General features: G+C 32.7%; 5 protein-coding genes across 6 annotated transcripts in view; 3 read left to right on the top strand and 2 right to left on the bottom strand.

The window, feature by feature from the left end:
- Positions 1 to 1,701: 1,701 nt before the first annotated feature.
- On the top strand, positions 1,702 to 12,544 carry LOC139487831 (protein Wnt-8a-like). The gene is made up of 6 exons (XM_071272988.1): positions 1,702 to 1,988; positions 6,349 to 6,439; positions 7,378 to 7,504; positions 10,409 to 10,534; positions 11,255 to 11,397; positions 11,798 to 12,544. Exons 1-6 carry the CDS (start codon positions 1,912 to 1,914, stop codon positions 12,293 to 12,295), a joined length of 1,062 nt encoding a protein of 353 aa, XP_071129089.1. The 5' UTR covers positions 1,702 to 1,911; the 3' UTR covers positions 12,296 to 12,544.
- On the bottom strand, positions 6,912 to 10,087 carry LOC139487833 (uncharacterized). Of its 2 annotated transcripts, XM_071272990.1 has the most exons (4): positions 9,861 to 10,087; positions 9,344 to 9,742; positions 8,632 to 8,837; positions 6,912 to 7,318 (listed from the first exon to the last, which is right to left on the bottom strand). In XM_071272990.1, the coding sequence occupies exons 1-3, from the start codon at positions 10,012 to 10,014 to the stop codon at positions 8,647 to 8,649; spliced, it is 744 nt and encodes a 247-aa protein (XP_071129091.1). In that variant the 5' UTR covers positions 10,015 to 10,087; the 3' UTR covers positions 6,912 to 7,318; positions 8,632 to 8,646. The 2 variants fall into 2 exon arrangements, with proteins under 2 accessions (XP_071129091.1, XP_071129090.1); XM_071272989.1 differs by lacking the exon at positions 6,912 to 7,318 and having other exon boundaries at positions 8,415 to 8,837.
- A 19,896-nt stretch (positions 12,545 to 32,440) lies between the features above and the next one.
- On the top strand, positions 32,441 to 51,482 carry LOC139489873 (protein Wnt-8b-like). The gene is made up of 8 exons (XM_071276719.1): positions 32,441 to 32,610; positions 32,948 to 33,224; positions 35,091 to 35,157; positions 37,299 to 37,378; positions 45,941 to 46,087; positions 48,005 to 48,127; positions 48,459 to 48,613; positions 48,854 to 51,482. Exons 1-8 carry the CDS (start codon positions 32,443 to 32,445, stop codon positions 49,256 to 49,258), a joined length of 1,422 nt encoding a protein of 473 aa, XP_071132820.1. The 5' UTR covers positions 32,441 to 32,442; the 3' UTR covers positions 49,259 to 51,482.
- Positions 51,483 to 51,534: 52 nt separating this feature from the next.
- On the bottom strand, positions 51,535 to 59,756 carry LOC139489872 (substance-K receptor-like). Its single transcript, XM_071276718.1, has 4 exons — positions 59,417 to 59,756; positions 58,065 to 58,504; positions 52,674 to 52,778; positions 51,535 to 52,128 (listed from the first exon to the last, which is right to left on the bottom strand). Exons 1-4 carry the CDS (start codon positions 59,754 to 59,756, stop codon positions 51,805 to 51,807), a joined length of 1,209 nt encoding a protein of 402 aa, XP_071132819.1. The 3' UTR covers positions 51,535 to 51,804.
- A 12,232-nt stretch (positions 59,757 to 71,988) lies between these two features.
- The window catches only part of LOC139487830 (ras-GEF domain-containing family member 1B-like), a 52,094-nt gene continuing 51,993 nt past the window's right edge, over positions 71,989 to 72,089 (top strand). Inside the window, exon 1 of the mRNA XM_071272985.1 lies at positions 71,989 to 72,089. This exon is cut by the window's right edge and continues 202 nt beyond it. The gene's annotated coding sequence lies outside the window, so the exon portion shown is untranslated.

Raw genomic sequence — 72,089 nt, 5'->3', positions numbered from 1 at the left:
ATATAAGAATACTGTGGTATGAGCGCCAATGAGACAACTTTCCATCCAAGTCACAATTTCTAAAAGTAAACCAGTATAGGTCAAAGTACGATCTTCACAACACGGAGCATTAGCTCACACCGGACAGCAAGCTTTAAAGGGCCCCAAAAATGACAAGTGTAAAATATTATAGTCTAAATATTTCATTTGAATGATTCATAATTCTTCAGAAAAAAGTTTTAGAGATGGCCAGTGAGAAAAGGATGCCGATGACGGTGCAATACCTGTGTGACAACCCTACATATATGACCGCAAATAATAAACTCAAAACGTTAAAAAAAACAGGTTTGTCTCTTTGATGTGTTTTTGTACAAAATATGCTCATGTGATATTACCTCATACTTAGTTATGAAAAATTAATAATACATGGGATAACTAATTAATTTTTATGTTTATTGGACATTTTGCCCTTTTCATGTCATTCATATCTATAATCACAATTTCGGTTTAAATTCACACTTTTGGTGATAGACCGATACGTAACTTCAAAAGAATTATTGTAAATATTTGTAAATTTTTTTGTTATCTAATATAATATAGATTTTTATCATTACCTGAAGGAGTTATAAATTTTAAACCTCCCCCAGGTAAGTGACGTTCTTATCTCATCAAAACTATCTGTTGACTATTCTTCTGCTAAATTGGACCAATATAAAAAATAATTAGTCAATTACTATTTTTAAAAGTGCATATTATTTTAAAATACCGTTTTCATTCATATATTCTCAATAGAATTGACTTAATACCCTTTTTTTCACTGACACGTTGATATCATAATTGTTGATATATTTATTACTTAAAGTATTAAATTATTGTAAGATTCACATTAAAAAAAATATTTTGGAAATATTAAAATAGCACCTGCATTGACAATTATTGCATTACATGTCAGTCAGTGCTTCGGTATAAACGTTTTATGAAATGTTTACGTCATAACATCGGAAATTACCACTGTGTTCTAAAGTTACTATAGTTGGTATTCAAGAAAGATCAGTGAAAGTTGAGTTTACTTGTGTGTATGCAAGACAATGCTGTAATCGATGACTAAAACTCTTCTTTTTTATTTAAGTACGAAAAGCAAACAAAATTAAACAAAACAAAACAAACAACATGCGTATAATAATAATACATAGTAAATAAGAAAACAAAAATGCTATAAAACAAACAATTACATCACAAACAATTGCTACAATATCGACAACCTGATAATTTTTAAAACATTAAAGCTAACACAAACTCAAAATTATTGTAAGAGGGAAATAGATAACTTTTTTTTCGATTTCATATAACAGGCCATATAATTTTGTATTGCTGACGAAAGTCGTACTTATGATCAATGCATAAGTATATTGTATTATGAAATTCAAATAATGAACCCTGAACTAATTTACACAGTATTAACGGATTGTGTTAACTTTTCTTCTCCGGTCCACTTGTATTGTTTTCTGTACAGAAACCGACACCATTACACCTGCCTTGGGTCAATTATAAGGTATTGTTTTATATGCATATAATTGACATTGAAATTAAAATAAAACTGCCAGTGTTAAATTTGTACATCATTATCAATTAAAGTGACATCAATCTTTACAAGTTCTATACCCCATCGGACAGGATAAATTTCATAGACATTTTAACTGCTCGTTCAAACGACACATTTTATGAATGAGTCGTTATACGATCTGATTTGAATAAAGCAAGGATTTTAAACTGCATTAAATCTTTAGCTTCTTCGATTGTCATAATTTAACCCTTGTGTTTCCGGAGGGCAAATCTTCATTTGTCCAAATAAAGCGCGATACGAAACTACAACTAATTATTACGGAATTATTTCGCTCAAGATAAAACATCAAATCTGAACTGCTAGTAAAGATGATTCGTTCATATTCATATTCGTGGATATGTTTATTTATTGTGTGCTCTTTTAATATTTATACATCCAAATCATGGTAAGTCAATTTGTTCGATTTTTCATTTTATTAAATTAAATATTTATCACTTATTATAACCATCCGTGTGATTATATATTTTAAATTTTTTCTTTATTATACTATTATTATTGATATATCATTATATTTGATCTTTTATTCTTTATATTTCTTCATTTGAAATAAATCAATGTTATGAAATTTTACTGATATAGATTTGTTCCTGCCTTTAAACTTTCGTGTTTGCTTTTTAATATTTTATTTAAGTTTCGTCCTCTTTTTAATATTTCATTTAAGATTCATCTTTATCTGGAGATATATCGAGCCTTGTGTTTATATTACAGAGAATTCAATATCTGTAACAGACAAGAGTAGTCGGTCTCCGTTATGGCTCCCCCAAACTAGTCGGGTTTTTTTTCTTTTCTTAAACTAGTCTGTCTCTGATGCTACTAATTTTTATTTGGCTCTCTTCTTTCCGACATTCATAGTTTTATATCATAAACATTGTGCGCAATTGCAATTATCAGTAGCATTAGGAATCTGTTTTTTAATGTTTAGTTGGCTTTGTGTTAAATCGAGAGCATTTGTTGTATTGAGGATTTAACTTTGTTTAATACTGAGACTGGTTGTTACCTTCTAGAAATGCAGAGGCATGATAGATTCATATTTGATTTTTGTCATGCCAAATAATACACTCTAAGATAAAGTCGATAGTATACGCAATACTTTTAAGGTGTTGCTGACGATACCAATAATATACTTTAAATTAACATATATATGACAGTTCTTCATGTAAATATTGGATTATAGCTTTTTACATTTTAACAATAATTTCAGTTTTCGTTGTGCCATCAATGCAGATTTATTGTACGAAACCCGATTTCTAAAAGAATATTCTAGAATAACCATCTGTAATGCCTGTTATTAAATAAGAATATTCTAGAATAACCATCTGTAATGCCTGTTATTAAATAAGAATATTCTAGAATAACCATCTGTCATGCCTGTTATTAAATAAGAATATTCTAGAATAACCATCTGTAATGCCTGTTATTAAATAAGAATATTCTAGAATAACCATCTGTCATGCCTGTTATTGAATAAGAATATTCTAGAATAACCATCTGTAATGCCTGTTATTAAATAAGAATATTCTAGAATAACCATCTGTAATGCCTGTTATTGAATAAGAATATTCTAGAATAACCATCTGTAATGCCCGTTATTAAATAAGAATATTCTAGAATAACCATCTGTAATGCCTGTTATTGAATAAGAATATTCTAGAATAACCATCTGTAATGCCTGTTATTGAATAAGAATATTCTAGAATAACCATCTGTAATGCCTGTTATTAAACAAGAATATTCTAGAATAACCATCTGTAATGCCTGTTATTGAATAAGAACATTCTAGAATAACCATCTGTAATGCCTGTTATTAAATGATTTTGGTATATTCCTTTTATTTTAGATTAAAAAAATCTAAAATATTCTGTTTTACTTTGATCATAGAAATGAAAAGCTGTGGTGAGTGCCAATGAGACAATTCTCCATCTAAGTCACTATTTGTAAAAAAAAAAACCATTATAGGTCAAAGAATGGTCTTCAACATGGAGCTTTGGCTAACACCAAACAGCAAGCAATAAGGGACGACATCAAAAGTTCAATGAAGGATAAAAAACTTAATTCACATAGTTTTTTCACTGACACCCCCACCCCCCTCTTAACTTAATTTGGGAAAAATTGATTGACCCATATAGATGTATGTAAAAATCAATGTCAGATAACCACATCTTGCAGCAGTTCAACCCCCCCCCCCCCCCCCCCACCCCCAAACTATTTGAATTAAGTTTTTTTATCTTACATTGATCTTTTGATGTCGTCCCTAAAGAGCCATAAAAATGACAAGTGTAAAACCATTCCAACGGGAAAATGTGAACTCTTTAAAAAAAAATAACTTTATAATTTCTTACAACTTGTTAAAAACATATAATTTTGCTGTTATGTTCAATATAAATATATTAAGACATGTTCATTCATTAAACGAAATGCCTTAAAATATTTATGTACAGTTCAATTAGAGCGGATTTTTTATTCAACCTTAAATTTTTTATAAACGTGAGCTAAAATGTATTTTAACAATAATCAGATAAATCATGGTAAGATAAAAATTTATAGGAAAAAAATGTGGCTAAAATGAAATTTAAAACGGCACACTATTAAACATAATTTAATTCGATGATGGAAAAGGGGGTAACAGGCCACGATATGTATATCAGCTGTTGTGAAGAGATGTTCATTTTACGATATTGTCGGACGGATAGCGCATTATATATATAATATTTTAAGGGCCAGGATATTTGTTTTGAACCAATTCAGGTTATTGCTTTAACCAATTCAGGTAATTGATGTTTTTTTCAGAATTCCTTTCTTCTTCACCAAGCTGAGCTCTGCTTAACCAGATTGCAAAAGGGCCCTCATCAGTATTTATTTTTTCCCGAACAAATTGTTTTTAAGTCGGATTTAATTTATTTAATTTTGATATTATTATTACTTACTTGCCATATCCAATAATATGTAATTGTCATCGCTTATGGTTTTCCATTTTGAGAGGAAATTGCAGGGCAAAACTTGTAACAAACAAAGCATGTACATTTTTAAGGTTGCACCTTATTTTGGCCTATACGTGTTAACTTGTGACTTGGAAGGAGAGTTGTCTCATTAGCACTAATTCACCATCTTTTCATTTATGTTTATCGTTCATAAGCTCAGTTCACGATTGCTCATATCTTTTGAGTTTAAAATAATTTTTATTTTATGTCACATTGTATTATTTTGTCATTGTTCATAGAAAGGCAATTCAATTTTTTTTATTGTTTATTAATGTTGATGTCAAAAATAAATGTTGTTGTGTTAAGTATGTCTTCATGGCTGATATCCAGACCGTTTTCATTGTCTGCACTTGTTTTGTCATAAAGCCAAATAACAGGTTGTCAGTATATAAAACTAATGTCGGCTGAATAGAGATACACGATAACAAAGAGTAACAAAATCCATAGGTCGAAGAAAAGCAGACAACAACGTGACAAATTTTCACAAAAGCTCGACACATGCATTTAATTTTGGACAAAACGAACCTCACGAAAACCTGAGGTACACTCATGTGCTCTTGAAGGGAAAATAGTTCCTGCTTCCCTTGTTGTATTTATAATTTTCAATTGTTTGCAATGTTCATGACTTTGTCATTAACAATAATAGCTTTTGGTTTGGATATCTTGGTTTTTTTTCCTATGTATTTTTTTTGTTGTCGTTGTCCGATACATTTTTGAGTTGGTAATTCATTGGCCTATTTTTTTCGTTGCATAATTAACCATGTATTGTTCTATGCATTTTTTAATTGCCTAAGTCATGGTTGTTCTATGCATTTTGAGTTGGCTTTGTCGTGTATTGTCTTATAAATTTTTGAGTTGCCATGCTCTTGTATTGTTCTATGGATTTTTAAGTTGCATTAGTCTTGTGATGTACTGTTCACTGTCTGATGAATTATCTTATTCTTATCCATTGTACGTCTTATGAAATTTTACTGAATTACAATGGATAAGAACAAGATAAAAACAAGTTCAGCATTACATTTATTTCATATGAGAACTATTCTGCTGTAGTTTATTGATGTTCTGTCTGGTATGAATTACAACATAAGCAATCTATTATGTAAAGTTGATACGAACATAGTAACATAATGAAAAACTTTAAATAATAGGAAGCTTCGCGTGCCTAAAACATTTTAATTATTTAGAGAATTTGTTAGTAACACCAATCTTAGATTTTATCGCGACAAACTTGCAACATTTTTTTTTCTAGCTTTATTTGTTACAACTGCTGCATTTTTGTGGATTGTAAATCATTAATAGTAATATTCACGCAAATGGGTCTATGGAATGAGAGAATGACATGACTTTACAAGCAAGGGCCATCTATCTGATCTAAACACAGTTACATGACACGTTTGTTAAATAACTTTTATGTTAAACGAAGACAATAACAAACAGATAACATCACATACATGCGTGCCAACAAATCTACATATTGAATAAAATATAATAACCTATTTCAAATGTGCACGATATTACATCGTCCATTTTGTCACATAGTTGCCCTTGAATAAGATAACATTTCATCCCTGATCAAATATTTTGGTTTGTGAACAATCGGACTTGTCTTGATAACAATATGCATATAACATCGTATAACGTACCAGGTTGAACTAAAATTTATCAACAATGGTGACAATAGAATTAAAACGTCTTTATTTAATCCTGAAGTTAAGAGATATATACTTCCTATATCCCATTGATCTTTGTCATGTTATTTCGCTGCAGGTCATTAAATGAGATTCTAATAGCAGGTCCAAAGGTCGGACTAACATCAACCAACTATACCAGGAATCCTGACTTGTTCACCCGTCACCCGGTAAGAATTGTTCTCCGTAAACTCTTAATCTGCCTTTTCTTTATAAATCTCGTAAAATCCATTGTGAATATTTATATTAGGACAAATAGAATTATTAGGGATTGGGACTGTTCTGTTTAAGAAAATGGACATTGGGAAAACACACAATTGTATTCTTTAAACTGTTTTCTATCGTATTTAATACTTAATAATATATATAAAAAAAAAAAAGAAGATGTGGTATGATTGCCAATTAGACAACTCCCCACAAATGAGATCAAATGATACAAACATTAACAACTGTAGGTCATCGTATGACCTTCAACAATGAGCAAAACTCATATCGCATAGTCTAACAGGATACTGATACTACTTTTGCCAGATTCCGATTGTGTGGGTATACATAGTGTCAAGAAGCCACTGTTTTGGTACAGACTTGTTTTGAAAACATACATTTTTTTCTGTTAATTTATTTTAAAAAAAGTGTCGCCAATTTTTCAAAATTATGAAAATATCTTGATTTGAAAAATATTTACTCCATTGAAAGTTTAAACTCGCTGATAATAATAATACAATATAATCATGCACATTGACCGAGAAAAGAATGACAGCAATAGTTTTTGTTAACCTTTCCCCTAGTTATTTTTTTATCTCTCATATGTTTGTAAAATATTACCAACTTAATATGTTTTACAATTTCTGTACTCTGAATGACCTAGCTGCAAGTCAAATAGGAAAAAGTGTGTATGATATATAAGACCAGAGTCCAAATGGAAACTTAAAGGAGGTTAATTAAAAACACTAATATACCAAATTTGTTTATCAATTTTTATTCAAATTTTTCACCTTTTTAAGTAAATCCGTCTTGTGCTGTGAAATATATCTGTTTTCTTTTCTTATCTGAATGAAGAAATTGAACCAGACATGTGTCAATATAGTAAGACTTTGTAACTTTGTAGGTTGAGGCTAAAATTTTGGACAGTGTCAGAAAGGGAACATTAAAAGCACAAGAAGAATGTCAACATCAGTTTAAATGGGAAAGATGGAATTGCCCTTCAGATACAGCACCCTTTGATCAGGATTTTGGTGAGTTTTGTAATTACACTGTAGATTAGCGTATGAGTAAACGAGGTAACAACAGTATTATATACTAGAAAATGATATACATATTTGTCCAAACAATGAGTATATGTAGCTAAGGCTCCGTGTTGAAGGCCGTACTTTAACCTATAATGGTTTACTTTTTAAATTGTTATTTGTATGGAGAGTTGTCTCATTGGCACTCACACCACATCTTCCTATATCTAGAGAAAGGTAATACCAACAGTATTTTATGCTAGACTGAAATGAAACACATGCTTGCTTGTTTTCTATTTTGAATTCACTTGTATGTCTTCAACAATAATCTTCGTTATTTGCACCTACCAACAAATTTAAGGTTCTTATCGTCAACTTAAACATAGATATATGCCGATAACTGCTATAATCTTTTTTATGAAGACTCAACTTAAGCGAAATGTTATAATGATTTATACATGGAATCATATTCAAAACAGTGTAGCTGTGGCCATTGATTGACAACCTTAAATGATCCCATTGACTGGGGCAGATTAGGTGAACGTGTGTCTGTAACGACAACTGCTCACTACTTACTTATTATAGAATTTAAACTGTGGGGTCACCAAAGGTTCTTAACGCCTTTAATATTAAAATAATTCGAAAAATTAATCAAGAATAACTTTATGTTTTGATTTATATTATTGATATAAATCAAAACATCGTGTTATTCCTGATTAGTATTTCCAATTTCTTTATTTAGGTGTTGAGAACCTTTTGTGACACCACAGTTTCAGTGTCTTTAACAAGTACATAGTGAGCAGCAGTCGTTACAGACAAACGTTCACATAATCTGCCCCAGTCAATGGGATAATTTAGGTCGTCAATCAATTGCCACAGCCACACTGTTTTGAATATGATTCTAATGCCAAAACGAAAATAAGCAGAATGTAATAATTATAATTTACAAACAATATTGATGAAATAGTCCTACAAATACCAATATTCATTCTTGTTCATAAACTTGTGAAAATTAGTTGAATAGCTGAGTAAATATTCACATGTAAAAGAGAAGTGGTACTTCCATTTGAATCACAGGTTATCCAGAGATATCGATAGTAATGGACTCCTGATAGTGCATATTTCAAAACATGTACCTTTCACTATCGTATTTATCCTTTGTTGTCACTAACTTTTATCTTGTATACCCCATCAGGATGTGAACAAAACTGCCAAATACATCGCAAATTTTTGATATGTTGACAGAACGCGCATAACACATCTGCCATGCCGGAAGTTGTTGTTAATCCAAACTCGGCTTGTTTGTTGCTCTTAGCTTGGCCCGTACATGGGTCTCTTGTTTCTGTAATGAATTGAAAAAAAATAGGTTAATAAACTTAAAACAGTTGTATTGTGAAATAAAGGTTTCACTAAATATTATTTCATGCTGACAACATTCTATTTTTGTTAAATAATATAAACAACTGGAAGAATATTTTTCAAAGATTAAGAATGCGCTAGAATGAAATATTAAAACGACTACATCGACTTGTGAAATGAAATTATACCGGTATCCTGAATGAGATATTTTCAATTTCTTTAAACTATAGAGAGTAAACATTTCGCAAATAGTATATTGAAAAATATCCTGGACATTTTCTGTATTAGCATAATTTGCAAACAGTTTAAACAGAACGCCTTTAAATCCTAAAAGAAGCACTGAAAAAAATGACTGATTCAAGCAATCACATTTGGTAGTGGATTCTAATGAGTAATTAACGAAGAGGCTCTGTAACTATGGTTAAAATGGTCAACAATGATATAACATTAAAAAAAAACATAATTAGAACACGCTTGCAATATATTTACCTCCTCCGTCATCAAAGGACAACATAGGGTGAACAGTAGGGTCACATTCCACATTCTGGTGACGATTTCGCCGTAATAGATATCCTTCTTTGGGTACCAGAAATTGTAGTTTTGAGCGAGATTGGCGGCCTGTCAGATATCCAGTAACTCTGTCGTAATACATAATAGGTATAGCTTGTACGTCATGCTTAACATGATTGTTCTGGAAGACTGGTATGGCTCCAGATATAGGATCCCATAAAAACTGGCGTCCATACTGGTCTCTAAATAGGCGTTTTTTGTTTTGTATTTGTTCTCTGCTATCCTCTATACCCTGAATGATTGCTTCCGGATTCTGTTCAAAGGCTTTTGCTAATCCATTCCAATACACATCGTTACTCTTGCTGTTCGTGCTGGCTCCTGTTAAAAAGATACAAAGTTCGATGGTTTATTCAAATTAGAGAGAGAATATACGACACTAAAAATCATTTCCCTGACATCATTGTGACAAAAAGTTAGAAGAAAAATCCGGACTCACCGCTCGGTACATTTCTGTTATAAATTCCATAAACAGGTAGATCAAAGGTTGGTGCTGTCCATTGTTGTGCGAAAGAAATGGCAACAATATGAGAAAATAATAAGATATAACATAAACATCCAATTTTCAGTCCAAAACACATTTTAAAATCCATTTAATATAAATGTGGTAAATATTGAGGGGATTACCGGGTAGAACATGTCTTCAAAAATGTGTCACACATCGTGTTTACAAGACATAGAATATGACAAATTACTAATTCCTTAGGGGTATTTCAGTCCAATAGTTTATAGTTAGGATGTTACTTGTAATGAAATAATATTAACCCATTTCAATATTCGTACATTGATCTTAAAGTTTGAAACTTACTTTAGTAGTGTACTATTCAGCAAGAAAAAAACTGCGATGTTTTAAACATACATCTGCTAAGTTTTCAATGAAATCAGTCGGACATTTAAAGACATAAATTATATCACAAAATTATATGAGAATATTATGCTATTTACATACATCAGTGTTGTTGTAATAAAAAATCTTTTCTGTTTCAGCTACCAGAGAAGCTGCTTTTGTCCAATCTATCAACGCAGCTGGAATAATGCACGTGGTTACACAACAGTGTAGCTCTGGACAGGAAACATTTTGCACGTGTGATAATTCCAGAAATGGACAACCTGGTAAGTTCCAGTTACAGTAAAATGTGTGAAATATATTTGTTCATCAGATGATCTGTCCTCTCTGAAAGTTGAAAGAAGTGTACTTCAACCGATGCTATTAGTGTTATGAATAAGGGCCAAGGCAAATTAAATAAGATTGGGTTTACACCATTATGTTGAAGAAAATCAGAAGATGTGGTATGGTTGCTACTGATACAAAACTCTACAAGAGACCAAACGACATACATCTCACCGTACGACCTTCAGAAATGAGCAAAACATATACCACATAGCTATGAAAGGCCCAAAATTATATGTAACAAAAATCTAACGAGAAAATTGAAAGCATGTTTTATATTGATATGTGTTGTTTGCCATGTTTATAGCTCGTATATTTTCTAAAATAAGCCATGATTTATATAAATTAATTTTTGCGTACAACAATAGTCTCGTTTGTTCTTGCGATTTATACATTGTCAACCACCTATTTGCAGAATTAAAAAAATGAACCAAAGTTTTCCATTTGTATTTCACATATTCAACATCTCAAAAAACAATTGAGTGAAACTTTTTAAATTTCATCATTTAGTCTCTCTTAATATTTCAGAATTCAACAGCAAAACTATTATATTAGTATTCAGACGAAGGTTTGTATTGCATTCTCCGTCTTAAACTAGTAGGACTTATAAATACCCAATGTGTCTTCAAGAAAATAAACGTAACCATGTTTTTTTTTGACAGGCGGCTATAATTGGAAGTGGGGAGGATGTAGTGATAACATCAAGTTTGGAGACGAATTAACATACAAGTTTCTCAAAGGGTTGACCTCTGGAAAGAATGAAAATGCTGCAATGCAGCTACAAAACTATGGTGCAGGACGCCAGGTATGGGTTAATAGATACGTTATGAAATCCTCGTCATGTATTGTTTTTTTAGTTGTATTCATCAAATTGTTTGTCAAACCATTGGTTTGAACCCTTTATGCAGTCTTACTTCAAAAATGTATATTTTAACATCGTTTTCTTTTTCATGTTTTTTATAAGGTCTTGATATACTTTTTGTTTGTAGATGCTATGAACTAAGCTCTTGTTTGACTATGCATTTTTTTTTACTACCGCGGAGGTTCATAAAATGTCTTTGGATATACATATCTTTCTTTCTAATATTTATAGTAAAGCATATGCATCGTTGCTGCACACGACAGAGTGTCGGAGTTATTCAGTACATATTATTTAGTTTTGCGCGCTTCTAGTTTTTTCATAACATTCATTTTATTGTTTGCAGGCTGTTGGAAGGAATACTAAAATGGTGTGTAAATGTCATGGGTTATCTGGAGATTGTTCTATCAGAACATGCTGGCAACAAGTCGCAACCTTCCGTGAAATTGGACAGTTTTTAAAACAACGTTACAAGAAGGCTAAATTTGTCAATTATTATGACGGCCAACTCCGTCAGGGGAATGATGCAAGAACTCGCGAATTGGCAGTATTTTCAAAAAAACAATTAGCATTTTTACAGAAATCTCCAAACTACTGTAAAGAAGACAATGTTATGAACATAAAAGGAACAAAAGGTCGACAGTGTATCCGAAGTAAAAATAAAAATGCGATGACAACTTCAGAACGAAAGAGTTGTCGAACTTTATGTAAATCTTGTGGATATAAAGTGAAGAAAGTGACAGTGGACGTTAGCAACACATGCAACTGTAAATTTCGATGGTGTTGTAAGGTGAAATGTGACAAATGTGTGACAAGGGAAAATAATTATTATTGTGTAAGATAGATCTAATTCTTGACGATTTATCATCTGATCTCAAATTCGTTAACTGAGAAATGCTACTCCAGCCAAAACGATAAAATTGTCCGTAGTTTATTGTTCTATGACTAATGCCACCTCAAACAGTGAGGTATGATGTATAATTTAAATATTAGGCAAACATGACAATGCCATTTTGTTGTTTATTATATTTGTTGTTGTTGTTTTATATTTATATATTTTATTATTTCTATAAATAGACATAAATCATTCTTAGTTTTTATTTTCAATAATGCCACAGCAACTTTTTGGTCCGAAACTAATTCATACTATGAATATGTCTTGCGGACGAAGAAAATGTGAAATCGACTCCTACCACAGTTATTATTCTATATCCATGTAACCTCAAAGAACGATTGCACAAGTAATGGATTTGTATTCCTGCTATTGTATAGATATAGGAAGATGTAGTATGAGTACCAATGATAACTTTCCATCCAAAAAAACGATTTAAAAAAGTTAACCATTATAGGTCAAGGTACGACCTTCAACACGGAGCCTTGGCTCACACCGAACAGCAAGCTATAAAGTTTTACGAAAGATAGTACCAGTTTTGAGTAAAATACTTCTCTGTCAGTTTTTAAGGCACGTCCGTGAAACATCATTGAAAGTTAACACACATGTTGAAGTTGTAAACCTGCTATTATGGAATTGTTTGAGGTTTTTTTCATTATTTTTCTTTACTTGGAAACTTAGTCATTTTTTAATCTCAATTTATTAAAGACGTATATTTTTTTGTTATCAGCTCCTCCAAAAGTTTGATTAATGTAGATTAAAATTTATGTAAGGGATATAAGCCGATAACAGTCCATTCTGTTCAAATATTTTACAGAATGGACTGTTATCGGCTTATGTCTTACTTTAAACATTGTTTAACACGTCGAAAAAGGTAAACCAAAAGAAAAAGCAAGCAAAGAATTATTTTCATTAAGGATTATGTACCCTTGTGTTGATTCAATGCTAAACATAGGGAAATTTTATAGAAAATTCACAGCCTTTATCCTTGTACCCTCATATTTGGAAATTTGATGACTGATATGTATAGGATTACTGCATACAGTGCTAGCATTGATTTCCTTAAAACAGTTTATTAATGTAGTTATTGGTTAAAACATATAAAAATATGGACAAAATCAAGTACACCTTTTAGGGTGCACTTGACTTTAGTGACTCAGCAAGAGGTATTTTGGAATTTACAGGTTGATTAGAACTTTTTGTAAAAAATAAAGACTAGCACATCATAGAAAAGCAAGTGAGTAATCTATGTTTCAAATTTTATAACAAAAATCTCTCTTTTAAAGGCTGTGGTTTTTTTTTGTAAAAGTCTTGGTTTATTTGCCGCAAAGTACTCTTTTTCTATTAAACGCAATGAAACAGTAAATATTAATGCTTTGCATCAAGTTTCCCCTTGGTATATGTACAAAATGGCATATCTCCATTGTTCGTTATATCTGTAGTTTTTATACAATTGAAGTTTGAAAAGTTCGTACAAAAATGGCTACAGAAGGGGTCATAAACCTTAAGTATTAAAATTGTTTTGTGAATAAACTTCTTTACATTAAAATGTATCATACATGTTGGCCCCTTTAAACAGTAGCCCAACATAAATATATATATATAGACAAAAAGAAAGTACAGCTAAAGGTAAACAACATGTATTGCGACATGAATACCTTTACATGCGTTTTGTGTTTCAAAAAGGATAAAGTGATGAAAGTATATTCTTTATGCAAAAAACGAAGAAAGAGATGTCGTTATTATGGTGATTGTGTTGTTTCAAACATTAATTTGGATTTAAATCAAATGTAGTGTGGATTACAATGAGGATTTGGCAAGTTTTATAAATATTATATTTCAAAATGTAATCCTCTCCTATTAGTTTCTTGTTTCTTCTCGGGTTTTATTTTTACAGGGTTAATGAGGGGGGGGGGGGGGGAGAATAGCACATGAAGACAGGTTCTTGTTGAACCATATTGAGTGCACATCAGTCGATTTTATTTCAAAATATAAAATTGTTATGAACAAATGAAGAGATAACAACATGCAATCAGTTATATTCTTTTGTTGGAATTTTCAAGAGACTGATATTGTTTACCCAAATGGTACCATCTGAATACATCCACCGCCCCGTCCTCTTTTCTGTTTTTTTTTTCTTTCTGCAAGGTCGTATCGCTCTTTTTTTTCGTTTATTTGTGTATTGAGTCCCTTGTGTTTTTTAAATGTTACCGAAACGTAATGTTGTCTCGATTTTCTTTTGATTTTCTTTTATAAATCGATCACTGCGAACAAAGTGCGAATCGGTCACATGATTGGTTTGTTTAACAGATAAAATGCGCTAATGTCTTCCTTTATTCTGCTTCCCATATTCATCGTCGTTCATCGAAGTGTTGTATTATATTCATATTTAAGCAATAAATTAAAAAAAACTTGTAAATCAACGCCGAAATCTGAAAATTCTAAAAAGAAATATAGTCCCTTAGTTCAAGAAGGAAGTTCTGGATTCGCACTTTGTACACAGGATAAGGTTTAGGTTGTTCGTGGTCGTTGTATTGCGGCATGATCTAGCAAATTTTAGAAGCATTACTTTATTGCTTTTTTCATTTTAATTGAAGTTGGCAATTATGTTAGGAAGAATAAGACCAACACCAGAGGTCAATTTGGATTTCCTAAAGACAGACGAGGATAAATCTTTTGAAAAAAAGAAATTCATAAAGGTATTGAATTAGTGCGAAAAAATGAGAAAAAAAGCCGTGATATAAGTATTGGTAGTGTTAAAAATCAATTTGAAAGTGATATTTTCCCCTGAAGAAACCGTTTTGATGAGTGAAAAATTATTGTATTGGAAGATGACTTTAACAAAAAGGTTTTTTTATTGTCATTTGTTTTTTGGTTGTATTTTTCTTTCCATGATGAAAACAATCAGGGTATTTAATAGTTGGTTTTTTTTTTATTTCAGTGATTGAACTATCATTTATTTGTAAGAATCAGTTATGTTACCTTTAGCTGTCCAATATTTTTTTTTTAAAGAAGAGGGCTATTCTTAAAAAATATTGGACAGCTAAAGGTAACATAATGGTTTCTTACGGGTAAATGATAGTCCAATCACTGAAATAAAGAACAGGTAAAACAATAGAATGACGTCACACCAATGTTTTAACGTAAGTTATTCAGAAAGATGTAGTGTAACTCTTATACGTTTGTGTTGAATAAAGGCAAGAGTAGTACACTGGTGTTTAAAAGTCATACATCGATTGAGAGAAAATAAATTCGAGTTACAAACTAAAAGAGCCGGTGATCTCTAAAATGTCACCGAATGAATAACATATAGTGAAGTGTGGCATTATTTGAATTTTTTTCAGATATTTTCAGTCACAATTTTCAAAAGATGGTAACAGTTTCGTTTAAACCCTGATATTTGGAACTTGCAGAGATTGACATTTAGGTTGTGCTCTTTCCATTTTAGAATTAATTAAAGAATTTAACATTTAAATTTTTGCATATATTTTAATATTCAATATAGATAATTTTCCATTGTTTAACTCTGCGATTGAGTCATGGATCTAATTTTGTATTAGGGGTTAAGTTTTGAAATTTAAGAGAGGGAGAACTAAAATTTTTTAAAGATGTGATAGCTTATTATTGTGGCTCTAGTATTTGCACAATGAAAATCATTTTAAATTCAAGAAAGCAAAACATAATTTAAAAAAGAGGCGAAAGATAACAAAAAAGGAATTCTAACTCAGAGCCGAAATAAACCGACAGCGTCATGGCCAAAGAAGAAAAAACCTTCAGACACACAACATTACACATAACACAGCATAGAAAACTGCACGTGATTTCAAGTGCTCCGGAATACATTAATTCTCAGTTCCTGTGTGTAACTCGTGTACGTACAACCGGGTGATAAGTCAAATTCGGTGAGTCAAATCCGTGGAAAAGGGAACGAGAGTAACGTGGTCAGTCACTCATTAGTATTCATCGTAACAATATTTGTTTTAAAAGGTTATTTATTATATTTGCCTCATTTTGAAATGTGTTATTTTCTGTTTAAAGGTTGTATTCGATAATATTTCCATATAATTACATTAGATGTATGTTTCATTATGATACTTTATTCTGATTTGCCAGTAATTGCACATCACGTGTTATTCCGTAAGGCAATTGCATTGCTCAATAAAACTTTTCATTCCTGATAACACGTGGTCCCACAATAAAGTGCACAGGTGAATTAAATAAAACAATAATAAAATTCGTGTTTTCATGATCATTACTAAAAAAATGTAATTATAAGTATTGAATGCTTCTTTTTGTAACTTCATAGGGTTGTAAAAGCGTTGACCGTGCGCACATTTTTAGTATGAAGCGCTTTCGCGTTAAAATAATGTCCGCTTATTATCGTTCATTACTCATAATAATCATATTCATATCATCTTATGGCATCTTTGACCTTTATTTGCACCAACCTCCGTATCTTCTGTGTTTTGATTGTTTTTTTATGATTGTATAACTGCTTAGATCCGGTATGTTTTACGCACTCACTCCTGGTGAGTTTATTCTTGTCATGTCATTCAAACTAGGAAACCTGTCAAATAAAAATATTTACCTTTCTGATGAAAAAAAAAACCCATAAGATTGACTGGTTTAAAACGATACGGCTAAGTAAAATATCCCCGTTATGTAGTAAGACATATGCCATGAAGTGTTCCTTTTTTGTTTTGCAGTTAGTATATATATGAAACCACTTACGACAGGAATGGGGACATTGAGTCTGATACCGCACTCTAACCTTCGCAATAACGCATTTGAGAGTCCGTAGGTGACCTGCTAGTATTACATGGAAAAAACTATGAATTCCCAGTGGAATGAGATACAGTAATCTTATCTTTTCTTCTTTTCCATATATTTTTTCTAGATAATAACGTTTACACTTTTAGGAAAATTCAGTTGATTGACTATTAATACATTGGTTACAAGGAACCGATATTTTACATGTGTTTACACACATTTACAAACGTGACTATCCCAACTACTCTTAGTCAGTTTGCCATTTTTCAGTAGTAACATTTTTTGACTATCGGTTTGTATTTCCATTTTTCCATAAGCGCATTACGTACATGTATGGTAAAATTATTAAATTCTACTAACGGGGGGAAAAGGGGGGCATCTTACATCAAAGCTGTTGTAGCAGGGCTATGAGAAAGAACAACTGAAATCTTCATTTAAAAAATAGTACGGTAACCATCCCGAATTAATTGATTGATACGACCTGTCTCGACTCACAACAGACATGTTTTTGCGGTATCTAGAGCTTAAGGTGGTATGGATGTCTTTCGCCATCTTTGATTGTAAATAACAGAGAACTTAAGGTTCAGATTTTCAATCAAGTCATCTAAATTTTATGAGGAATGCAGATAACTAATGTGAAATTTCATTCAAAAGAACAAATTTATAAAATTTTAACTTGTAAATATTTATATTTTTACAAGCTTAGATTATTTTTGCTTAATTTATAATGTTTTTAAATTGGCTTTTAAGGGGAGGTAACTCTGAAATAGTGCATTTTCTGAAAGAATCTACAAGAAATTTATTTTAGCCGGGAAAAACGTACGGTGACTCTATATTTTCTTTTGATATTCTCAAAGAATTATCTAAAAGCTATCTTCTCGTATTTTATTTAACAATTTTATAATTGAGTTAAGCTTCAACCACATAATGAAGTTTTTTCCTGTATAATCCATACAAAATATGTCATTTTGTCACGACCTGTAGTTTGAAAAAATGCTCGGTGACCTATCTTTTTTTTTTTTTGAACAATTTACAATATATACTACGTTTTGGCAAAGTATGAACAAATTCTATCGTTTCTAATTTATACTCTTATACCACCTTAAGAATAGTCGTCTGCATTGTAAATGAGTAGGTATAAGCGAGCCACCTTTTAAGTCCTTGAATTCGAAAATCAAAATGTATTATAAATGTACCAGAACTATTTTCCAGGTGTACAAGACATTAGTCTGTCAGACATCAGTATTTATACCTTTGAATTTCGTCTTAGTTTTTTTATAATGGTCTCAAACTAGTTGCAATCAGTGAAAATTGAACAAAAACGCCAAACTAGCCTCATTTCAGACCTTATCATTATCATTAGCATTATCAAATTAGCAAAGATTTATCTAAAAAGATATTTTTTACAAAAAAAAAATACAAAGATATTTTAAATGTGTGAAGAAAGAAGCGAAAGATACCAAAGGGACATTCAAATCTTTAGTCGAAAATAAACTGACAACGCCATGGCAAGCAAAGAAAGATGATACGATAAACAACAGTTTAATACAACACACAACATAGAAAACCTTAAGACTGAGAAACTCGAACCTCACTCAGGTGCTCCGGAAGGGTAAGCAGATCCTGCTCTTCATGAGGCACCCGCCATATTGCTCATGTAAATACATACCCGGTGATAAGTCTAATTTGGTAGGTCACATTTGAGGAAAATAAGGACGGGATTGTGGTTACGACGATTGAAACATATCTATCGTCATCAGTGAAACAGATACTTCGTAACGGTCAATCAACTCGTGATGGCGTCCGTAAAATATTTGTTCGGGAAAGGTCTTTGCTCATGTCTGTTTTGTCAAAAAAACTACACATGTGTTAAATAGCCATTTTTGGTGAAAGATGTTAATTTCGATATGTTTATGACATCATAGTGACATCACAAGTGACAATATAAGGCTCTTAAGTGTCCAGATTATATCAACCTGTTCATTTATCAATCTGGAAAGACATATGATTTTGATCTATTATTTTTAACCATACGGACCAAATAATGGCTCAGCTTATACCTCTGCCTTTAACGATTTTAATCAAATCTTTATGATTGAAATGGAACGAGTTTTTAAGTTATAATATTTCCCTGTCTATGTTTTGTATGTCCCCTCGGCATCTTCCGTTTTTGGGGGCATCAAAACGAACTGCGAATGCACAGAAAGCGATACATTTCTTGCATTTTATGTTTCATTTTCCATTGAATGTGACATAACAATAACTACGAGCGTCCGCGAATTAACAATTTGTTCGATACATTTTTGAATATATTCGATATTCGTTTATTTAAGCTTTTAAGTTTATCGGATAACATCTAGTTGAATGCAATGTTACAATCAATTATACACGAGAGAACAAATGATATAGTGTAGATGGTCCGAGTACACAGTTATTTCGTAGTGCATTTCTTTTAGACAATAAATGAAAATTAAAAAAATCCCACCTGCGCTTTCTCAATAATATTTTTACAGTGTGTTGTACTACTTTTGGGACAAATTATATCAAAATCATATAAAACTTCATCAGCTCTAACTCAAAATATGGACAATTTTCTGTTAAGGGGGTCTTGAAATCTTTTCACAGCTTCCGAAGTGCTAATTTTTGACCTTTTTCAGCTGGACCTAATCACTACTTTACATTAATATTTATGACCCAAATTTTTGTACACCAGTGAGTGTCATTTCACCCCCAACTTGCTATATGAGGCATAAAACATGGAGAAATGGACAACGAAAATCAAAGGACGATAACTGTGTACTCGGACCAGGTGACTTATTAATAAATTTGGAAAAGCGATGAGCCAATACATTAAATACATTGCTGTTATTTTCACTGTCCATTGGCAACCTTGGTGAACTATTGAAAATGTAAATATAGACTTTTGTAGCATTTGTTTTTATACAGATTAATTCAGAAGCTATAAGAGAAAAGAAAGGTATACATTAAAGTAGAAGTTCGAATTGTAATCAATTGCTCAACACACTGACATTTCAACAGATGTTATCATCATGATCATTTCGCAATTCAAGTTATATTATGGAAAACCAGAAACGAATGCTTATATAATTAAGATAAATAAAAAACAAACTATGAGTTAAAGTAAAGATTGTTACAGTTGCAATTACCAGGATTGGTTGATTCACAACGTGTTGTGATAATGAATGGAATAAATAGTACCTGGCTTATTTTATGTATTTTCTTATTAGCAAAAAGGTAGGGAAAATTTCACTTTCTTTTAACGTGTTACCTTTAATATACTGTTCACATAAACCTTAAGATTGAAACTGATATACAATACACAATATTCTTTCAAATAATATCATCATCTGACCTTTTTGTTATACTTACATGAGTAACAGGACGAGTGCCACACGGGGAGCAGGATTTGCTTACCATCCGTGGACCTGAGATCACCCCAGTTTTTGGTGGGTTTCTTGTTGCTAATTATTTTGGCCATTTAAATTGTCAGTTTATGTTTTACCATAAACGCGTTTGAATGTTTCTTTTGGTTTCCTTTGCCTCTTAGTTAAAATTAGCATATATCCATGCACATTATATGATTTAAGTATAGTTTGAAAGTAAAGTAAAGTCTTTCAACGTTTCAAATTTGAAGAAAAAAAAACCAGTAACAGCAAGAGGTTAATCAAATACAAACGTCAAACCATTGAGAACAGGCAACACCATATACAAACTATCATATTGTCCTTAATTAAATAATTTCAATTATATCCAACTTGCTGAATGTCAATATTTATGCCGTTGACCGTTGATTTTTTTTTCTTTTCTTCTTCTTTATCTATTGTATTGTGTGTAGTTTGAAAATATTCTGCACTGTTCTTGTTTGAAGAAATAAAAATTGCACACAAGAAATATACAAAAATTGCACTTTTAGTTTCAAATAAAAAATACCCCATTACCCTTAAGCTCATACTCTATGTATCTGCAAAACTAATTATTTTCATTTCTATGAATATCATAACCTTTTATAGACGTATACCAAGTGTAAGTAACCATTAATATCATGTAAAATTGAGAATGGAAATGGGGAATGAATAAATAATATCCGATTTACTTTTCCTATCAATTCGGTGAAAATTATAATAGTGAAAGAAAAATACATCACGTTAGATTTGGCTAGCAATAAAACCAGGTTCAACCCACCATTAATTCTTTACATTTCCTCTACCAAGTCAGGAATATTCAGTTATTATCATAGTCCATTTCTATGTATGTTGGGGTTTGTTTTTGTAGCAGCACAGTGTTTCTGTTGTTTTGTTATTTTCCTCTTATAGTTGATGTGTTTTCCTCGGTTTTTGGTTTGTAACTTGGATTTGTTTTTGCTTAATCGATTTATGACTATTGAACATCGGTATACTAATGTTTTCTTTATCAATGCATCAAGTAGTTTTCATAATTTCGATCCCTCTTTTTTTTTGTCGACAAATTTTTAAAAAGCAATGTCTGGTGGGTCGTTATAGTTTAAACTGTATGATCTGTGTTTAATTCATTGAAAAAGATGATGAGAAAACTTGAAGAAAAAAGTAAGGTTTATATTAAGTGGAAGCAAATTTTCTCAATAACGTTTTATTGGTACACTTGATAATTTGCCGTCCGCCTAATATAAAAACTGTTTACCACTTTGAACACTTAGGCATCCGTTCGAGCTATCCGTTAAGGTGTGACCGAGGCCTGATCACATTTTACATTGAAAATTCGGAAAATGCATCTACCAAGTCAGGTATATGACAGTTCGTTTCATTATCTAAGTATTTATTGACTGTTCCTTTCTGAAACTCCTTGTTGTTCGGTATTTTTGTTATACTTTTTTTTGGTCGCATGTCTTATATTAGTCAATCATATGGATAGTAAAAAAATATTTTGGCGACTACAGAAAAACATTATCCATCAATAATAATTGAAGTTGTTACTTATGAGATACCAATAACTTTTGCATCTTTTTTGCTGAACCAATCCTCTGGCAGCTGTTCGGGAATTTTCGACAACATTTGTTTTTTATTATTCTTGTCAAAAAAAAACCATAGCCCCCCCCCCCCCCCCCCCCCAGAAAATCAAATGGTTGCTGCCTTATAAATAGGAAGATGCTTTATTCATTTAAAGAAGGTACCCCAATTAGTTTTTATTAATCTTACTAAGGGATATCATTGCTAACTGTTGAAGTGTTTGTTACTATTACAATCCTGGTACGTTTGATAACTATTTACAAGAAAGTGTTGTTCCGTTACTTTCCACCGAATATAGGGTCGGTTGTATCATTCTATCTGTTCATCAAATGATTTAGGGGTATCATACACTTTTTACACTATGATTAAGGCCGTAATATAGCAGATTGTCACCCAGAGAAAATATTGTCAACCGTGGCGGATCCAATGTTAACAAGTTTTTTTTTTAGGGGTACCAATCTGCTTTATCACCCTGTCAGCTATGTGTTATTTAATTATTATATTTAATGGTCTTTTAAATTTTTAATTGAAAGCAGTTACTATGACGTCATGTACTTTACGGTTAGTGGACAAATAACAAGAGTGAAACAAGATAGATTTTTGACAGTCTACGATAAAGTTTTCAGGCAAAAGGGTGGAACTTGAGCATTGTCTAGAAAATTGTTGACATAAAAGATATTAAAAAGTAAAACTACAAAAATACTGAACTCCGAGGAAAATTCAAATCGGAAAGTCCCTAATCAAATGGAAAAATCAAATATATATCAAGCGAATGGATACAAAATATCATATTCCTGACTTGGATTAAACCTGGTTTGATATCTAGCTAAACCTCTTATTTGTATGACAGTCGCATCAAAAGTGACAACGATTCGCGCACAAAACAAATAGAGATAATAGGTAAAATGTCAAAAATACAGCAGTCAACAATCATAATCACTGAAAGAAAAAAAAAATGTAAAAAAAAAAAACACAAAATGGTTCAAACACATCAAACGAATGGATAACAACTGTCGCATTCTTGACTTGGTACAGGCATTTTCTTATGTAGAAAATAATGATTTTAATCTGTTTTTACAGCTAGCTGATCCTCTCACTTGTATGACAATTGCATAAAATTCCATTATATCATAAAACTGAGAATGGAAATGGGGAATGTGTCGAAGAGACAACAACCCAACCATAGAACAGACAACAGCAGAAGGTCACCAACAGGTCTTTAATGCAGCGACAAATTTCCGCACCCGGAGGCGTCATTCAGCTGGCCCCTAAACAAATATATATACTAGTTTAGTGATAATGAACGCCATACTAAACTCCAAATTGTACACAAGAAACTAAAATAAAAATAATACAAGACTAACAAAGGCCAAGGCTCCTGACTTGGGACAGGCGCAAAAATGCGGCGGGGTTAAACATGTTTATGAGACCTCAACCTTCCCCTATACCTCTAGCCAATGTAGAAAAGTAAACGCATAACAATACGCACATTAAAATTCCGTTAAGGGAAGTCCGAGTCTGATCTCAGAAGATGTAACCAAAGAAAATAAATTTGTTTTACTCGAATAGTTGGGACGTTTGTAGCAGTATTTCTGCAGTCTGTATTTGATCTTATTGAAATATTGCAAGCTGCAGGGACATTTTGCTACGATGGTCATTTTATTTTCCTAAGGAAAAAATCTGATTCCTTGGGTTTAATATTGGGTTCAATGATTTATGCTTATGTCTACAATTAAACTACTTTTTTTAATTATAAGTCGATGATCTATTGCAGTTTATATTTATGAATGTAAATGTAGGATAATTCTGTGAAAAATATCATTTAACAATACAATAAACTAAGATTTATTGAAAAAAATTAAGAAGAGTGCATAGACTTTTCTTTTTAGCTGCAGATCCCAGAGTGAAATTTCGAAGAGGTCTAATAAAGGAGGACAGGTTTTCAATAACTATAATGAGAATGCGGATTTCATCGATTTTCTCAACCAACATTCGGTATGGTCTATTTTTCTTTCGTTTTTTTGCATCTTAATTATCCGGCATAAATGGATTTTTTTCATAGAACAACATGAACTTTGAAAGTAGATTAAAAAGATTTCTTTTTCTATAATTATTTTAAAGATGTTCTTTTTAACAATAATTTTAAAGAAGGCGTTTAAATTTTCTTGTTCGAAGCTTATCATTACTTATTTATTATGCTGTTTATTTAATATTTCATCGTAAAATTGATGTACCATGTGTGCATGTTTGTTTCATGTCAGTGATGATCGCTTGCAGATATGAGAATTCGCAAGAATCCAATTTTCAAGAAAAGTAATTAAAAAGGAAAGTCGTTTAGAATACTAGAGATAAAGAACAACATTTCAGCTTGTTGTTAAAGAACAACAATGTATTTCAGCTTGTTGTTCGTGCGATAAATTTTATGAAAAAATATATTTTTAAGCTCGGAGAACACACGGTTTCTTGAATTTAATATTTATTCTGCGCATTGCATATAAGTCGTTAATTTCATCACAATATGTGTTTCGTTTTTTACAGATTCACGGAGAAACTTTGTATGTCATATCCAACGAAACTTCAATAGCACAAGAGGAATGTCAAAATCAGTTCGAATTCAATACCTGGAATTGCCCAGTAGTTATAGCATTGCTCGACAAAAATGATTGTGAGTTAAACAAAAATGTAAAAAAGTAAAATAACAAAAATACTCCGAGGAAAATTAAAAACGGAAAGTCCCTTTTCAAATGGCAAAATCAAAAGCTCAAATACATCAAACGAATTGATAACTAGTTATCAAAGGTGTCGGGATTATAATTTAGTAGGCCAGACGCGTGTTTCGTCTACATAAGACTCATCAGTGACAACTTTCATACTCCTTACTTGGTACAGGCATTTTAAATTCATTTAGAAAGTGGTGGGTTTAACCTGGTTGTATAGCTACCACCTATCACTTGTATGACAGTTGCAACATATTTCATTATATCGACAATGATTCGTGAACAAAACAAAAAGACATAATAGGTTAACATTGATAAAAATAGGGGTACAACAGTCGACGTTGTGTAATAATCTTAATGACTAAAAAGCAAACAAATATGTAACAAAGAATCTTTCAGTCAGTTTAATTGAAGTCTGGAGCTGGCATGTCAGTTAACTGCTAGTTGTCTGTTGTTATTTATGTATTATTGTCATTTTGTTTCTTTTCTTTGGTTACATCTTCTGACATCAGACTCGGACTACTCTTGAACTGAATTTTAATTTGCGTATTGTTATGCGTTTACTTTTCTACATTGGCTAGAGGTATAGGGGGAGGGTTGAGATCTCACAAACATGTTTAACCCCGCCGCATTTTTGCGCCTGTCCCAAGTCAGGAGCCTCTGGCCTTTGTTAGTCTTGTATTATTTTAATTTTAGTTTCTTGTATACAATTTGGAAATTAGTATGGCGTTCATTATCACTGAACTAGTATATATTTGTTTAGGGGCCAGTTGAAGGACGCCTCCGGGTGCGGGAATTTCTCGCTACATTGAAGACCTGTTGGTGACCTTCTGCTGTTGTTTTTTTCTATGGTCGGGTTGTTGTCTCTTTGGCACATTCCCCATTTTCATTCTCAATTTTATTGTATGTTACAAATCTCATACAAAATTCAAACCTAAAATAAACAATGCGTATCGAACTGTATAAAACACTGTGAACTTTTTTGTAAAGCAAAATAAGATTTGGTGTTCAATTATGCCAACAGCTAAAAGGAGAAAAATGTGCACATCCTGCTACAAGCATGAAATTTGGCATAGACCATCCTCAACTATTTATCTTTTATTTAAGATAGAGAGGCATTTGATAAAAAATGTCTCACTTCCGGTAAAATCCAAAATGGCGGACATCATATATAAATTAGCCCAATATAAAAGACTAGTATGTGAAAAGGTGTTATTAACATGCTACTATCATAATATTTGGTACACACCTTTGTTATGTACTACTTTTCGATATATGATATAGATTAGATGTCTTTAAAACCCTTCTTCCGGTAAAATACAACATAGTGGACATTGTACTAAAATAAGCTTATTTTTAGGGAGGGTTATTGAAATGTGTTTTAAAATATTGCTACTATCATTATATTGTGTAGGAATCTTTCTTTAGTGCTTCTCATGGATACAATGTATAAGATATATGTCTATAAAACCCTTACTTCCGGTGATATCCTATATGGCGGACAAAGAAATATTGATACTTTTTCATTTTAATATTTAACTTTTTTTAAATGTAAATAAAATGTTTTTTAAGCTGGTCATTAAACTTTTGGCTTTAAGTCATCCTCAAAACCACTAATTCTATTCAGCTTTATATGTTTAAATACAAAGTTAACACTTCCGGTAAAAAAAAACAATATGGCGTAACTTACAAAGATGAGTCCTCAATCCATATCTTTGATATAGAGTTTTGGACAGATTGATTAAAACAAAAGAAAATTAATAAAGTTCTTAAACATCTTTAGAATGACTTACTTATGGTCGCAAATAAATGTTTATTCACAATCGGAGACCTTATTTTCCAAATTTACATATATCGTGGTATAGTTTCTTACATCTATAACGTACAAGCTCCTGATAAAATGGCCTCACAAAGAGTTGTCAAAAAGGTTTCCCATGGATCATATTTTTCCCTTCGCCATTCATAAGCAATGGACCAGTTATCTTGTTACTCATTCGCACCCGCCATGATATATTGCACGTTTTACTTGCTGAAAAAGACTAGACCGAGTCGTGGTAAGAGCCTCAATAGGTATTTCCTTTTCCAAAAACACATTTTTCTTGCTTCGTTAACCCCAACTGATAAGTTTGTTCAATCTTACAACAAAAGACGTACCGTTCTATCAATGTCATTGTCAAATACATATCTGGTGATGCTGGCTGATCAATCATCATTCTAAATGTCACATCTTTAAACACCATCCATGTCACTAACGCAGTTCCTTTTTCAGCAAACGTGTAATCTCTCAATGCCTAGTGTATTTGAAAGGTCATGGATAGATATTATATCTGAAGCTTTTCCCACATCAAAATGCAAGCTAATGTTTGTCTGCCCCTATGTCACCGAAAAGCAAACAGCAATGACAGCAACATCAGTATCGACTGATTGAGTCATGAAGCAGTTAATTTTGTGTTTCACTGCATCAGATACATGCATCTTGATTCACGTGAACATCCTGAGCTATTGTTGCTACAACTACCTTTTCCTTAACATCTATTGAGCAAGGTGTTGCAAATGAAAACTTAAAAGTTCTTTCTTATTGTCGTTATCTTATTTTACTCTGGATTCGTCTGTGTATTCCCTTTCCCTTAAATTAAGCTCTTGCTTCTTAAAACAAATGCACAGGATATTCTATCTTATCTACCTCGAGTTGTATTTCAAGTTTATCACCATGCTCACATTAAGAGGCTGGTAAAAGAATCATGGTGCATGTGTCTGATGGAATGAAACACGAAATTGCACGAGTCATGATTCGAATAGTCGTTACTGATGATGCTGTCATTACAGTTTCGCTATTCCGTGACAGGGGTAGACGAACTATGGATTGTATTTGAAAGGGCAAAAAGCTTTGGATAAATACATATCAATGACCTTTCAAATGCACCTGGCAATGAGTGATTACACACACTTATTGTGATCCATGTCTTTAACAGTTGTGATATGGTTCTCTGAATGATTGAAAAGGAAAAAAAGACGGCGTGGGAGACATTGATGGCATTTGAAGATGTGAAGACTTTAACATAAGGAATGATGATTGATCAGTCTAAATCACAGTGGTTTAACTTTAAGATCACACAGACTTATCAGATGGGGTTAACATGGTTAACGAATCAAGAAAATAACTATTTGCGCAAAAGGGAAGAATAATTGAGGGTTTACCCTCAACTTGGCTTAAATTTTTCCAGCATGTAAAACGTGCAATATCCTAAGGCAGGTGTTTAGGGGAACGAGCTTGGAATTGGCTTATATGCTACCTAGCTCAGGCGCTAATGAATGACGAAGGGACAAAGAAGATAACTTTTAAGTAACTCTTTCTACGGCCTCATCATTTTGTCAGAAGCTTGTACTTTGTGGATGTACTGGTTCAATGTCAAAAAATGCTACACCTTAAGAATCAGAAACAAAAGCCATAAAATCTACAATTTAATGGACACATACTACAAAGAGTCAAGCATAACCTGTACCTAGGCCTACAATTTTCGGAAGACCTCAAATGAATCACCAAAATATAAAACGTGGCAAAGAAAGCAAATTCAACACTAGGCTTTCAAAGAAGAAACTTGAAATACTGCTCACAAGATTACAAAAAAACAGCTTACATCTCGCTCGTTGATCAACGATGGAATGTTGAGCCATAATGTAGGACCCCTACACGGTAACAAACATGAACAAGCTTGAAAGGATACAACGTCAAGCGGCAATATTTATCACCATAGATTACAAGTAAAGAGACGATGGGTGTGTCCTCAATATGCTTGCCCAACTGGAACTACAAGACCTCAAGACAATTGCAAGACGAACAAGCTAGAAGTGTTGATATTTATGTACAAATTGGTTTAGGGCTGATTCCCGCTATTGAACCAGTCAAATTTCTCAAAAAAAGCACGTCCTAAGAGAAATATTACTGCCAGGAAGTTCGAAGACTACCACGCAACAAATATTGTGGAACAGCAAGTAAAGAATCACTCTAAGTGTTTTGACATTCCACTAAGCAAAACACCACAATACTGAAACTCATTTTTGTCTAATCAGCTAGACGACACTGTAGTGCGCGCATCAAGCATAGAGAGCGTCAAATATGCTCTTATGCCTCGTCAATAATTCGGCGGCGCTCGTTATATTAAAGCCAGAATTAGTATTGACAACCTATTCATACAGATACAGATACAGAGGATGTTGCGGTCGTTGTTAATGTCGAAAATCGTCTCTCCCGTGCACTGCTTTGTTTGCATGTGGTGGTGACTGTGAATGAACATGAGTTTTTAGCCAAATAGTAGTAATTTGAAAAATGTATTAGTACATTTTTACTTCAGTAATTTTATTTTGTTTGAACCAATCCATCCAAAACTCTAATTCAAAGATATGGATTGAGGACTCATTTTTGAAATTTACACCATATTATGGATATTTCTATGTCCGCCATTTTGGATATTACAGGAAATAAGGCTTTTAAAGAGATATGTCTATACATTGTATGCATGAGAAGCACCAACAAAAAGGTTCCTGCACAATGTAATGATAGTAGCAATACATTAAAACATTTTTCAATTACCCGCCCTAAAAATAAGCTTATTCTAGTGCTATATCCGCCATGTTGGATTTTACCGGAAGTGGGGTTTTTAAAGACATCTTATCTATATCATATATTCAAAAGTAGTATACAACAAAGGTTGGTACTAAATATTATGTTAGTAGCATGATTATCACACATTTTCACATACTAGCCTTCGATATAGGGCTGATTTAAGTATGATGTTCGCCATTGTGGATTTTACCGGAAGTGAGACATTTTTTTCAAATGCCTTCTTATCTGATATAAAAGAGTAATAATTGAGGAAGGTCTATGCCAAATTTCATGCTTGTAGCAGGATGTGCACAATTCGTCTGAAATATGCCTGTAGCCGCCGGACTAAAAAGCAAGCGTATCATAAATTGAAACGGAGCAAGTAAATTACCGAGGGAAACCTAAATGATGTAATGTTTTGCTGTTTATTGGTCTTTTATTATTAAAATTTTCAGTTGTTAAACTGTTGTTTAAAATTTAAACATTTTGTACACAAAACACGAAAAGATTTTTTCCTTGAAACGTGTGGTAATAAATACATGTTTAATGTTGCAAAATATAATAAAAAACTGTATAGACACTTTTATTATTTAACTGTTACTGTCCTGTCAACAATTTCGGACCGAATGTTGATCTTTAAATTTCGTTTAGTTTCATCTTGTTGGCTTACTTTGTCATTAATGTAAAACAAATAAAAGATTTTATTATAGATGGACTCTCTTTCTCAAAATATTGAATTATTGAGTATATATTCAAATATCTGTTTTTTCTTTAATCATATTCATATTCTGAAGGTTCAGGTACCATCTGAAACATTCAATGGTGTTCTAGTGATATCTGCATACCGTGTGCTTACGAGGATTGTTGTTCCCAAAAAAATGTGTCATGATTTTGAGCTAAACCTAAACCTTGAATGATTGATTGACGGGTTGTTTGATTTTGTTGTTGACAACTTTTCGTTGGAGGAGGGAGGCGGAGTACCGTTTCCTGAATGTAATGTTCTCATATATTTAAGTTATATACCTATATGTGTGATAATAATGTTTTCTAGATATATTGATCCAGGTATAAAACACAACTTCATTGGAACACTAACATGTACACCAACATTTTAAGCCGGACCTGCTCAAATAAGAAAAGAGAAAAACAATGCTACCAGGCTTATGATTTATACTCTAGACGCGTGTTTATTGTTTTCAATACGTTTTTATTACAACTAAAAGAGAGGCGTCCTTTGTCCAAGCACTCACGGCAGCTGGACTAATGTATGCCGTAACGAAGTATTGTAGGTCAGAGGATCAGACATTATGTACATGTGATCATACAAAACGGGATCGAAGTAAGATAGTTGTAAAGAAAAAAGATAAAAGATATCAAAGGGACATTCGCACTCAAAAATAAACTAACAACGTCATTGCTACTAAAAAAGAAACAGTACACAAAACACAACGGAAAAAACTAAAGACTGGGCAATACAAACTCTTCCAAAAACTTGAGGTGATATTAGGTGATCCGGTAGGATAAGCACGTCCTGCTCCGCATCTGGCACCTGTCGTGTTATTCATGTTAATACAAATCCGGTAATAATTCGAAATCAGTAGGTCACATTTGGGGGTATGGTACTGGACGGTAGTTACGACAATTGGAGCTTATCCGATATCCTATGTGACACATGTGGCACGGACATTCCAGAACGGTCAACCAACTCGAGTCTTGATGGCGATCGTAAGATTTACGCTGTAAAAATTTACGTAAAATTTGAAGTGTTTCCAAATCTTAACTTAAAAAAGTACCCACTTTGATGTTGTTATACGCCCGTCAAAATTTTGACGGGACGTATTACGGTATACAAATGTCCGGTGTCCGTCCGTCCTGCTGTCTGTCCGTCCGTCTGTCCGTCCGTCCGTCCGTCCGTCATTCTGTCTGTCCGGCGTAAACATATCGCACCGTAACTTGAGAACGTCTTATCAAAATTTCATGAAACTTAATATAGTTGTTTCTAATGATGGTCAAATGATCTGTATACTTTTTGGTGAAAATAAGATTTAAACTTTTTGAGTTACGGCACTTTGTAACTAAAACAGGGGTGTGTTTTTTTTCACATGTCGCACCGTATCTCAAAAACGTTTCTTGATTATTGCTTAATACTTTACACACTTCTTAGTTATATTAATTTTAATATCTGTATACTTTTTGGTGATGATTCAAAATTTCATTTTTGAGTTTTTGAGTATTTTATAAAAAAGGGGGAGGGTTTTTTACATGTCGCGCCGTATCTCAAAAACGATTTATGATTATTGCTTAAAACTTTACACACTTATTTGTTATATTAATCTAAAGATCTGTATACTTTTTGGTGATGATTCAAAATTTCATTTTTGAGTTATTGAGTATTTTGTAAAAAAAGGGGGAGGGTTTTTTTACATGTCGTGCTGTATCTCAAAAACGATTTATGATTATTACTTAAAACTTTACACACTTCTTTGTTATATTAATCTAAAGATCTGTATACTTTTTGGTGATGACTCAAAATTTTATTTTTGAGTTATTGAGTATTTTGTAAAAAAGGGGAGGGTTATTTTTTTACATGTCGCGCCGTATCTCAAAAACAATTTATGATTATTGCTTGAAACTGTACACACTTCTTTGTTATACTAATTTAAAGATCTGTATACTTTTTGGTTTGATTCAAAATTTTATTTTAGTGATATTTGTAAAAAAAAAACAGGGTGGGGGTGGGGAGGGGGGGGGTTCACATGTCCCGCCGTGTCTCAAAAACAATAAATGGTTATTGCTTAAAACTTCCTCAGAAACTATTTATGATTATTGCATAAAACTTCCACACAAGACGTCGGGCGTATCATGCGCTCATGGCGCAGCTGTTTATTACGTATGGGTTCCATCACAGCGCAACCAAAGAATTAATTTATATTTTATCACAATAAAGCTTTTTTACAAAGAGCAACAGAAGTACATATTCTATTTTATCACAATGAAGCTTTGACTATGAGAAAGTATATTTCTATAGGAGAACAATCAGGGATGGTTTGGGGAAGATGCAGTGATAACCTAAAATTCGGGATGAAGTTTACAGAGCGGTTACTAAACAAGCTGGACCCTGGAAACGATGCAAATACAGCTATGCGACGGCATAATTATAAAGTCGGGCTACGGGTGAGTGAAACTATATCTATCGTAAACTGAATCGACGACTGAAAGCGTTAATAGTTATTTTGATGTAATTCTTTGTGTTTCCGTAGTTGAAAAAAACGTCAACACAAACAAAAAAAATCTCGACATAGATTTTTAAATTTTGTAAATAAGTAGTAAACGAAACTAAATTTAACATAATGACATTAAACCAAGATAATGATAAAGGGGCTCAAGCTCTATAATAAAAAAAATATCTCGTTAAATTAATTGATATTAGTATATTCATGTATCATTAAATTTGCTGGCTATATTTTTTAGACAATTTAACTACATCTTGTTTATCCTTTATATTCATAAGGCAGTGTTATGGAGTGCAAAAGTGGATTGTGTATGCCCTGGTATTAATAATAGCTGTGCAACCATGAGAGTATGCTGGAAACAAGTTTCTACCTTCCGTGAAATTGGAACTTTCTTGAAAGAACTTTATGGACATGCACAATATGTTAAATATTGGAACAAACAGCTTTGGTTTGAATACTATGGAGGAACGCGTGAATTGGTTTTAAGGAAAGAATTAGCATACTTACAGATTTTAACTGATAGCATTTACGTACCACCAATCTACAAAATCAAAGGTGAGCAATGCGGATAATGTATTATTAGTAACTTCCAAAAAACATTTTCAGATCACATTCCATTTTCTTTTTACCTGTTTTCTTCTTACTAAATTTCCACTACCTTAATTAGATTTTAATGGCAAGTTTAATTCATTCTTTACGTTTAAAAGGTAAATTCATTTAAGAATTGAATGCTTCTTTTTGTAACTTTATTGGGGTGTAAAAGCGTTGACCGAAGTACATTTTGTATGAAGCGCGGAAGCGCTTCATTCTAAAAATGTACGCACGGTCAACGCTTTTACAACCCTATAAAGTTACAAAAAGAAGCATTCAATACTTATAGTTACATTTTTTAGCTATGATCATGAAAACACGAATTTTATATATTTTTTTTTAATTCACCTGTGCACTTTATTGTGGGACCACGTGTTATCCTGAATGAAAAGTTTTATTGAGCAATGCAATTGCTTAAGGAATAACATGTGATATGCAGTTAGCCAATCAGAATAAAGTATTATAATGCAACATACCTTTAATGTAATTATTAGTTGTTGGTTTACATTATGCGGCGGGTACCACATGTTGAGCAGGATCTTCTTACCATTCCGGAGCACCTGAGATCACCCTCAGTTTTTGGTTGGGTTCGTGTTGCTCAGTCTTAAGTTTTCTATGTTGTTTCCTGTGTACTATTATTTGTCTGTTTGTCTTTTATATTTTTAGCCAAGGCCTTATCAGTTTACTTTTTTTAGAGGTTTAAGATGATATTAGAAATATCGATGACAAACTGTCATGCAAGGTTTTATTCAAAGTTTGAATGAAGCAAGTACAATTGTTTCCATGAAATTGAAGATATGAGACCACTTTATATAACTTTATATATGTGACTTACCGAATTAGACTATTTACCGGATTTGTCATCACATAAGCAACACGACGGGTGCCACATGTGGAGCAGGATCTGCCTACCCTTCCGGAGCACCTGAGATCAACCCTAGTTTTTTGTGGGGTTCGTGTTGCTTATTATTTAGTTTTCTATGTTGTGTCATGTGTACTGTTGTTTGTCGGTTTGTCTTTATATTTTTAGCCAAGGTCTTATCACTTTACTTTCGCCCCTCTTTTAGAGGTTTAAGATGATATTGGAAATATCATTGACAAATTGTCAGGCAAGAGTTTATTCAAAGTTTGAATGAAGCAAGTACAGTTGTTTTCATGAATTTGAATACATGGTAAAGACCACTTTATATAAATAAGTAGTTTTGTAAGATGTTTTAAACAATTTCAATTAATAAAGGCTGAAAGCATAAAGGATGCTTCACGGGTGCCACGTGTGAAGAAGGATCTGCTTACCCTTCTGGAGCAACTGGGAACACCCCCAGTTTTTTTTTCTATGCTGTGTTTTGTGTACTTTTGTTTGTCTGATTGTCTTTTTTTTTGTCAGTCTATTTTCGACCTATGAATATGAATGTCCCTTTGATATCTTTTGCCTCTCTTTTACTATTAAGGGATTATTTTAATTTAAAATAGATTGCTGGGTATATAATCTGATTCTATATATATATATATAATCTATTTCGATTTTGTCATTTGATGAGTGACTTTCCGTTTTGAGTTTTTCTCAGAGTTCGGTGATTTTGTTATTGTACTTTTTTCAAAACTTTCCAAAATGCGAGTAAAGCTTCATCAATATTTAAATGCAGTTCAAACTACTTTCGTTTGCGTGAAAAATAATTTTTAAAATCTGAATCTGCCCCTTTACCCTAAAATTTATTTTAAAAAAAAAAGAGACCATCTTCCTAACCATTACATATACAGGACATATTTGAGTTAAAAATTTCATCTTGGATTGTACTTGTTCTTCTATTTTATTAGTTTTTTTTATTGCAGCAAAGTTAAAGACATACCAGAATCTTGTAAAGATGTTGAGGATTGTTAAGTTGACAGATCAGCAATGGTAATTTACCCTATATAACTGATACATATGATGATCGAATTCATATTATTGGGTTTTAAGAAAGGCGGAAGATACATAATGAGTTTTTAAGCTCATACTAGCAAAAAGAAGACAAACTGACAACACCTTTTCAAAAATCGAAAAACGACGAAACGACAAAAAAGGTCTACGAAACACAACATAGAAAACTAAAGATTCAACGAAACGAACCCAAACAGAATCTCATTATGCTGAGTTTTTATCGTTTTTCATTTTTATTCATACTGACTATAAATGTGTATAAACCCTTTGAAACGGTTAAATATCATTTCCCTGATTACGGTTAGATGCGTTAAATGAAGGAATTGCAATAAGGATTCGGAACTGTTACGTTGAATCATCCAGTTGAAATTGTCAAGGACTTTAACAGAATAACCATAAGCAAGTTTCACTTCACAATACCACTAGTCTCTTTTCTCGATTGTTACATTTACAAACTCTTGGAGGGAGCAACACGAGGTGACACTTTTGGACCAGAAACTGCTTACTTTTCAAGAGCCTCTTAGTATCCCTTAGTTTTGCTTTAACGGGGTTCTGTTGTTTTTGCTCAAGTATTGAATGTTGTATTCTATGCTTTTTTATATTAATGTCTGTGCGATCTCTACTGGTATAAGTCTTTTCTGGAAAATCATATTTTCAAACTTGCATGTAAGATCAAGTTGTAGTGTTGGATAATTTACATGATCAAAGGCTAATGAATAATTTGGTGATGTCTTGGTTTCAGACAAGAATCATTCACACTTCTGCTTCAACATTTTTGTGAGCTTTCTTATCAGATATTTTACATCAATGTGTTTTACAGGTGTAACATGGCGTACATAAATGGGGATCACGAACTGCTGACCTTTCAGGAGCACCAAAGTTTACCTCTATTTTCGGTGAAGTTGAGTTGCTCATGTTTTAAGCTTTCCGTTTATTATTTCCAATGATGTTGCTTATCTTTTCGCTGTTTTTACTCTGGTCATGGTGTAGTCAGTTTTTCGTTTATTTATGGTTTTTGATTGGTATCTTTTGATTTTGCCATTTGATTAGGGACTTTCAGTTTTGTATTTTCCTCGCAGTAATTTTGTTATTTTATTTTTATCCATAATATTTCAGATTCATAACATCAAAGTAAAATATACCACTATATAAATGCTTCTTTATTTCTTTTTGTTTTTGGATTTCGATGAAAGAGGCTTCATCAAAGCTTAGTTCATATCCATTTTTCCTATTCACATCAAAATATTAAACTATGACTTGATGTAACACAAATTGGTATGCGAAACACTTGTATCAAAAACGTCTCAGACAAAGTTAAATCCAAACTAAGTTGGTATCACCAACAGAGCATTAAGGAAATACAAATATTAACCATTCTTGGATTACCTGGTATTATTTTTTTTTACTTTTTATCGAAGAAGATATAACCGAAAGTTTTGTATTCAATGAAATGTGCCTTGTATCTTTGGTGAGATGATACATATGCACATGACATTGTGATACATTTTTGCTTGTCTATTTCCTTGTTTTTTTCTACTTCCTATGGTTTATAATGTTTTGATTTTTATATGAAACACTGTTGCTTTCTCTATGAAATATTATCATTTTTCCCGTTTGAAATAAACAAAAAGTAAAATCACAAAAATACTGAACTCCAAGGAAAATTCAAAAAGGAAAGTCGCCAAACGAATGGCAAAATCAAAAGTTCAAACACATCAACCGAATGGGTAACAACTGTCATGTTCCTGAATTGGTATAGACATTTTCTTATGTAGAAAATGATGGATTCAACCTGGTTTTATAGCTAGCTAAACCTCTCACTTGTATGACAGATGCATCAAATTCAATTATATTGTCAACGATGCGTGAACAAAACAAAAAGACACAATAGGTAAAAATGTCAAAAATAGAGGTACAGCAGTCAACTTTGTTTTATCATCTTAATCACTATAAAAACAACAAATGTGACAAAGAACCACAAAAAGGCATACTAGTACATCAAATTTAACATCTTGATTTTGCTTATATTATACGATGTTATTTATCTATGTAAATACATTATCCGAAAATTGTTTCATCACTTTGCCAATGTATCCCGACAAACAGCTTTATATTTCCAGGTTATACGACCCGTTTACAGGTCAATCTATGGCATCTAATAATACCCACAATGCATACTTTCTCACACGACTACAGGCAAGTATTAATTAAAGTAAAGTCATCAGATAAAAACCCATTTAAGTGTAATAAAATTTGACTTTAATCAGATGAAAACTGAATTATTGTTTTTTAAATATTTGTTATACTCTTTTCTACTGGATTCAAACAAAAAGAAACGGAATGAGCATCATATTTTGCATGGCACAAAGAACTTTAGTGTGTATGCACAGGCAATATATTTTATTCCACAGTTCGGACAATTGAAAGGATTCAATTTGTCAATATCTTCTGAATGTTAGCTGATATCAAAGTTAATTTTACGTTTCATATAAGGATTATTTACGGTTTGTTTCAAACAGATGCAGTCATGCAGAGCTCTTTTTTTTCTTTTTTTTTAATTTTGAGTCTGTAACTCCAAAACATTTGATTATGAATTGATTTGGTCATAAAGTTTTGGTTTATAATTAAACCAGGACCAAATCATTCAAGCCATTTAAGGGATACTTTACATTTTAATGGATAGGTGTGAATGTTTACTAAATCAATTTAGATGTGTGTCAGTCGTTTAAAGTTCATGTTAATTTTACTATTCTGACGTTTTGGGAAAACATTTATCATTAGTTATTCTTAGGGTTTTTGGAAACTTTATTGATAGCATCCTCAGAATATTTCTAGGCTGTGTTATTTCTTTTAAACAATGTGATTTTTCTAATTGATTTCATCTTATACTCACTGTGAAATATTGAAATAAACTTGAGAAGGATACAGGATTTCTGCATTTACATCTTAGTTAAAAGATCCAAGAAGAACTCATAAACAGATTTGTGAAATGTCTGGAATTTTTAATGGAGTATTTGTATGTCTTTGTCGAATACAGTTTAAAGGTTTCTGAATAGATGTAAGTTGTGATTATTTAGATTGTCCATACAAAACCATGGACTTTGCACTTTCATATTATGATTATTACATATTCCATCTGTAACTCCTCCTACAATTAGTAAATGGATTTAATTTGAATTTTTCGTGACAGACCTTCCATTTTACTTTTTGATTCAACACCTCACTAAGCTAGAGATCATATAGTACATAAAGACAACGGTTAGCATCTCCATCGACAAACTACAGAAATCCTGGTTATTTCAGACAACGGTCACCTTCACCAGGATATGGAGCAAATCAAAGTGCAACCCAACAATGGACTCTTTACACAGAAAAGGGTCGGGTCGCATGTCAACGCATGATTCCAAAGTCTATTGGCAATGAAACATCACCTCATCACAAAATCGAACAGAGGCCCACGGCCTCGTCCGATATTGTCATCAGACGAACCATTTTAAAGAGCTTAGTAGTACGAGGTACTATACATGACCAGAATGTGAGCATGATTGTGGACACTGCTGCAATGATAACTGAGAAATTAATAGAGTAAACATACAATTGGATGTGTGCAAAGAGCCATTAACAGACGATGTTGTACTTAGGCTAGATATTTTGGACACACTTAGCGCAGTGATAAACCTGAGTACTCCCACACTTGCCATCAATAATAAAGTGATAGATGCGGCATTTATTAAAAGAGGAAACGAGGTTTCAACTCAGCAAGTTTGCATTAAACAAACCATCATAGTCCCGCCAAACTTAGAAACAACTGTTACTATTAAACTGATAAAAATGCTGACCAGGAGTGCATTTAAGGACCATACTTGCTGAATAGGTGCAAATTGGTTTCGCACGTAATTGGAAAGGGAAATAGTTGCCCCGTAACCATTTTGAATGATGGCAATCGTCTAATCCGCCTGAAGAAAGGTACACCTATTGATTACATAGAATAATTGGACGATGTAGTGGGTACGGCAGATGAAAACGCGATAAGTGACATAAGACGTGGCATTGAAAAGACCCGAGACAAGGTGCCCTCTGCACTGACTCAAAGTTCAGATGAGTTACCTACTATTCCTTCACATTTAACCGACCTATATAAACGTTCAATCGACTGGTTTCAACCTATTTCATTCCAATCATTAAAACTGAAAGCTTTTAAAGAACAATTACAATAACATGTAACATATTGATCAACATTTTGAATTTCACTATTTGTTTTTGTATATATATGCAGCCATATTTGCAAATGTATTTGCTATAGAAATAACCAAATTATTTTTTTTATATTTTAAAATTAATTAAAAAACAAATTCAAGAACATGAAGTCCATTTTCAAAGAATCATTACTTTAAATTCCGAAATTATATAGGATACCTTAGGGACAATCTTGATATTTATACCGTTTTTCTGCCATCTTGAAAATGGCAGCCATATTGGATTTTTCAGAGTGGGTCTATAGCTGAAATCAAAGGGCATATAGCCAAGAACTACTATGCAAAGTTTCATGCTTTCCTCATCAAGTGAGCAATTCTGCTTTATATCTGCACCAATCGGCCGGACTATATGAGCACAAGAGTTACTAATCCTTTCAAGAATTGTTGTGGATGCTTTATCCTCTTTGCATGACAAATATGTCGTGGTTCCAGCAGATAATGCCTCCAATAATATTGTTTTCATATGTAATGATTTTTGTAATGTCTCACAATAGAGCTTGGAATAAATAGAACTACTGGTAATTCTACAAATTCCTTAACATCATTTACCAAGGACGAAATTTTACAAAATCACAAGTCTGTCCTTCTTTCTTTTTGTATCAACATCAAAGAAAGCGAAGACAATTTACCATCATTAAACTGGATACCAAAACTACACAAAATGTTCGACTAAACATCTTTCTAAAGTACTGACTACTATTCTTTCTACAGTTAAAGATGGGCTTCAATAATATTGATGAGATATATTCTACCAGATGTGGATTCTCAAAAATTCGAAAAATCTACTGCTTAATCTTCGATCACAATCTTTGCAATTTTGCAGCAACATAAAGACTTGATTTTTCTACGCTTTACACTACTATCCCCCATGCTCATTTGAAAGATGGGCTTCTCACCATCTCATTAAACAGAGCTTTTTCTATAAAAATTGGAATCGTAGATCCAAATTTCTTGCTTTGGGTTACAATAATTCATATTTTGTGAAGAACCACACTGAATCAACAAGAAAATATAGTGAAGATGATATCAAAATGCTGGACTTTTTGATCGACAATATATTTGTTGAGTTTGGAGGTATTCCAATGGGTACTAATTGTGCACCCCTACTGGCCGATTTGTTTTTGTACTCGTATGAAGCAGAATTCATTCAGAACCTTCTAAAAAACAGAAAGAAAAAGCACTTTGCGGAATTCTTTAATTTTACTTTCCGATATATTGATGATGTCCAATCATTGAATAACCCAGACAATACTTACATATATCCCAGTGAATATGAAATTAAGGATACTACTGACACTAGAAGGACTGCTTCATACCTTGATATTTTCCTCAATATTGACACAGATGGACGACTTCACACGAAAATCTATGATAAACGGGACGATTTCAACTTCCCAATTATCAATTTCCCATTTCTCAGCAGTTACATACCCTCTGCCCCTTCGTATGGTGTTTACATATCTCAATTGATACGTTATTCTTGTGCATGTTCACACTATACGGACTACATATACTAAAATGTGCTTCTAACGCAGAAACTGCTCTAACAAAGTTATGAGAAGGACAGATTGAAAGTGACACTCCGTAAATTTTACAGACACCATTACGAATTAGTTGATCCATACGATGTGTCTTTGTCCAAACTAACTAAGGACATTTTTACCACGTGTTAGATTGTGGTTTGTCATTACGTCGTCTGATCTTTTAATTACCGAACGTGACTTATTCCCGATTGTGACTGTTTTGCTGAGTGTGAATTTGCATTGCTATAATAAGTTAAAGGTATCAGGGTTATAATTTAGTACGCAAGACGCGCGTTTCGTCTACATCAGACTCATTAGTCACGCTCAAATCAAAATACTTTTAAAGCCAAACAAGTACAAAGTTGGAGAGCATTGAGGAACCAAAATTCCAAAAGGTTGTGCCAAATACGGCTAAGGTTATCTATGAGTTGGGTAAGAAAGTCCTTAGTTTTTCGAAAATTTCAAAGTTTTGTAAACAGGAAATTAATAAAAATGACCACATAATTGATATTCATGTCAACACCGAAGTGTTGACTACTGTGCTGGTAATACCCTCGGGGACGAAACGTCCACCAGCAGTGGCATTGACCCAGTGGTGTAAGTAGTTATCAAAGGTATCAGGATTATAATTTAGTACGCCAGACGCTCGTTTCGTCTATATAAGACTCATCCGTGACGCTCATATCAAAATATTTATAAAGCCAAGCAAGTAAAAAGTTCAAGAGCATTGAGGATCCAAAATTCCAAAACGTTGTGCCAAATACGGCTTAGGTAATCTATGCCTGGGGTAAGAAAATCCATAGTTTTTCGAAAATTTCAAAGTTTTGTAAACAGGAAATTAATAAAAATGACCACATAATTGATATTCATGTCAACACCGAAGTTTTGACTACTGTGCTGGTGATACCCTCGGTGACTAAACGTCCACCAGCAGTGACATCGACCCAGTGGTGTAAATAGTTATCAAAGGTACCAGGACTATAATCTAGTACGCCAGACCCGCGTTTTGTGTGCATAAGACTCATCAGTGACGCTTATTTCAAAATATTTAGAAAGCCAAACAAGTACAAAGTTGAAGAGCATTGAGGATTCAAAATTCCAAAAAGTTGTGCCAAATACGGCTAAGGTAATCTATGCCTGGGGTAAGAAAATCCTTAGTTTTTCGAAAATTTCAAAGTTTTGTAAACAGGAAATTTATAAAAATGACCACATAATTGATATTCATGTCAACAACGAAGTGTTGACTACTGGGCTGGTGATACCCTCGGGGACGAATTGTCCAACAGCAGTGGCATCGACCCAGTGGTAAAAATAGTTATCAAAGGTACCAGAATTATAATTTAGGACGCCAGACGCAAGTCATATCTACATAAGACGTGTAACGGTACTTTTCTATCCCAAATTCATGTATTTAGTTTTGATGTTATATCTGTTATTCTCATCGGATTTTGTCAAATGTCTTAACGTTTGCAGTTGTAAATCTTTTTTTTTCTGTTGTATTCGTGTGTTATGGCAAAGATAATTAATCATCCGGTTCATTTATTAGATTTTGGTTTGGATCAACGAAATTTATACGATATATTTGGTTTACAGTTTGATTCAGAAGAAACACCGACATAGCTAGATAATACAATTAATTATCTAATTACTTCCACAATTTGATATTAACTAGTATTGTAATTTTCATTGTTATTAATAAATCTAATCTTGAATTCTATCCTAATTCTATCTTATTATTGGGAAATCTTTTTAGAATTTCAAATGTGACGTCACTTCGTACTTTTTGCGTTGGTGGCTTTGACTAACTCGGCTGTGTATTTTTATGCCCCACCTACGATAGTAAAGGGGCATTATGTTTTCTGGTCTGTGGCTCCGTTCGTCCGTCCGTCCGTCTGTGGTTCCGTTCGTCCGTCCAGGTTAAAGTTTTTGGTCAAGATAGTTTTTGATGAAGCTGAAGTCCAATCAACTTGAAACTTAGTACACTTGTTGCTTATGAGATGATCTTTCTAATTTTTAAGCCAAATTAGACTTTTGACCCCAATTTCACGGTCCACAGAACATAGAAAATGAAAGTGGGAGTTTCAGGTTAAAGTTTTTGGTCAAGGTACTTTTTAATGAAGCTGAAGTCCAATCAACTTGAAACTTAGTACAGTTGTTGCTTATGATATGATCTTTCTAATTTTAATGCCAAATTAGATAATTACCCAATTTCACGGTCCATGGAACATGGAAAAGGATAGTGCGAGTGGGGCATCCGTGTACTTTGGACACATTCTTGTTATATGTTGGTTTAGGTTGTTTTATGTAATGTAATATGTTTTTATTCTGTAGTTAGTCACCACTTCGGCTTTATCATGTATATCTAATCTATCATATAGTCATTTTATCAAATTCCCTGTTTGCAAAAGTATGAATTATTCTAAAAAATAAGGATGTTCTTATCCCAGGCAGAAAACCCTAGCCGTATTGTGCAAACATTTTTGGAACTTTTGGTTTTCAGTGCTTTTCAACTTCGTACTTGTTTTGGCTTTCGAACTTTTTTCATCTGAGCGTCACTGGTTAGTCTTGTGTGGACGAAACGCACGTCTGGCGTATTAAATTTTAAACCTGGTACCTTTTGTTAGCTATTATTCGTGTGTTTCTCTGTCCTATATGTTCTCCCATTTATTTGTATTGTAGTCCTGTCACGTAATGTTGTCATTTTAATGTTATATTAACATTGCCATCAAAACGGGAGGTTTGGCATGCCACAAAATCATGTTTAATCCACCATTTTTTTCTTAAAATGTCCTGTACCAAGTCAGGAAAAGACTATTGTTATATCATAGTTCGTGTCTGTGTGTGTTACATTTTTTAATGCTGTGTGTCTGTTGTGTCGTGGTTCTGGTCTTATATTTGATGCGTTTCCCTCAGTTTTAGTTTGTAACCCGGATTTGTTTTTATACGACCGCAAAAATTGAAATTTTTTTACTCGTATATTGGTATCACGTTGGCGTCGTCGTCCGAAGACATTTGGTTTTCGCACTCTAACTTTAGTAAAATTTAATAGAAATCTATAAAATTTAAACACAAGGTTTATGACCATAAACGAAAGGTTGGGATTGATTTTGGGTGTTTTGGTCCCAATAGTTTAGGATTTAGGGGCCAAAAAGGGCCCAAATAAGCATTTTTCTTGGTTTTCGCACAATTACTTTAGTAAAAATTAATAGAAATCTATGAAATTTAAACACAAGGTTTATGACCATAAACGGAAGGTTGGGATTGATTTTGGGTGTTTTGGGTGTTTTGGTCCAAACAGTTTAGGAATTAGGGGCCAAAAAGGACCCAAATAAGCATTTTTCGTGGTTTTCGCACAATTACTTTAGAATAAGTAAACAGAAATCAAGAAATTTTAACATAGGTCTATGACCACAAAAGGAAGGTTGGGATTGATTTTGGGAGTTTAAGTCCTAACAGTTTAGGAAACAGGGGCCAAAAACAGGTCCCAAATAAGCATTTTTCTTGGTTTTTGCACAATAGAAATCTATGAAAATTTAACACAAGTTTTATGACCACAAAAGGAAGGTTTGGATTGACTTTGGAGATTTGGTCACAACGAATTAGGGTTCAAAAGGGTCCAAAATTAAACTTTGTTTGATTTCATCAAAAATTGAACTATTGGGGTTCTTTGATATACCGAATGTAACCGTGTATTTAGATTCTTAATTTTTGGTCCCGTATTCAATTTAGTCTACAATAAGGTCCAAAGGGTCCAACATTAAACCTTGTTTGATTTTAACAAAAATTGAATTCTTGGGGTTCTTTGATTTGCTGAATCTAAACATGTACTTAGATTTTTGATTATGGGCCCAGTTTTCAAGTTGGTCCAAATCGGGGTCCAAACTTAAACTTTGTTTGATTTCACTAAAATTTGAATGTATTGGGTTCTTTGATATGCTGAATCTAACCATGTATTTACATTTTTGATATTTGGGCCCCGTTATCAAACTGGTCCACATTAAAGTCCAAAGGGTGCAAAATTAAACTTAGTTTGACTTAAGCAAAAATTTAATTCTAGGGGTCCTTTGATATGCTGAATCTAAATATGTACTTTTTTATTATGAGCCCAGTTTTTAAGTTGGTCAAAATCGGGGTCCAAATTAAACTTTGTTTGATTTCAACAAAAATTAAATTCTTGGGGTTCTTAGATATGCTGAATTTAACCATGTATTTAGCTTTTGGATATTGGACCATAATAGGTAAATGTCCAACTTAAAATTTTTAAGTTCTTAGACCACATTCATTCTGTGTCAAAAAACATATTCTGTGTCAACTATTCAATCACTGTATCAAGCTTGAATGTTGTGTCCATACTTGCCCCAACTGTTCATGGTTCGACCTCTGCGGTTGTATTAAAAGAGGGACGAAAGATACCAAAGGGACAGTCAAACTCATAAATCTAAAACAAACTGACAACGCCATGGCTAAAAATGAAAAAGACAAACAGAAAAACAATAGTACACATGACACAACATAGAAACAACACGAACCCCACCAAAAACTAGGGGTGTTCTCAGGTGCTCCGGAAGGGTAAGCTGCGCCCTGTAGAGGGTCTGATTTATCTCAATTTATTTTTTTGTTTCCCGTACCAAAACATGGCCTTTGCAAAGGGCGAGTATCATTTTGTGACATTTGCTCATAATTCCTCTGGTTTGATATGAAAACTGTCTGTATGCAGATACTTTTTAAAAATAGTGGTTTCACTTTAAAACAAGATTTTTATTTTTCAAGAGTACCTTTGAATATGAATTCAAATGGTTTTTTTTTCAAATTAAGCTGGGTTTTTTTTCATTCCAAATGTATATTCAATCTTTACCAATTATATTGCAGTTTAATAAGAAATCCATAAGAACTTCTTCACATTCATAAGAAAAGTAAAATAGTTCTTATTAATCATTATCAATTTATGATATATTTTAAAGTAACACGTGAATCCAAATTCAGGCATTATTTTACAGGTTCTTTCAAAGAAACACATTTTTCGGGGTTTACGAAGTGGAATTGCAACAGCACAAGAAGAATGTCAGTATCAATTTCAATGGGAAAGATGGAATTGCCCCGAAAACAAAGCATCAATTAGTCAAGAATTCGGTAAGTTTTGTTTTGCTAGACTTGCTACTTCAGCCATTTGTTTTCTTTTATACTTCTGTAAAACCCATACTGTTATAAGTAAGTGCTTTCCTTTATGCTTACAATTTAAGCAGAATATATTTTGATGTTCTGAAGATTAGACAAAAATATGCTACAGAAAAGTGAGATTTGCGACATACATGACAGAGAAATTTCTATAGTGTTTTTCGAGATATCAAAAAGATCTTTTCAAATTGAATATTCCTTATCAAAAGTTTGACGTTTTAGATTTACGTGTGAATAAGAGTCCACAATTTTAAAAAGGAGAAAAGCAACAAAGACAAATTGATTAACAAAGTTATAAATGTTATCTAACAATAGTCATATCGAAAAGGAAAAAAACAATGCTTTATAATGCTTCTCGCTCATATATTGCTGGTGCAATTCGAAAACGAAATATCGTTAAGAGCAAGATTACATTGGCTTGCAATAAAATGAAACTCTTTTTTTTTCATTGCTACGCATCACGATATTCACGCCATTAGTGAAATTAATACGTAACAGAAGAAATCGATTCTCATTGGTTGCCTTAGGATTTAGGAAAGATTCTTGTGGCTAGAATGATATATAAAATTGGGAACATGTCGCGGACAGAAGAAAATATTAAATTTAGAAAAAAATCAACATAGGTATTTAAGATCCGCTGTGATACCTGATCAATGAATAATTTTGCCTTTACTGATTTACCTTGCTATACAATGCAATGTTGTGTCAAACTCATATTGATTAACAAAAGATTAATAAGTAAATATATTTTATGATGGTATGATACTAAACCCCTAACGGGAGGGATTGTGCGTATTGCTGTGTTTGTTTATTCTACATTAGCTAGAGGTATAGGTGGAGGGTTGAGATCTCACAAAACATGTTTAACCCCGCCGCATTTTTGCGCCTGTCCTAAAGTGAAGAGCCTCTGACCTTTGTTAATCTTGTATGTTTGTTTTTTTAATTTTTGTTCATTTATATGTTTTTGAGTTTAGTGTGGTGTCCATTTTCACTGAACTAGTACACATTTTTGTTCAGGGACCAGCCGGGTGCGGGATTTTCTCGCTGTGTTGAAGATCCATTCGTTTTTCGACACATTCCCAATTTTCATTCTCAATTTGATTCTGATTGCTTATCTGACTATATATGCATTTTCACCTACACTAAAAAATACATATTTTCAAATACAAAGCGATTCTTGATTCATCAATACTATCAACAGGGTAAAGTTTGTAGTAAATTGATCCAAACATACTATACCGCTCAAGCCGTCTCAAACGTGCATGGAGGTTAGAGTTTTTTGCTCCGTATTGAGGCTTCACTGTGACTTTGAAATGAAGGACAGTAATAAAAGCGTTTTTCCTTTGCTTTTTATTTTTTTTTTTTATTATTTTTTATCGTTGTGCATGAACTGATTTTGTGTAATGGATGGATACCCATATCTTTTGTTGTTCTATTAAATCTTGTGCATGACATGTTGAATATTACTTTTTATTGATCTGGCCATCAAAATGCCATAACTGTGGACTGACAAATCGTAAATTTTCAAAATCAAAAGGTATAACTCAAATGAAACCACCAAAGAATTTTAAAAGCAAAAGAATGCTTTCTTTTTTCATTCCTAGTGTTCCGTCAAATTATGTTAAAACAAATTTGAGTTTTTGTAGGAAGTGTTCATGGACACTCTACGGTATACCATGATATGTCCCATCTTAGACGGTCTTATGATACCAGACTTGTGAGTATATGTACTAATGAGATGAATAACACCTTCCCCATACTTAAGCAACTACATGAACCACATCTTACTTAAATATAAAGCGAAACACTTCAAAGCTTTTTTGAAAGCCAATCTTGTTTTTAAATTATCATCTTCTAGTATTTCAATTTTAGCCACCAGAGAGGCTGCTTTTGTCCAATCGATCACTGCAACTGGAATAATTCACGCTATTTCAAAACTGTGCAGCTCTGGACAAGAAATGTTCTGCACATGTGAGAAAATACAACATAAACTAGGTAAGCACTACAATCGATATCATCATACACAATGTTTTGCACGTCATAAAAAGTTTTTTACATCATCTATGTATTTCAATATTGAGTTATCTCTCGTTCAATGTATAATTTTTTAGCTACAATTAGAATAATAATAATTTATAATATCAAAACAAACAGATAACTTACATGTAGATGGAATAACAGAACTCGTCTAGTTTTGATATGATCCTGTCAGAATGTTTTGGTATGACCTTCCATTCTAATATAACAAGAAATATATAAATAGTTATTTCGATGATCGGCTACATGTTTTATACAAATCAATGGAATGTTATTTGTAATTCTGTAGAGCCAATGTACAACACTGAAACCTTTTATTGGGACGGCTGCAGTAACAAGATCAAATTTGGAGGCAAATTTACTTTCGAGTTCCTAAAGGAATTCGCTTCTGGAGAGGAGGAAAATGGAGCTATGCAACTACATAATTTTGAAGTTGGGCATAAGGTGGGTGAAATGTTGCTTAACATGAGTTTAGTCGTTATTACAAATTGAATTGTACTTTAAAGTTTTAAACAAGCTTCGTTTTAAATAACAGTGATGTATAAACAAATCATATATGCGTGCACGTTCGGCTTAATTTCGAGTTAACCAATGTTGATGTAACATCTGTTCTTATCGTTGATCATCTTTTCAATGATATAACTGAACACGAAGATATTGATTTTCTTTTTTTGTCTTTTGCAGGCAGTTGAAAAGACAGCCAAAATAAAGTGTACCTGTCAAGGCAAAGGTTGTACCTTCAAGATATGTTGGAAACAAGTTTCCACATTTCGCCATATCGGAACTTTTCTTAAAAACCGCTACAAAAAGGCAAAATATGTACAGTTTATTGATGGTCAGTTACACCAAAGAAAATATAAAACCACTGAAAAAGTAACGATTAAAAAGAAGCATTTGACGTACTTGCGAAAATCTCCGAACTACTGCACGAAAAATCAGGTACTCATCATTAATGGGACTGAAGGTAGACAGTGTTCTCGCGATAAAAACACAACAAACTTATCAGAACAAAAGAGTTGCAAAACATTGTGTGTGTCATGTGGATACAAAGTAATTAGAAAACAAAATAAGTATGTTTGTTTGAAGTAGGTCTCAATCAATTATTATATTCTTTTTCTTGTTTATTTAGATTTGTTACATTTTCAAGATGTAAACGACACCACTAATAACTAGGTATATGTAGATATATAATCAGTGTGTCGCTTTTATTTATCCATTTTGATGCTCAGACATTAATTGTTTCAATAAACATTAAATAAGGCCAACACAATGAGAAAGACACAGAAGCGTAAAAAGTCATCAAAACACCAGGCATTTAATTAAGTACGTGGTGGGAACATATAACATCAATCGTCATGTGTATTGTGTATTATCGCTATTTTGTACATTTTTCCTTTGATGTTTTTTTGTGATAATTGTTCATATCAAGCTGATAATTATCGCTAAAAACTAAGGAGGCACGTCGCGTTGCTAATGAAATTGACGCGAAATTGACAACGTCGTCATAGGTAAAATAGCGATAAACATATTATCATTGGTCAACTCAACTCGATTGCGTTTCTCGCTTTTGCCGTCCCGGCTCAAGCGAGAAAAGCAATCTCGTTGAGATGATCAACGATAATCTATAATTATTCGAGATATTACTAGCGTATATAAATTCATATCCAAACAATCTCAATCACATTATTGGAGAATGTGGGAGTAGGTCGGGCCAAACCTGTTAATCAACTATAGGACGAGGATAACATATATGTCGAGGAAGTTGCAATATGCAGTATGATGAATTCAGGACACTTGCTAAAGAGGCATATTTACTCTTTAAAATAGTACTGAGTATCTCTTAATGCGCTCATAATTGAACTACCTGTGCAATTTTGGAAATGATATAAAGTATATGTATGGAAACCTATTTCAGTATAAATTACATCTTTATGGTCTGAAATACTTCGGAAATATTTTGAAATGGATATATTATATATAAGCTGCTTCTTACACTTTGATTTATTTTGAAACATATTAAAAATGCACAAATACTTTGCGCCTAGTATGGTCGTCGTGTAGAGCCGGCAGTGATGGTGGTCGTTTTTTGTGGTTATGTGGAGCTGAGAAAAATATTTTTGACATTATGAAATATTCATTCTGTTTTTCGGAGTTTGATTCATGAAAGCTCTCTTTAAACAATCATAAAATCAGATGTTTTTCATGATTTAAGTATTTTCATTTAAATCTGTCACGCATATATGCTACATACAACACGTCTTTTTGTCCTCAGTAACGCTTTGTGGTAGACATAGAAATACGTCCGGTCCTATAAGCACCCTTGTGTGTACATTTCTTCCCCAATCTTTATAAAATTCATATCAAAATTGAATATCAGCAATATCTTAGGTACGTTTGAAAATCAGGGCTAATCATTATTTTTACAGGATTAATGTCTTTGAAATTGTAATTTATATTGAATATTGCATTAAATTTAAAGCAAAGGGTAATTTCAGTAAGGTCTTGAGAGAGAGTGCCGACAAACTAATTATACAGGAGGTATGCCCTTGGGAAAAAAATATCTGGAAAATAACACAGGTAGTGCTCTTATAAAAAGTAAATCACAAAAATACTGAACACAGAGGAAAATCCAATCGGAAAGTCCATAATCACATGGCAAAATCAAATGACAAAACACATCAAAAACGAATGGACAAGAACTGTCATATTCCTGACTTGGTACAGGCATTTTTAAATGTAGAAAAGGGTGGATTAAACCTGGATTTATAGCGCTTACCCTCTCAGTTTGATGACAGTCTCGGCAAATTCTGTTATATTTACAATGATGCGTGAACTAAACAGACATAATAAATAAAATAGCCAAAATATGGGTACAGCAGTCATCATCGTGTAACAATTTTAAAAGGAACAATTTAACAGAACACATTCAGTCCTGACAAATCTTTATTAAAAAAGTATTGCCCTTTGTCAGATAAAATATACGCGGGGAGTTTGGAACGCTGTTCTTTTACGTTTTAGATAATGCAGACAGTGCGGCAGCGTAATATAGGTAGTATACCATGACGATGTGGTGGCATAATCTTGAAACTTGTTCATTATGATGTCAGCTGTTTAAATTATATGCCATAACGGTTTTTACTCAAATTATATGGTTCATTTAACATAGAGATGGGATAGTGGCATATTATTTCATTTACAGTTTTAAGTTTTATGTTAAGGTAGTTTATTGTGCTGTGAGCTTTTAATATTATACGACAAAAATATCGATTTTGACCGCGTTTTTACAGTTAAATGAAAATAAATATGGACACCATTTTGCTTATTTTTTACAAATCCTAGGAGGCGGAGTCAGAACTTTTGAGATCGAAAGGAGTCAACGGTGGTGAAAGGGTAGTGCAATAACATTGATATGCGACATTTTAATGTACCACTTTTTAAATTACAGCAGTTAAATCCCTCGAACACCAAGGGGAAAATTAGCATACATTTTTCAAATATTTATTTTTAAGCCTAAAGAATACGATTGCAGCTAAAATGCTGATCGATATTATACTAGTAAACCTCAATGCAATGAATAATAAATAAATTATGACTAAAACTGAAAATTAACATTTAAAACAAGAATATCTTAGTCTTTAAGGAATAGAATTACGAATAGGATTTATCTGTTTTTTGTTAGTAGTTATGTATCGGAAAGTTCCATGTTGTTCGTCTGCTAAACTTTCCAACATGGATGCTTTAGATCCTCTTCTGGAATCTACAATACTAATCATCTCTGTAGTGTTCTTATTGGTACATCTGTTTGTTTTTGGTTTTCTTTTGCACACTGTTTTAATCAGACTTCTAAAGCTGGTCATGAAATTTTCATTCAAACCACTGTATATAATTGGATTCAATGCACTGTTGGTATACAGCAATGTTACAGCAATAAAATACAGAGGATTGTACCAGTCAGGAAGCTGTAAGACAAACAAATTATTTATAATTTTATATATATCCGCTATGTGTGTGTGTGTGTATCATTTTTAAAAGTTATTTCAAATATGTAGAAATTATGATATCTTCAAACTTATAAGTAGCGTATTTCAAGGTTTTCAATATAAATATTCAGTAAACGACCAAAATAGCCTAGCCACTCAATACCAAAGTGGTCCAAGGATTGACAAGCTGTAATAGCTGACAAGTACGGGAAACCGTAATAATTCACATTTTTTTGTCTTTAGACTGTATGAAAAGTGGTCTCATTTGCCAATCACAAAATCATAAGTCATCTCCTTATATTTATATATGGTTTTATAAAACTACAGAGCTTTTCAAAATATCAGAAACCTGTATCCAAGTGTATATTTTGAAAGTGCACTTGGATTTTTGTTATATAACGTGCCCTAAAGGTCGTTACCGGATATTTATTCACGAATAACAATAAAAAAAAAAATAAGCCAAGGGTGCCTTCTCACAGAAAGGGAATTCATAATGATAAAGTTTTGACTTAGAACATACATACCGATTGTCTCCTGTCCGACCGAAACAGTTCAAACAGCTTGGTTACTTGGAAAGGTATCGCACATACGATGAATGCTATCAATATTGCAAACAACATCATAACAACCTAAAATACAATCACAAACCACAAACATTAAAACGATGCCATATAAATAGACTGAGCTATGTGTTAAATATTTTTGCATATGCAGTAAAACCACAATGGCAAATATTTGCTCTCGATGAAGATTCAAATCAAATCAAATATTTATCATCGTATAAACTTTACAGTTTGTGACCAACATGTATTAACACAATACATATATGTACATACATATCAAATAAAGGCAACAGTAGTATATCGCTGTTCGAAATTCATAAATCTATCAGAAAAAAACAAATCGGGTTACAAACTTATACTGAAGTAAACACATCAAATATGAGAGAAGAATAGTTAGTAGTTATCAAAGGTACCAGGATTATAATTATGAACTACTACACAACAGAAAGACAACATAAAAATGTAACACACACAGAAACGAACTATAATATCACAATGACCATTTTCCTGACTTGGTACAGGGCATTCTAAAAACTGGTGGGTTGATAGTTATCAAAGGTACCAGGATTATAATTTAGTACGCCATACGTGCGTTTCGTCTACATAAGACTCATCAGTGACGCTCATAGAATCTGGTTTTGTGGCATGCCAAACCTCTCGCTTTTATGGCTATGTTAAATATAACATTAAAATGACAACATTTCATGATAGGGCTACAATACAAATGAATGGGAGAACATATAGGACAGAGAAACACACGAATAATAGCTAACAAAAGGTGTCAGGTTTAAAATTAAATACGCCAGACGCGCGTTTCGTCAACACAAGACTAACCAGTGACGCTCTGATGAAAATAGTTCGAAAGCCAAAAAAAGCTACAAAGTTGAAGAGCATTGAGGACCAAAAGTTTCAAAAACCTGTGTCCAATACGGGTTTTCAACCTGGGATAGGAACATCCTTATTATTTAGTATAATTCATACTTTTGCAAACAGTATTTTTTTATAAAATGACTATATAATAGATATAAATGATAAAACAAGTGACTAACTACAAATAAAACGGATAGATAAATAACCTAAACCAGCATATAAAGATTCACAGCCGCGTTTTCCTAATCGAAAACGGACAAATTTAAGTGACTTCACATTGAATTTCTAAAAATTTCCCAAAAATAGGATAGAATTCAAGATTAGGTTTGTAATGTTGATATAACATTTATTAATAACAATGAAAATTACAATACTAATTAATATTAAATTGTAGTAATAATAAGTTTATTAGTTTATTATCTAGCTATACAACATACAAAATAAAAACAGCATAAAAATTTATAAAAACAAACAAGCTGTTAAGAGTCCCCTGCCATCAATTCTAATGTTTTTTTCAAGAAGGATCCTAACTTATTTGTTTGTAAAGGCGTTGATATATTTAGTAAATAATGATTTTTGTCTTTTTCATTCAAATCATTAAAGTTATTATTTTCAATACATATTTGTTCAAAACATGCATTTCTTAGTGTTTAATTATAATCACAATAAAAAATGTTTCTCATCCTCTAGTATTTTACATTTATGACAAAGTCGTTCCTCTCTTGGGAAAATAACTCCCCTTTTCAATTAAGAGGGAGTGATCACTTAGTCTAAATTTAGTGATCAATCTCTTTTTATATAAATTAGAGATTCTAGTTTGCAATCTTTTTTAAGTTTTTTAAATACATGAAATTTACTTTTATCATCAATGTTTTCAAATTTAGTTTCAATTAAATCTTCATATCTATTTTCAACTTTGAACTTAAAAAATTGGAGTTTTTTATTTACATTTGTTATGCCCTTACAAGTAGAAAGAATATTAAAGTCAATATAAGTGGACTCACTGTCATTATTACAAAAAAAAACATGACAGAATTATCAATGCTTCATTCAAGAAATGTCTCGTCATTTTTAAGAAATTACAATTTTAGGTTGGTCAGAATCAGAAATTAAATTAAAAAAAAACGGTCTAAAGATTATAAGTTAACAAAGAGCAGTTGTCGATCTCTTCAGAGAACCTATTTTATTAATAAGCGGACAATCATTTGATATTCTGGAAGGGGGCAGGATGATTTGTTTTTGATCGGTTATTTATTTTTGTAAGCTTAGAGGACAGATTTATTTTCACAACTACATTTATAATATTTGAAAACATACAATTTTTGAATTCATTTTTTTATCATAAATAATACATGTATAGTCAAGTCATTATGTCATTATGTACCATTTAATCAGAATTATTCATCAACATCTGTGGAAATGAATCTTCTGAATTACAAATTGTATATGCATGTGTTGCATACATACGATTATTAAAGTTTGGCTGTAATTATCCTCTTGTGTTTCCCGCTAACATGTTTAACCCCGCCACATTATTTATGTATGTGCCTGTCCCAAGTCAGGAGCCTGTAATTCAGTGGTTGTCGTTTGTTTATGTGTTACATATTTGTTTTTCGTTCATTTTTTTACATAAATAAGGCCGTTAGTTTTTTCGTTTGAATTGTTTTACATTGTCTTATCGGGGCCTTTTATAGCTGACTATGCGGTATGGGCTTTGCTCATTGTTGAAGGCCATACGGTGACCTACAGTTGTTAATGTCTGTGTCATTTTGGTCTTTTGTGGATAGTTGTCTCTTTGGCAATCATACCACATCTTCTTTTTTTATATTTCGCCGAGCGGAGCAAATTTTCAAAAGTTTTCTAAAATTTTTGAAAATTAAATTTTTATAGTTCGTTCTTAAGTTGTACTGTTATACCACTGTCCCAGGTTAGGGGAAGGGTTGGGATCCCGCTAACATGTTTAACCCCGACACATTATTTATGTATGTGCCTTTCCCAAGTTAGGAGCCTGTAATTCAGTGGTTGTCGGTTGTTTATGTGTTACATATTTGTTTTTCGTTCATTTTTTTTTGCATAAATGAGGCCGTTAGTTTTCTCGTTTGAATTGTTTTACATTGTCTTATCGGGGCCTTTTATAGCTGACTATGCGGTATGGGCTTTGCTCATTGTTGAAGGCCGTATGGTGACCTATAGTTGTTAATGTCTGTGTCATTTTGGTCTTTTGTGGATAGTTGTCTCATTGGCAATCATACCACATCTTCTTTTATATATTTTGAGCAGCTGAAGGCCCTAAGAATCTATAGAACAAATGATGCAAAATCGTGCTCTTCGGGTGTTACCCAGAACATTTCTTAATCTGAAATTGCAAGTTCTGTTTTAATCATTTTTTTAAAATACTTTGGTCTCAAAGCAAAATGTAGAGTCAGTGTAAGACTTTTAAAGTTTTTAGGGACACCATCAGAAGACCAATATGAAGGATAGAAAAAAAAATTAATTCACATAGTTAAGTATGTGGTTGCTGGTTTTTTTCTTAAACTCATGATCAAGTTAATAAAAAAAAAATACTTATTTACGAAAGGAATGCAACACTAACAGAATACAGATGGGCAATTAATGAGCAAAAGACAAATACATAAGAAACATTGATCCCGAAAAAAAGGGCTACGTCCAAGGGAGAACAGAACTTGCTCATTGTATTAAAGGCCGTGAAAACAATTTGATATGAAGACAAGGGGGAGATTAATTTTATGAAGAATCTGGTGCCATCTCATACTTCCGAATATACCTGCAGACTTATTTATTTTCAATATATTGTGAGTCAGGTAATTTATTTTCAAACAACGACAGAACAAACCTTTTATTTTTTGGATTATCAAGGCAAAATATCAAATGGCTAAGTGCTCGAAGAAAAGATGCAACGTGGTTCAATAATTTTACTGTTTCTATATTTAGCCTACGTCAAAAAAGGATTTTATGATTTTCATTATTATATATGTTCATTGCACCCTTGTATTACTACTTCATATGAAACTGATGATTTGTGTAAATGTCATCTAGTTATTGATGTGCTTTGTTGTTGTTTTTTGTTGTTTTTTGTGAAAACCCAATATATTTTATATTTCCTTATATTGTTTTTGCAAGAGGATCGCACGGATACTCCGATGTCATAACTTCTCGTGTTGTGAAAGATTAGCAGGTAGTCAACTATGTTTGTATGTAATGGCAATACAAAATTTGCGTTGCACATCCCTAATTAGTTATCAAAAGTACTAGGATTATAATTTTTTTATGCCAGACGCGCGTTTCGTCTACATAAGACTCATCAGTGACGCTCAGATCAAAATAGTTAAAAAGCCAAACAAATACAAAGTTGAAGAGCATTGAGGACCCAAAATTCCCAAAAGTTGTGCCAAATACGGCTAAGGTAATCTACTCCTGGGGTAAGAAAATCCTTAGTTTTTCGCAAAATTCAAAGTTTTGTAAACAGAAAATTTATAAAAATGACCATATATTTGATATTCATGTCAACACCGAAGTGCTGACTACTGGGCTGGTGATACCCTCGGGGACGAAACGTCCACCAGCAGTGGCATCGACCCAGTGGTGTAAATAGTACCAGGATTATAATTTTATACGCCATCGTCGAACTTGTTTATACACAATGTCAATAACACATTATCAACTGGTTACCTATCTTGGCAACTTCAAGCTGGTCATATTGTAATTAGAAGTAGTATCAGGACTCATATTTTGCCCCAAATCAATGAAGTAAGGAAATGTCAAGTGTTTACGTGGTCACATGATATGATTGTATTTCTATGAAGTTTTATCCAAAGAAGACAACTGATGTTCAATTGAAGGGGATGTATGAAGATATGAATCCGACAAAAATATGCATGAAAACAAGCAGAATCAAACAAAAATAGGAAGTAAAAAAATGTGTTTCCTACGAAAATAGGAATTAAAACAATCTGCATTGAACAAATACAGGAATAAAAAACAATTCGAATCGGACAAAAAAAGGAATGAAAACAGTATGAATCTGTCATGGAAGACATGAAATAATCTGAATACACAACGTAAGAACGACAGGAATGAAAACAAACCGCACAAACAAGAATAGGAATAAAAACTAGCATTATCCGACCAAACTTATGATAGGAATGTGAATAATCAAAATAATAAAATGATTAGAAAACAATCTGCATTTGACAAATGATAATTGAACCAATTTTGCATTGGACAAAATAAGGATTAAAGCAAACTACATACGACGATAACTGGAATGAAAACATTATGTATAGTACCAAAAGAATTTCAGTACATGAACATGCTGAATGAGAATTAAAAATAATTTACTTCTTAATAATAAAATGATATGTAGGATACGTAATACAGCTATCAATCCAACGAAAACTTAAAGCCGTATAAGCTATAAGTATATATTAGTTCTTTCAAAACGTTTTAGTATTCTATATATACCTTTTGTTTTGATCTCTGTTGTATTGCAGAATAAGATAGCGCTCCAGAACTCGGAATAATTCTTCTTTTCCCAAGCCTCACAAGGATGATTGTGTACATCACTATCATAATCACCATTGGGATCCAGTTAAGAACCACAAGAACACATACCCAGTACGCACTCTTTGACCTGTACCCGTTATCACATTCGCCATCTGAGTTTCTCGTCTGCGGCCAAACATCAGAGCAGAATCTTTCAAGAAAATCTTTCCATTGCCTTTTTGTGTATTTGTAGAAAAAAAGAGCTGGCATACCTATGGCTGCAGCACATGTCCATATGATTACCATAACGAGACTGACTCTCCTCTGTGTAACACGTGATTTCAGAGGAAACATGATGGCGAAGAATCTGTCTCCAGCTATAGCTACCAGGGTAAATATACTGGCACACATTGCTGTAACTTAAAAGAAAAAACACCTTTTTATGTTTATTCTGTTATCTTAGTTTCAATGTTTGCCATACATACAATGATAAACGCAAAAATGTCAAATCCTGAAAAAAAGTTAAGAAAATAATTTGTCTATAGCTGTTGCTTATATTAATTGAATTAGTCTTTTAGTAGAGGTACACTTCGAAAACACATCAATGCATCATATCTATATTCCTTCCTATGCAAAAAAAAAGGAAAGAAAAAAATATGCATTGTGAAGGATAAAGGCAACAGTAGTATACCGCTGTTCAAAACTCATAAATCCAGGGACAAAAAACAAAATCGGGGTAACAAACTAAAACCGAGGGAAACGCATTAAATATAAGAGGAGAACAACGACATAACACCGAAACGTAACACACACAGAAACGGACCAAGCATCAGACAAAACACCACGAGAATAACAAATATAACAAGAAAACCAAATACATGAATTTGGGATAGACAAGTAGACAAGGAACAGGCAATGAAATCATTCAAATTATAACAGTTATGATTATGTATAGGTGCTACACACTGTGTGATTATTGATCCCTTTATGTTTTCTTTTAAATTTTCACAAAACTTATGAACAACAAAACGAAGAAAGAATTTGTATGGTTATTATTAATAAACTTTATTAAAGCACAAATTACACCCATAAGAGGGCCAAAATGCATGTAACGGTCTCCAATTATTTTCAAACATTCAAGTTGTTGTCACACAAATATGAATTTCTAAACGTGTACGAAACTGCAATCCTCTTTTAACAAAATCGTAAAATAAGTAGCAAATAGTTGCGTCTACTCAAAATAGTACTTGTTTGTGTTTATTCCTTTACATTATTTATGTATATACAAATTAAAAGAAATATTTAAAGTATCGTCATATTTATTTACTTACTTTGAATGAAAGGATTAAATTTACAGAAATATGCCCCTACTACCCAACCTTCAGTAACGTCATCGACAAGGTGAATCCAAATTGGAAAGCAAGCAACAAGTAAATCAGCAATGGATAAATTCACAATATAAAAGTTGGTAGCAGTTCTCATTTTCTTTGAATGAACAACAATAAAGATGATTAGAATATTTCCAATGATAGCGACGAGGTCTACAGCGGCTACAACGGCTATTTTCACTGCTGTTTCCCATGCTGGAAACTTTTTAAATTCGCCAATAAAATTTATATTTAATAAATCTTCATCACTGAATGTTGTGGTATTTTCACATTTGCCAGACATTGTAGACCGCTTACTTCCATGAGAATAGTTGACGAATATGATACTGACAGAAATAATGAATACGATAACGATGATGCTACCATTAAGGGTTATCAAACGCCTACTTGGTTATCATTGTCAATATTTAATTTCACTTTGATAGGAATAAAATCTGGAAATATCTCACCATAGATCATTCTCTAAATACAAAATAATTAATTCCAATAAAAGCGAACGTAAGAAAGTTTCTTTGAAAACCTTATTATCAACAGGAACAAATATAATTTTTCCATCACGTTAACAAATATCGAGATAGACCTTTTCGAACTTCGTAGAATTCAATGATTGTAAATAATCGCTAAAGAGGCAGCATCTTTTATTCCGTTTTAAGAAGTTGTCTCAGCGAAATCATTTATGATTTGACAAGAACAGGTATACGTAATAAAAAAAGCTGCTGTATAAGCGTATTAGTTGAGAATTTGTTCTGCGTCTAAAAGGGATAAAGCAAACAGGAACTTCATACTTGCCCTGAATTTAGATAAAAAGTTTTTCTCGTATAATAGTGATATCTGTATTTATATATAAGAGCAACAAATCATTGTAGCATATGAACCTATATTTCTAGAATGAAAAACTGCTGTTTCATGTGAAAATTCTGAATTGATTAAATCAAAAATACACTTTTACAAGTAATCACATTCTTTGTTCTTTTAGTGAAACAATATGGAATGTCCATGGACCGAAAAAGACCGGATAGCAAAACAAATCGTCATTCAACAATTACAAGTTGAGAAAAGCAGACAACGTCATGGTTAAGGAAAAAACATTAAATAAACAAAATCCACAATTCTCTACGGAAAACAAAAGATTGAAAGAAACGAACACAAAACAAAACTAAAAAGGTAAATACTTTCTGTTACGGTAATAACACCCGTAGTGTTGCTAAGCAAGTAAAAAATATAGGGTTGTTTTATCAAGACAAAATCGAGGAAATAGGGCAAATTGTGTGGTTAAGCAAGACAAATCAATTATTGGTTTCGAATTTTGCTTTAAGAATTTCGTGCAACTTCAATAATCTAGTTCGTGTTCAATAACCACAGGTAAGTCAGTTATTGATTTACCTGCTGATGGACGTTTCGTCCCCGAAGGTATCACAAGCCCAGTAGTCAGCACTTCGGTGTTGACATGAATATCTATTATGTGATCATTTTTTTTAAAGGAGTAGGGGCAATAAGGCCCTTATTTGGCCCAAAAATTGCTGCAAATTGTAAAAGTTATTCATATTCTTAAACTACTGAAAAGTTGACTTAGGTATATGTTACTAAGAAAAACAAAACAAATTTGACATTGAACACGTTACCATGGCAACAAATCATGACTTAATTTGCATATTTTGTTAAATCTCGTGATTTTCCTTTTTTTTCATCAAATTTTAAGTGTATTTTAGATTGAAAAAGTAGGTGCGCACCCAAGAAACTACTTTATATTTGGTGAGATTATGCCAATAGTTATAAATAAGCTTCTGTTAAATTATTTTGTTGTTTCTCGGCTGCGCAGGAAGTTTCTACAACGGAAATGCAGATAGAAAACTGCATAAGTTATGTATATTTCATCGTTTTTGTGAAAATAGTACACATTATGACGTAATTGTAACGTCATCAGATAAAACTCTTTATGTTTTTTATTTATATTTCTTGACCCTATGCATTTCTAAACATTATGTGACAATTTGAAATAGTTATCAAACATTTTATTTTCTTGGGCTAAAACTAGGCCTTAATGCCCCTACTCCTTTCTTGATACAAAACTTTGAATTTTTCGAAAAACTAACGATTTTCTTGTCCAAGGAATAGATTACCTTAGCCATATTTGGCACAACTTTTTGGAATTTTGGATCCTCTATGCTCTTCAACTAAAATGTCAAATAAATGTTCCCGTGTCACACTTATAATATATTTTTTTTATGAAGAAATTTTGAAATCAATCATATCGAAATATCACCAAAGAAAAGAACAGAAACATCAGAGATTCTGCATGAAAATATTAATATAATCTAGGAAATTCTTACTATACAAATCCTTGATTTGATGCAACATTTCCATATACATCATCCGCCATTTTAAAAACTCCCGAAAAATTCCCTTTTTTAAGTCGATGTTTGACAGACTTTTACTTGAAATTAAACTCTTTTTAGTAGTATTCTTCGCCAGATGTATGTTTAAATATACTTAATCGATTTTCAAAGTTTATTTTTTATGTACAGAATTTCTTTATTTGTTGTACAAGTAGACATTGGTATCGGTAATTTATCATGGAGGCAACGGAGAAATAACGAGAAAAGTGCATGTTTTTACAAGTCTAAAATGACAGAAATATGTTGCCAGTTGAAGGACGCCTCCGGGTGCGGGAATTTCTCGCTACATTGTTGACCTGTTGGTGACCTTCTGCTGTTGTTTTTTTCTATGGTCGGGTTGTTGTCTCTTTGGCACATTCCCCATTTCCATTCTCAATTTTATTAAATATCAAGGATTGATTTGCAAAACTTAGAAAACGGGTCAGGTTTATGAGAAAATTAAGCTTTATAGAAGCATCTATGCATTTTATATGGGGAAATATAATACAAAATGGCGGCTAGAATACGTCACAAAAGTCACGTGATGTCTAACTAAGTTGGATATGATTACAATCCTGGTATTTTTGATAACTATTTACACCACTGGGTCGATGCCACTGCTGGTGGACGTTTTGTCCCCGAGGGTATCACCAGCCAACTAGTCAGCAATATAAATTATTTGATCATTTTTATAAATTTCCTGATACAAAACTTCGAATTTTTCGAAAAACTAAGGATTTTCTTGTCCCAAAAATAGATTACCTTAGACGTATTTGTCACAACTTTTTTGAATTTTGGATCCTCTATGCTCTTCAACTTTGTATTGTTTGACTTTTATAACTTTTTTGATATGAGCGTCACTGATGAGTCTTATGTAGACGAAACGCGCGTCTGGCGTACTAATTTATAATCCTGGTACTTTTGATAACTATTGATATTTACCTCTCTTATCTAACTTAGAAGTTTCTGATGTTGCAGCTGTTCAGTCTGAAGAGTGTTGTTGTGCCGCTATTTCTACCTTGTTGAATCTTTTGTGTGTTACTATTTAGCGGTCATTTGATGTTATTGACGACAAATGTGAATTTTATTTTGGAACTAAAAATGGCCCTTATACCGAATGGACATTTAATCTCGTCTTCTTTTTTGTTATCACTCCTGTTGAATAACAGAGAGAACGTTCATATCAATGTAGATGTTTTTTTTCGAGTATTACGTTATCTTAAGTGCAATCAAGTCTATAATTATTACCACTTATGCTTGGCATGTGAAAGTAAAATATTGAATGGATAAAAACAAAAATAGATACAAAATTCAAGTCTAATTAAGCTATGTTTGGCCATAAGTAAAGTGTATAAAAGACAATGTGTAGTCAATTTTGTTAGATTCGATAGGTCAAAACTATGATGTTTTTCGTTATTCTTTTTCATTTATAACATAAATATGAACATCATATGTGATTTATTTCTAATTGTCAAAATGACATTAAGAGTATAATTGTAATTTGTTCTGGATCTTCAGACACAGATATCTGCGGTAAATAATACACGAAACATCTTTCGAATTACAAGTGTAAACTCAGTCTTCTTCTGGTTATGCGGTGAAAAAATTTATCTTCTTCTCTGTCCTTACACAACATTATCTTAAACTGACATCATTATGGATACAGAATTATGTTTTAAGAACAAAAGTCTTATTGGACTTGGACGTAAATTCCGCAGACAATCACTTTTAACTATTCTTCTGTACGTATAATCCGGTCAAATTGTTACAAATTTGTATGTTGGACGATGCGTCATTGTTTCATCATAATAAAACAATTCACTTTCGCATTCTACCAAATTACGTACTACCTGCGATAAAACTTTCGTCAAATATTTCTTCATTTCAAAATAGGGTGAAATTGTTAAAAGATACTATGAAATTGAGATATATGCGTTTACTTTTCTACATTGGCTAGAGGTATAGGGGGAGGGTTGAGATCTCACAAACATGTTTAACCCCGCCGCATTTTTGCGCCTGTCCCAATCAGGAGCTTCTGGCCTTTGCTAGTCTTGTATTATTTAAACTTTTAGTTTCTTGTGTACAATTTGGAGTATAGTATGGTGTTCATTATCACTGAACTAGTATATATTTGTTTAGGGGCTAGCTGAAGAACGCCTCCGGGTGCGATAATTTCTCGTTGTATTGACGACCTTTTGGTGACCTTCTGCTATTGTCTGCTCTATGGTCGGGTTGTTGTCTCTTTGACACATTCCCCATTTCCATTCTCAATTTTAGATTCAGTTTACCTGTATGGTACTTGCAAATGGCATCCACGTACCATCAGAGGAACATAGCAAAGCCTTTGTGTACTATTTACTACCATTATATATTATAACTCGTATTGTGTGCCTATCGATAGGCGAGGCATAGATTCGAAAAGTTCTATATATATGATCCCAATATCCGAATTCATTTACTCGTTACTTAGTCAGAAACTATATAACATTTTACAGTTTTGTGATTTTTCCTTTTCTCTTATTAGGTGTACATTTTGTACAACAGATACAGTTAAGGCTCCCTCATTTCTGATTTTACTTATAGAGATCGACAAAGAGGGTCGGTTGAGAATTAAAATTTACGACAAAGGAGACAAACAAACCAAACCAGGAATTATTTTGTAAAAGTAAATCATATATATAGTGGAAGGTGAAATAAAATCATAATGCTAGCTACTTTTCATTCTTCATAAGATAAGAACATTTCAGCTTCCCAATTGTGAACTTTCCCTTCCTGTGTAACAATATTACAGCAGCACCTGCATATGGATTGCATATCTCTGCAATGTAATGCCTGTACAAAGTCAGGAATATGACAGTTGTTTTCCATTCGTTTGATGTGTTTTTCATTTGATTTTGCCATTTGATTAGGGACTTTCCAAATGAATTTTCCTCGGAGTTCAATATTTTTGAGATATTACTTTTTTCGCAACGGTGACAACGGATGTGTTCCAATTGTCGTTATCTCAATACCGCCATCTATTCTCCGAATGTGATCTAGCTAACTAGACTTATCCCTGGATTTTTATTAACATGAGCAAGTCAAAGGGTGTTAAATATGAAATCACCCCGACTTTTCGGTAGAGTTTGTTTTGCACAGTCTTTAATGTTGTATGTTTTGTTTGAATACTGTTGTTGTCTTTATATCCTTTTCTCTGTTTTGCCATAGCATTACCAGTTTTTGTTTGAATTATAAGTCTGACTGTCCCTATGATATCTCTAGCCTCTATTATGTACTCTTTCAAGGACAGTTATGCACCACAGTCTTTGTGTAATATTTTCCTAGACAAAAGAAGGAATTAACTTGTTGGGCATTATTCATGATCTGCAACAATCCCTTTAACAAATGATATTGATCCCCATGGTGATACTGATGTTATTTGAATTCACACATTTAAAATTATCCTTGATACTTATTGACATTTTACGTCTCTTATAAATTAGACTGGTGCTGAAGTTTATGTTGTTCTGGCTGATGATTCCGAAGAGGTTTTGTGTACCGCTGTTTCTGTCTTGTTTGCTGTTGGTGTTGTTTATATTTTAAGGGCATTTTTTTTTTACGATTAGTGTGAACATTGTCAGGGGAGCTAATAATGGTCCTAAATAAATGCGCATCTGGTGCAAGAAAACTGGTATCGTTAATTTTATTACTACCACTGGGTCGATGCCTCTGCTGGTGGACTATTAGTCCCCGATGGTATCACCAGCCCAGTAGCCAGTACTTCGGTACTGGCATGAAAATACGGATTTTTTTGTGTTATTAAAATTTGCTGTTACAAAATAATAGAAATTATTATAAATTAAGGGATGTATCTCCCTCATGCAAAGCTCTGATTCCTTTCACGGATTTGGCTATACTTTTTGGACCTTTTGGATTATAGCTCTTCATCTCTTATATAAGCCTTGGATTTCAAATATTTTGGCCACGAGCATCACTGAAGAGACATATATTGTCGAAATGCGCATCTGGTGCAAAAAAAATGGTACCGTTAATTTTATTACTACCACTGGGTCGATGCCTCTGCTGATGAACTATTAGTCCCCGAGGGTATCACCAGCCCAGTAGCCAGTACTTCGGTACTGGCATGAAAATACGGATTTTTTTTTGTGTTATCAAAATTTGCTGTTACTAAATGATAGAAATTATTATACATTAAGGGATGTATCTCCCTCATGCAAAGCTCTGATTCCTTTCACGGATTTGGCTATACTTTTTGGAACTTTTGGATTATAGCTCTTCGTAATTTATATAAGCTTTGGATTTCAAATATTTTGGCCACGAGCATCACTGAAGAGACATGTATTGTCGAAATGCGCAGCTGGTGCAAGAAAATTGGTACCGTTAATTTTTTTACTACAGTATACCGATGTTAAAAAGTCATACAATAATACAATAATTTATTAACATCTCACCATCAATAATACAGTATACACATTTCACTTTATAAAAGTAAACCTTTTTAAAATTATTAATGCCATTCTAAAAGAATTTTGAGAGACGGATTAAAAGGAACTAGTATTTACAAAGTTAAATCATAAAACATATTTACATCAATTATCGGTATAAAAAACGTCTTCTACGGTCTAAAATAAGCTTGCAGGTTTTGGCACATTTTTGTATCACATTAATATTATCATTCGCTAAAATAAATGAAAGTTTCAAAGAATTCGGCAATAGACCAAAATTTTCGTGTTCAAAGTTTCAAATCTTATACAGTTCGTCTCTAAGATTGTCGCATAACGGACGTTCAGTCAATAAATGCTCCTCTTTTTCAATTTTATCGTCACAAACAAAACAAGTTCTTTAATCAATTGGAAGACTCTCGTAGCGTACTGTCTCCACACGTATTGGGGCAACACCACAGCGAAACTGAGAGTATGCTCTTCTGTGCGATGGTATAATAAGTTTATCTAGGTAAAGTTCTGTATATACATGCTGTTTAAATGTTCTACATGTACGTAGTTTGTTACCTCCTGGTCCATTTCGTCTAGGAGTGTCTTTATGCAAATCTTCATTCCATTTCTGTCATAAATCGAGCTAACGATGGTCATAAATGAAGGCACCAGTATACCGCTGTTCAATAGTCATAAATCGAAGGTCTAAAATCGGTTATCGGACGGACTTGTCTTATATTTCTTTTGCTTCTGTTGTAAAACAAAATAAGTTCATATATATGTAGATGTTTATTCAATAAAGTAATCTCAAGTGCGATCAATTCTATAATTTCTACTACATATGCTTGGCGTGTAATAGTAAAATTTATTTTGACAAAAACAAAAATACAAAATTCAGGTTTACTTAAGCTGTATTTCGCCTAAAGTAAAACGTAAAATGGCCAATTTGTAGTAAATTTAGTTAGATACAGATAAGGTCAGAAAGTTGATGTACTTCATCATATTTCTACATTTATAACATTAATAAGAACAGGATATGTGATTTATTTGTAATTGTCAAAAAGACAAAAGGAGCAAGAAAACAATTTGTTTAGATACTAAATGAAAAAAATATAGGTTATATGTGATATTTCACATACTGTGGTACTAAGTGTCTCACTATTTTACTTACACTATAATATAACAGATGTCGTATATCATTACATAACTCATGAGACAGCGGAACGTATCCGCTGTCAGTTTCAATGGTTTCAAGCAATTCATTAACCTTTAAAAACATGTCAATCTTATACAACATAATGAGTTTGAAATTGTAACTTAAATTAATGTTGATTCGTGCATTGGTCAAGTCTTTTACTCTTCTTTCTGAAAAAAAAACACATTCTTTTTTATTCCAACTACAACAGTGTTACCAAGAAAATATACTTAATCAATGATCATAAAACAGAAATAACAATGCTTGATTTAAAATATGATGCTAGATTTGTTCTAAATAAGTTTCACCCACAAGACACGTCTTGAATAGGTATTCAGTGACAACGAATTTCCTCCTTGACTTTAACTTCGTACTTTATCTGGCCTTTTACACTTTTTTATTCGAGTGTCACAGATGAGTCTTTTGTAGACTAAAGGCCGTCTAGCGTACAAATAGTTATCAAAGGTACCAGGATTATAATTTAGTACGCCATACGCGCGTTTCATCTACATAAGACTCATCAGTGACGCTCATATCAAAATATTTATAAAGCCAAACAAGTACAAAGTTGAAGAGCATTGAGGATCCAAAATTCCAAAAAGTTGTGCAAAATACGGCTAAGGTAATCTATCCCTGGGATAAGAAAATCCTTAGTTTTTCAAAAAATTCAATGTTTTGTAAACTGGAAATTTATAAAAGAAAAAAAATGACCGCATTATTGATATTCATGTCAACACCGAAGTGATAACTGTGATGAGTTTATATATTCCTGTATTGTGAATGTGTCTGACGTTGGAGAACAGACGCCGTACTCTTTTGAAAACTTTCATCGCTAACATACTTTGACTTTGGATTCTACGTTCTACTGTCGTTCCATTGCATAATACATGTACTAGTTTATAGAAAAGATGGTTATCAAAAGTTTCATCTTCTCAAAGATAGTAGCTATTCTGCATATCTTAAAATTTGTCACGATTTGGTAAAAAATTGAAAACAACACGTTTAATAATTTCATGCATTCGGAGCGCTTTTCTGGATCTACCTTCATCATGAACGTTCACAGCCACACATTGTAAACGAAACGCACGTCTAGCGTAAATACAAAGTTTAATTCTGGTTTATATGATAAGTTTATTTATTAACTTCTAAAAAAGTTAATAAAACTAAAACTCAATATCTAACGCATTTTTAAAATTGTATCAGTAAACTATGTTTGGCTCAACCTGTTGTCACAGTGATTCCTCTGTATGCCTTCATTGTATAAGACTTGTTACTATTCTTCAATAAACTGAATGCTTGTATATGTTGGCATTTAGCTCCTGTTTGTCTCAGATTGATGTATATCTTGCCACCTAGACAATACTAACTTTGCAAACGTTCAAACCTTAATAAGAAATAAAGATTGAAGTGCAAGATACCAAAGGGATATTCAAACTCTCAAGTAGTTGAAAAATTGAGATAGCCGTTGCAAAAAGAACGAAAAAGACTATAAACAGTATCCAAAACACAACACTGGAAAAGCCACACGAACCCAACCAAAACATCAGGCATCTCTGTTACTCCGTATGGGTTATCAGGCCCTACTCCATATGTGACACCCGTCGTGTTACTCACGTACAAATATATTCATTAGTTATAGCAAGTGATTAGGTATCTCTCAATAATTGATTGGTAATTGTGATTTATCTAAACCTAAGACGTAAACCGTTAACATTTAAAACTTGAACGAGTATGATATTGAAACTTTGTATACGTGACAAGTATTGTTATAATTCTTGGAAATGGAAATTTGCAATTTGGAGGCTGAAATAATTTCAGTTGCTGTAAAGTTTTGTTCTCAGCCGATCTTCTCTGTTAATTTCCAGATTTAATTCAAGACATCAGTCAGTCTGAACTATTTTTTTGTATCCTTTGTTTGAAGTTCGGTGAAGTTTGTTTGAATCAGAGTGATTTATCTTATAAAGTATGGTTTGTCCCTCCCTTAAACAAAATAATTGAGTCTATGTTGGCCATTCCTTTTTATAAAACCAATTCTTTCAATGTGTCTATACATTTAAAATAGGCAATACTTGTATAAAGCGTAGAAAAGTAAAATTTGGTATATCTTTCCAACTGTGTACTTGTTTTGGCATTCGAACTAGTTTAATCTGAGAGTCACTGATGAGTCTTATGTAGAGGAAATGCACGTCTGACTATCAAATTATAAGCCTGATTCCATTGATAACTATTTACACCACTGGGTCGTTTCCACTGCTGAAGGACGTTTCATCCCCGAGGGTATCACCAGCCCAGTAGTCAGCACTTCGATGTTGACATAAATATCAATTGTATCGTCATTTAAATAAATTTACTGTTTGCAAAGTATGAATTACTCGAAATGATAAGTATGTTCTTATCCCAGGCATAGATTACCTTAACCGTATTTGGCACAACTTTTTTGGAATTATGGGTCCTTAATACTTTTCAACTTTGTACTTATTTTAGCTTTCTAACTATTTAGATCTCAGAGTCACTGATGAGTCTTATGTAGACGAAAGTAAAAGCACAAAATTCTGAACTCCGAGGAAAATTTTAAAAGCAAATGGCAAAATCAAAAACTCAAACACCTCAAACGAATGGATAACTGTTATATTTCTGACTTTTTACATGTATTTTCTTGTGAAGAAAATGGTGGATTGAACCCCGTTTTATAGCTAGCAAAACTGCTCACTTGTATGACACTTGTATCAAATTCCATTATATTGACAACTATGTGTGAGCAAATTAAACAGACGTAATAGGTAAAAGTGTCAAAAATGGGGGTTTAGCAGTCAACGTTGTGTTATAATCTTAATAACCATTAAAACATAACAAATATGTAACAAAGCACAAAAAGGCATATAGACAAAGCACATAAGCACAAATGACAGACAAAAATACAAAAAAAAAATCATAAAACAATAACACAATGATAGTATGTATAAGTACAGAGCCACGTCATATGTATCAAAGAAACACAAAATGGCATATCGACAGACTAACGAGTATTCGGGATTTCCTCTTTTGTAAGTGTCGTGGGATATATGTTCAGTGTCTTTCCAAGTGAGTACCTAATTGCTTTATCAAGCAGTTAGTGTAAAAGTTTCATAAGTCGAAAATAAACTTTCAACGGCATGGCTCAGAAAGAAGAAGACCAACAGGCAAACAATAGTACAAAAACTTAAGACTAAGCATCACGAACCCTACTAAACTGTAATGTGATTTACACACAGAGACAGTTTAAATACTTGTATAACAAAGATTTGTATAGTAAGTTCTTATTGTACAGATCCTTACCAACAAAAAATCTTTGAGTTGATGTTTCTGTGAAAAACTAGTCTGGTGTGCGGTAAAAAGAGGCAACACTACGTTGTGTAACGCTGTTCAAAAGTCATAAATCGATTGAGTATAAAAAAAATCCGGGTTACAAACTTAAACCGAGGAAAACACATCAACTATAGAAGGACCCGGTAACGATGGAACAATGGAAACACTGAAATGCAACAAAAACAAACTTCAACAAACATAGAAACCAACTATTTGATATAACAACTGCCATATTCCTGACTTGGTACATTGTTATACATATATTAAAATATTATCTAAGATCATTACAATTTTTGCTATAATAAACCATTTTAATAAAACAAATGAGCTTTTGCAACTATTATTGTTCAGACGAGAACACGTTCCCGGGTGGGTTACTTCCTATATATTTAGTGGTATGAGTGTGCCGCAAAACAGGGTAACTTTTTCATGCCCTGCTGATGAGAACAGGGTCTTTTTTTAAACAAAGTATTTGTCCAGAACAGGATCGCTTATCTAACTGTTTAAGATACAGTCTAGAACCCGGGTCTAGAACTGCATCTATTTTATACGGTCTAGAACAGGGTATACATTTTCTGAGCGTGTATAGAGCAGGGTATGTTTTTCAATATTTTTGTTTAGAACAGGAATGTTTTTTTTTAATGTTTTCTGGTTAGAACAGGGTATGTTTTTCAATATATTTGTTTAGAACAGGGTTTGTTTTTCAATGTTTTCTGGTTAGAACAGGGTATGATTTTGCAAGTGCTGTCGGCACAGTTATACTCGAAAGGATAGTCAGTAACCCCCCCCCCCCCCCCCCCCCCCCCTGGGGACACGTTATTCGGTGTCGAAGGACAATTGTCTGATTTGAAAGGTTTTTGTTACAAAAATCAAAATTATTTAAACAACAATATGCAATTTGATTTTTTAAAGTTACTCATGCGTCCAATATAAGTGCTACGATATTGCATATTTAACATACTATATCCCATTGCGTGTCAAGAATTGTTGAAATAAAAGATTTTTGACTTGATTATTAGCTTAATATAGTATTGTAAACATTACAATGAATATATTATGTTTTACAAGAATGGGGCGGAGTCAAGGACTAAAGTTATTATTGTTTTATTACAATATTCTTGTCACTGTCATTATTTTTACACAATAAGTAAAGAATATAGGTATATTTATTGATGATAAAACCAGTGTAAATAGTGGAGATAGGGTCAAAGGTTATGATGATAATTAGTTTTACCTGTCCATGTATTGAGAAATATTGACAGTTCACG

This window comes from Mytilus edulis, chromosome 9 (assembly GCF_963676685.1).
Source record: "Mytilus edulis chromosome 9, xbMytEdul2.2, whole genome shotgun sequence".
Lineage (NCBI taxonomy): Eukaryota > Metazoa > Mollusca > Bivalvia > Mytilida > Mytilidae > Mytilus > Mytilus edulis.
The sequence above is the reverse complement of the archived record's forward strand: the minus strand, read 5'-3'. Positions and strand labels throughout refer to the sequence as shown.

What these genes read in the sequence shown, in the direction of transcription:
- LOC139487831 (XM_071272988.1), top strand. Translation starts at nt 1,912, where the DNA reads ATGATTCGTTCATATTCATATTCGTGGATATGTTTATTTATTGTGTGC. An exon ending in ATTTATACATCCAAATCATG is followed by an intron (nt 1,989 to 6,348) that starts GTAAGTCAATTT and finishes ATTTCGCTGCAG; the next exon opens with GTCATTAAATGAGATTCTAA. An exon ending in ACTATGGTGCAGGACGCCAG is followed by an intron (nt 11,398 to 11,797) that starts GTATGGGTTAAT and finishes TATTGTTTGCAG; the next exon opens with GCTGTTGGAAGGAATACTAA.
- LOC139487833 (XM_071272990.1), bottom strand. Translation starts at nt 10,014, where the DNA reads ATGGATTTTAAAATGTGTTTTGGACTGAAAATTGGATGTTTATGTTAT. An exon ending in TAACAGAAATGTACCGAGCG is followed by an intron (nt 9,743 to 9,860) that starts GTGAGTCCGGAT and finishes TCTTTTTAACAG; the next exon opens with GAGCCAGCACGAACAGCAAG. An exon ending in GTCCTTTGATGACGGAGGAG is followed by an intron (nt 8,838 to 9,343) that starts GTAAATATATTG and finishes AATTCATTACAG; the next exon opens with AAACAAGAGACCCATGTACG.
- LOC139489873 (XM_071276719.1), top strand. Translation starts at nt 32,443, where the DNA reads ATGAGAAAGTATATTTCTATAGGAGAACAATCAGGGATGGTTTGGGGA. An exon ending in ACCAATCTACAAAATCAAAG is followed by an intron (nt 33,225 to 35,090) that starts GTGAGCAATGCG and finishes TTTTTATTGCAG; the next exon opens with CAAAGTTAAAGACATACCAG. An exon ending in ATTTTGAAGTTGGGCATAAG is followed by an intron (nt 48,614 to 48,853) that starts GTGGGTGAAATG and finishes TGTCTTTTGCAG; the next exon opens with GCAGTTGAAAAGACAGCCAA.
- LOC139489872 (XM_071276718.1), bottom strand. Translation starts at nt 59,756, where the DNA reads ATGTCTGGCAAATGTGAAAATACCACAACATTCAGTGATGAAGATTTA. An exon ending in ATTTAATCCTTTCATTCAAA is followed by an intron (nt 58,505 to 59,416) that starts GTAAGTAAATAA and finishes TTTTCTTTTAAG; the next exon opens with TTACAGCAATGTGTGCCAGT. An exon ending in GGTCGGACAGGAGACAATCG is followed by an intron (nt 52,129 to 52,673) that starts GTATGTATGTTC and finishes TTTGTCTTACAG; the next exon opens with CTTCCTGACTGGTACAATCC.